The sequence below is a fragment of the Oncorhynchus nerka genome, linkage group LG11 (genome assembly GCF_034236695.1).
Source record: "Oncorhynchus nerka isolate Pitt River linkage group LG11, Oner_Uvic_2.0, whole genome shotgun sequence".
In the NCBI taxonomy this organism is placed as follows: Eukaryota; Metazoa; Chordata; class Actinopteri; order Salmoniformes; family Salmonidae; genus Oncorhynchus; species Oncorhynchus nerka.
Window position 1 is genome coordinate 66,830,613 of NC_088406.1, and position 57,428 is coordinate 66,888,040.

The following is a 57,428-nucleotide window of genomic DNA, read 5'->3' on the forward strand; positions in this document are numbered from 1 at the left end:
TTTCTGAAAAGAAACCCTTGCCCTAATTTTGGCAACCTTATTATCTAGAAACTGGACATTAGCGAGTAACATACTCGGGAGCGGTGGGTGGTGTGCGCATCCGAAGTCTGACAAGAAGACCGCTCCATCTACCTCTTCTCCGGCAGCTATGTTTTGTGTCAGCCTCTGGAATCACTTAAAATGCCCTGGGTGGTACAGACAAAGGTTCTGCTTCGGGAAAGTCGTATTCCTGGTCCTAGTTGACGTTGCTCTGATATCCAATAGTTCTTCCCGGCTGTATGTAATAACACTTAAGATTTTCTGGGCTAACAATGTAAGAAATAATACATTAAAAAAACAATACCGCAAAGTTTCCTAAGGACTAGAAGCGAGGCAGCCGTCTCCGTTGGCGCCATTTGAGTTGGAGGCCATGCACGCCTCCAACTCAATCATCAAGTTTGCAGATGACACAACAGTAGTAGGCTTGATTACCAACAACGAGGAGACACTCAGAGTGTGGTGTCAGGAAAATAAACTCTCACTCAACGTCAACAAAACAAAGGAGATGAAGGTGGACTTCAGGAAATAGCAGAGGGAGCACCCCCCTATCCATATCAATGGGACAGCAGTAGAGAAGGTGGACAGTTTTTAAGTTCCTCTGCGAACACATTACGGACAAACTGAAATGGTCCACCCACACAGACAGTGTGGTGAAGAAGGCGCAATAGCGCCTCTTCAACCTCAGGAGGCTGAAGAAATGTGTCTTGTCACCTAAAACCCTCACAAACTTTTACAGATGCACAATTGAGAGCATCCTGTCGGGCTGGTACGGCATTTGCACTGCCCACAACCGCAAGGCTCTCCAGAGGGTGGTGCAGTCTGCACAACACAACACCGGGAGCAAACTACCTGCCCTCCAGTACACCTACAGCACCCGATGTCACAGGAAGGCCAAAAAGATCATCAAGGACAACAACCACCCGAGCCACTGCCTGTTCACCCTGCTACTATGCAGAAAGTGAGGTCAGTACAGGTGCGGAAAAAGCTGGGACCGAGAGACTGAAAAACAGCTTCTATCAAGGCCATCAGACTGTTAAACAGCCATCACTAGCACATTAGCGGCTGCTGCCTATAGGCATAAACTAGGAATCACTGGCCACTAGTCACTTTAATAATGGCACTTTAATAATGTTCACATATATTGCATTACTCATCTCATATGTATATACTGTATTTTATATCATCTATTGCATTTTGCCTATGCCGCTCTGTCATTGCTCATCCATATATTTACATATTCTTCTTCCATTCCTTTACTTAGATATGTGTATTATGTAGTTGTGGAATTGTTAGATTACATGTTAGATATTACACAGATATGTCTGTGTCTCAGTCACTCTGTAGACTTGTCTTTTGTATGTGATTTGTTGTAGCACTTTTGTTTGTTTAAGATGGAATTTATGAAGGAATAATTTTATTTGGACTAGAAGCACAAACATTTCGCTACACTCGCAATAACATCTGCTAAACATGTATGTGTATGTGACCAATTTTGATTTGAACCGATTTTTTTCGTGAGCTGGTGGTTGGGGGCCAGAACATAATTACAAATCATTTGTATGACGCAAATTGACCACACGAAGCCCAAGCAGATATAATTTTCGACTAAAACAATTATTTAAAACCTTTCTCATAGGATCACGTTTCTATCCATCATGTGTGGAAATACTTGGGAACAGATTTCTTAATGGTACCTTATTAAAAAAAAAAAAAAAACAGCGCTCATACTTTTTTCATTTAGAAACACCCTTTGAGCTATGACGTTACCCAATAACATCCTTTCTCTTCAGTTTAAACGGAAGTGAACAGTGATCAAGAACAATTTCCACGTTAGCGTTAATTAACAACATGGGACGAACAAATATGACAAATTTAGCTGCACAGCATCACATGTAGTCTTTAATTCGCGTTGGAGACAGGACTTGGTTGATAGATGTTATTTAGGTGACGCTGAACTAACAATGGCTAACTGTATGGTTTTTCACACTCAAATAGCCTCCATCATGGAAGTGCTAGCAAATTCAGCCGTGGCAGAGATCTGTAAACTCGTAGACGACGACTATGCAGTGTTTCGTTTGGAAATTTCTCAAAGCCAGAAAGAAAACAGGGGATTGCGTAGGAAACTACAGCTACTTGAACTGAAGGTAGCAAGGGAGCGCGCAGACAGGACAATGCGAGATCGCATCCACGCTAGTCGTCCCAGTAATGTCAAGATCCTAGACCGATACAGAGGAATGGAAAAAGGTATATTTCGCAGAAGGCCAAGGCTGCGCGGCATGTCGCCTTTCATATATAGTTTCGTTCCTGTCGCTCCCGTTCAGATATGTTACATAAAATTGGGTCTTGGTCAGTTTTTGGATAGTATGAAATAATGATTCTGATTACTTAGCTATCTTGCGCAAAAACACTAAAATATTCTAATCAAATTCTTGATTAACTTAATTTCCTATTTTCTCAATTAAAACAATGTGATGAATGGAACATAATATTGTGAACAAAAATATAAACGCAACCATTTCAAATATTTTACTGAGTTACAGTTCATATAAGGAAATCAGTCAATTTGAATAAATAAATTAGGCCCACATCTATAGATTTCACATGGCTGGACAGAGGTGCAGCCATGGCCCACCCACATGGCAGCCAGGCCCAGCCAATCAGAATAAAAAATTTAAAAATCCCCTCAAAAGGGCTTTATTACAGGCAGAAATACTCCTCAATTTCACCAGCTATCCGGGTGGCTGATGTCAGGCAATCCCACAGGTGAAGAAGCTGGATGTGGAGGTCCTAGGCTGGTGTGGTTACACGTGGTCTGCGGTTGTGAGGCCAAATTCTCTAAAACGACTTTGTCCCCAGCATAAGGTGCACCTGTGTAATGATCATGCTTTTTAATCAGCTTCTTGAGATGCCACATCTGTCAGGTGGATGGATTATCTTGGCAAATGAGATATGCTCACTAACGGATGTAAACAAATTTGAGAGAAATATGTTTTTTGTGCATATGAAACATTTCTGGGATATTTTATTTCAGCTCATGAAACATGGGACCAACACTTTACATGTTGCGTTTATATTTTTGTTCAGTGTACATCGATCACTAAATAGCATAGAAAGTTATGAGAAGTGTTACTTTACATCCTTGCTAATTCTAGACAGTGTCAAAAATGTAAATAGTGTACCGTTAAGCATTGACAGTAACTAAACTAACTACCTCTTTTCCCCAATAACTCTCAGGTGAAGGAGATCTCACTGGAGGCCACAGGAGCTTTGTGAAGGCAGCAGGACAAAATACATGGAGAGATGACCAACCAATCACTGTTGATGAGGGGAGCGGAACCTCGACCCAGCACGTTATTGTGATAGAGGTTAGCAGGGGTGTAGTGGAGGCTATACGCCATATGCCCACTTATTTTTCAGTGAGAATTGTGTATACTCATTTGTTAATCCCCACTGATATGTATCAAAGTAGTGTAGTGGAGGTATACGCCGTATCAATTAATAAGGTTGATGAAACAGATCAGAATGTTTAGCTTAAAAAGTTGATAAACTATTATTTCTTCACATTTTGGGTGCAGCAATATTGGCTGATGTTCCAAAATGCAATTTGCGGAAAACTCCTTTCTAAAATGAAAGAGGGGAGGGGAGATCTAAAGATGCAACAACTATCATCGGTTTCTAACATGACAAGGATAATGCCTTGGCTGCTAGACAATGAAAGAAAGAAAGAAAGAACCAATAGAACAGGAGAAAGCATATGTGGAAGCCTTTATAAAATAATTGACTCCACGTTTCTATGGTGGGATTTTTGGCTATGGGCTACTTTGATTCAAGGTTAAACATGTCTCATAATATGAAGTAAAAAGTCCAGGTTTCAAACAATTAAGGAACAGGAAAAATATAGCGACGCTAATGCTGACCTAACCGTACTCTGGTAGATGGAAAGGCTTTCCCAATAACCGTCTCAATTAAATGTTAACTAGCCTACCTTTCAGAATGATATCATGATTATTTCCATCAATCCAGTGGCCATTTTGATTTTAAAACTCCATCTCGTGCAACAGAACAGTGCTGTAGCCAGATATTGGTGGGTGGGCCTGCAGAAATTAGTGTGGGCCCCCCCAAAATAATTATGATTGTGGGGGGTGGCGGCGCATGTACTTTCCTGCATATTTTGCCATGGGGCAAAGAGAAAAATGTGCAGTTTTAAAGCACATTTCCTGCAGTTGAACACATTTTGCTATAGGGCAGAGGGGAAAATGTGCAGTTTTATAGCTCACCCGATTCTATTCTACACATTTTGCCACGAGACTGAGAAAAGTTAGCATTTTAAAGCTAAATAAAACTAAAATATAGGTTTGTTGGTTGATAACAGCATTAGATTATGAGCTGTATTGTTTGATAAATAAAAAAATGAAATAGGCATATATATATAGGCGCATATAGCCATAATAGCACAGTGTGTTGTGCCTCAAAGCAGTCATATTCATCACTTATTGGGGGTGTGGCTTTCAGTTGGTTATTTTTGGCAACCCAGCCTGTGAGAGTGAATGTCATTCCAGTTCATCTGTTCTGTTATATTTGATCAAATCTGACTAACCCAGTGCATTGCGTGCGATGAATTCTATCTGATGGTGTTTGCGTGTTTAAGTAAAAAGATAACTAACCATAAGACCATAAAAATATCAAATAAAAGCCCCACCCATGCGTTCTCCCCTGCTAAAGAAACACTGTTAACCAAACAACAGTGCTTAGGTGCCTGTGCACTTGAATTAAAGGGTAACTACACTAAAACATATTTCTTTTTTCTTCCCAGACCTAAAAAATGTTCTCCTGATGTGGCTTAATCATTGTTATGGATTTACATCCAATTTGTTTTTTTTGTTTTTTTTCATTAAAAACTTGTGACCTTGATAGCAAAAGCCTTAAAAAACATAATAATAAAAGTCTGAAACCTGTGAATGTATGACTCAGTTTAGCCTACTTGCACAGTACAGCTTGTCTGTGAAAGACTAATATGTTATACAGTGCCTTTTTTTTTTTTTTTTTTTTTTTTTTTAAACCTTTATTTAACCAGGCAAGTCAGTTAAGAACACATTCTTATTTTCAATGACGGCCTGGGAACAGTGGGTTAACTGCCTGTTCAGGGGCAGAACGACAGATTTATACCTTTTCAGCTCGGGGGTTTGAACTCACAACCTTCTGGTTACTAGTCCAACGCTCTAACCACTAGGCTACCCTGCCGCCTTGCAAAAGTATTCACCCCCCTTGGCTTTTTTCCTATTTTGTTGCATTATAATCAGCTATTTAAATGTATTTTTATTTGGATTTCATATAATGGACAAATTGGTGAAGTGAAATGAAAAAAATTACTTGTTTCAAAAAATTCAAAAAATAAAAGTAAAAAATACTGAAAAGTGGTGTGGGCATATGTATTCACCCCCTTTGCTATTAATCCCCTAAATAAGATATAATGCAACCAATTACCTTCAGAAGTCAGATAATTAGTTAGATTGCATATAGGTGGACCAAGCAAGTGGCACCACTAGGACCAAGGAGCTCTCCAAACAGGTCAGGGTCAAAGTTGTGGAGAAGTACAGATCAGGGTTGGGTTAAAAAAATATCTGATACTTTGAACATCCCGCGGAGCACCATTTAAATCCATTATTAAAAAATGGAACGAATATGGCACCACAAGAGAGGGCCGCCCACCAAAACTCACGGACCAGGCAAGGAGGGCATTAATCAGAGAGGCAACAAAGAGACCAAAGATAACCCTGAAGGAGCTGCAAAGCTTCACAGCGGAGATTGGAGTATCTGTCCATAGGACCACTTTAAGCCGTTCACTCCACAGAACTGGGCTTTAGGGAAGAGTGACCAGAAAAAGACATGGCAAGCAAACACGTTTGGTGTTTGCCAAAAGGCATGTGGGAGACTCCCCAAACATATGGAAGATGGTACTCTGGTTAGATGAGACTAAAATGTAGCTTTTTGGCCATCAAGGAAAACGCTATGTCTGGCGCAAACCCAACACTTCTCATCACCCCGAGAACATCGGCAGGGACTGGGAAACTGGTCAGAATTGAAGGAATGTTGGCGTGCACTAAATACAGGGAAATTCTTGAGGGAAACCTGTTAGTCTTCCAGAGATATGAGACTGGGACGAAGGTTCACCTTCCTGCAGGACAATGACCCTAAGCATACTGCTAAAGCAACACTCGTGTGATTTAAGGGGAAACATTTAAATGTCTTGGAATGGCCTAGTCAAGCCCAGACCTCAATCCAATTGAGAATCTGTGGTATGACTTAAAGATTGCTGTACACCAGCAGAACCCATCCAACTTGAAGGAGCTGGAGCAGTTTTGCCTTGAATAATGGACAGAAATCCCAGTGGCTAGATGTGCCAAGCTTATAGAGACATACCCCAAGAGACTTGCAGCTGTAATTGCTGCAAAGGGTGGCTCTACAAAGTATTGACTTTGGAAGGGGGGGTGAATAGTTATGCACACTCAAGGTTTCTGATTTTGTTTGTATTTTTTCTTGTTTGTTTTACAATAAAAAATATTTTGCATGTTGTGTAAATCAAATAATATGAACACCCAAAAAAATCTAATTTTATTCCAGGTTGTAAGGCAACAAAATAGGAAAAATGTCAAGGGGGGGTGAATACTTTCGCAAGCCACTGTATATCATTTTAGGTCATTCAGAGTGTACAGTACATTTGGAAAATATTCAGACCCCTTGCCTTTCCACATTTTGTTACATTACAGCCTTATTCTAAAATGGATTAAATAATACCACATACAATACCCCATAATGACAAAGCGAAAACAGGTTTTTAGACATTTTTGCAAATGTATTAAATATTTAAAAAACATACCTTATTTTCATAAGTATTCAGACCCTTTGCTATCAGACTCGAAATTGAGCTCAGGTGCATCCTGTTTCCATTGATCATCCTTGAAATGTATCTACAACTTGATTGGGGTCCACCTGTGGTAAATTCAATTGATTGGACATTATTTGGAAAGGCATACACCTGTCTATGTAAGGTCCCACAGTTGATAGAACATGTTAGAGCAAAAACCAAGCCATGAGGTCGAAGGAATTGTACGTAGAGCTCTGACAGGATTGTGTCGAGGCACCGATCTGGGGAACAGTACCAAAAAAATTCTGTTTCATTGAGGGTCCCCAAGAACACAGTGGCCTCTATAATTAAATGGAAGAAGTTTGGAACCACCAAGACTTCCTAGATCTGGCCATCCGGCCAAACTGAGAAATTGGGGGAGAAAGGCCTTGGTCAGGGACGTGACCAAGAACCCAATGTTCACTCTGTCAGAGCTCCTGAGTTCCTCTGTGGAGATGGGAGAACCTTCCAGAAAGACAACCATCTCTGCAGCACTCCACCAATCAGTCCTTTATGGTAGAGTGGCCAGACGGAAGCCACTCCTCAGTAAAAGGCACATGACAGCCCGCTTGGAGTTTGCCAAAAGGCAATTAAAGGACTCTCAAACCGTGAGAAAGAAGATTCTCTGGTCTGATGAAACCAAGATTGAACTCTTTGGCCTGAATGCCAAGTGTCACATCTACAGGGAAACCTGGCACCTTTGATACGGTGAAGCATGGTGGAGGCAGCATCATGCTGTGGGGATGTTTTTCAGAGGCAGGGACTGGGATACTAGTCATGATTGAGGGAAAGATGACAGAGCAAAGTACAGAGAGATCCTTGATGAAAACCTGCTCTGGACCTCAGACTAGGGCAAAGGTTCATCTTCTAACAATACAACAACGCTAAGCACACAGCCAAGACTGCAGGAGTGGCTTCGGGACAAGTCTCTGAATGTACTTGTGGCCCGGACCTGAACCCGATCTAAAATCTCTTGAGAGACCTGAAAATAGCTGTGCAGCGATGCTCATCATCCAACCTGACAGAGCTTGAGAAGATCTGCAGAAAAGAATGGGAGGAACTCTCCAATTACAGGTGTGCCAAGCTTGTAGTGTCATACCCAAGAAGACTATAGGCTCTAATCGCTGCTAAAGGTTCTTCAACAAAGTACTGAATAAAGGGTTTGAATACTTACAGTACCAGTCAAAAGTTTGGACACACCTACTCATTCAAGTGTTTTTCTTTATTTGTACTATTTTCTACATTGTAGAATATTAGTGAAGACTTCAAAACTATGAAATAACACACATAGAATCCTGTAGTTACCAAAAAAGTGTTAAACAAATTCTTCAAAGTAGCAACCATTTGCCTTGATGACAGCTTTGCCCAAACTTGGCATTCTTTCAACCAGCTTTACCAGGAATGCTTTTCCAACAGTCTTGAAGGAGTTACCACATATGCTGAGCACTTGTTGGCTGCTTTTCCTTCACTCTGCAGTCCAACTCATTCTAAACCATCTCAATTTGGTTGAGGTCAGGTGATTGTGTAGGCTAGGTAACTTATGCAGCACTCATCACTCTTCCTCTTAGTCAAATAGCCCTTACACAGCCTGGTAGTGTGTTGGGTCATTGTCCTGTTGAAAAACAAATTATCGTCCCACTAAGCGCAAACCAGATGGGATTGCATATCGCTGCAGAATTCTGTGGTAGCCATGCTGGTTAAGTCTGCCTTGAATTCTAAATAAATCACAGACAGTGTCACCAGCAAAGCAGCATCACACCTCTTCCTCCATGCTTCACCGTGGGAAGCAACACATGTGGAGATCATCTGTTCGCCTACTCTGCGTCTCACAAAGACACGGCGGTTGGAACCAAAAATCTCAAGTTTGGACTTGTTCGATCAATGGACAGATTTCCACCGGTCTAATGTCCATTTCTCGTGTTTCTTGGCCCAAGCAAGTCTATTCTTAGTTTCCTTTAGGAGTGGTTTCTTTGCAGCATTTATTTGGGTTGCAATCTGAGGTGCAGTTAACTCTAATGAACTTACCCTCTGCGGCAGAGGTAACTCTGGGTCTTCCTTTCCTGTCTCAGTCCTCATGAGATCTTTTTTTTTTTTTTTTGCGACTGCCCTTGAAGAAACTTTCAAATGTTCTGTATTGACTGAACTTCATATATTAACTGTCATTTCTCTTTACTTATTTGAGCTGTTCTTGCCATAATATGGATTTGGTCTTTTACCAAATAGGGCAATCTTCTGTATACCACCCCTACCTTGGCTCAAACTCATTAAAAAGGGAAGAAATTACACAAATTAACTTTTAACAAAGCACACCTGTTAATTTCAATGCATTCCAGGTGACTACCTCATGAAGCTGGTTGAGAGAATGCCAAGTGTGTGCAAAGCTGTCATCAAGGCAAAGGGTGGCTACTTTGAAGAATCTCAAATATAAAATATATTTTGATGTGTTTAACACTTTTTTGGTTACTACATGATACCATATGTGTTATTTCATAGTTTTGATGTCTTCACAATGTAGAAAATAGTAAAAATAAAGAAAAATCCTGGAATGAGTAGGTGTGTCCAAATGTTTGATTGGTACTGTTTGTTTATTTTTATAAATTTGCAAACAATATATTTTTTTGCGGTCATTATAGGGTATTGTGTAAGTTGATGAGGGGGGGAAAAAACATTTCAGAATAAGGCTGTAATGTAACAAAACGTGGAAAAAGTCAAGGTGTCTGAATACTTTCCGAATTCACTGAATGTCACTGTTTTTTATATAATGTTTCACACAGGGCGCCTATCCCCCTGGTGGGCCGTTTTGGGATTTTTCTTTTCAAAATTAGAATGTACCCACTTCTCCAGACACCATTACAGTTAATGAAATGTGGCCCGTCTATTTCAGAAAGGCTCCCCTCGGCTATTCGCTTGCTTACATTTACGTCTTTATTTATCTGCCATGGGGAGCTTGAGAGACCTCCCTACAAGATTGTTATCCAATACGCCATGAAAGTGGTACTTCCAGGTTCCTCGTTTTGTAGGCTAAGACTTTGCTCCAAATTTGCATCTAATTCATTAAAATTTTTCTCCAAATTTGCATCAAATTCATGAAAATGTGCTCATATAAGATATATACTGAACAAAAATATAAACGCATCTTGCAATAGTCTCAAAGATTTTACTGAGTTATTGTTGATATAAGGAAATCAGTCAAATTGCCATTGATAAAATGCAATTGTGTTCATTGTCGTCAGCAAACCACTAGCCCAGACGACGCCATACACGCCGTCTGCCCGGTACAGTTGAAACTGGGATTCATCCGTGAAGAGCACTCTTTTCCAGCGTGGCAGTGGCCATCAAAGTTACGCATTTGCCCACTGAAGTCGGTTACAACGCCGAACTGCAGTCAGGCCAAGACCCTACTGATGATGAAGAGCACACAGATGAGCTTCCCTGAGACCGTTTCTGACAGTTTGTACAGAAATTGGTTGTGCAAACCCACAGTTTCATCAGCTGTCTGGGTTGCTGGTCTCAGACGATCCCGCAGGTGAAGAAGCCGGATGTGTAGGTCCTGGGCTGGTGTTGTGTGAGAGCAAAATTACAATATTATGTTATAATACTGTTACTGCATCAAATGGTTGTTTTATGGAATAGAATAGGGGTTCTTAGAACACTCATCTGTGTGTGTTCTACAGAGTTGGGCCTTTGGCGCTTAATGCTGACACTGGATTTACGATGCCTTTGGTGATAAGACCTTATGACCCCATTCCATAGCATGAGTTGGCGTTTGTGTACTGGGAGGTACCAGGGTGGAGATGACGAGTATGGATAATGACTCTGTTCTCATTGTGTGGAAAACAATCTTTACAGCAGATACTGTCTGCTGTGAATGATTAATTTCCTTTGTACGAATCCTAACCTTGTGACCCATTCCACACTTCTGTTGTTTGTCATGTAGACTAAGAGGGTGTATCTTTGCTATAAAAGGTATTTGTATTCTTTGTGTTGGGGCTCTCAACGCAACAGTCGAGTGTTGTGTCGACCAGCCATAGTTATTGCAGAGCACTCACATCATTCACTAGTGTGTGGTGTGACATGCTTTCCTTATTAATATGTGAATAAAGATTTAGTTTAAGTATAACTTTGACTTGTGTGATAATTTGATGATTTGATGATTTGTCTCTCCTCATTTGATAATAAAGAAATAACCACCACAGTGGTTGCACGTGGTCTGCAGTTGTGAGGCCGGTTTCAAAATTCTCTAAAATGACGTTGGAGGCGGCTTATGGTGGAGAAATTAACATTACATTCTCTGGCAACAGCTCTGCTGGATATTGTTGCAGTCAGCATGCCAATTGAACCCTTCCTCAACTTGAGACATCTTTGATATTATGTTGTGTGACAAAACTGCACATTTTTAGAGCACCCTTTATTGTCTCCAGCACAAGATGCACCTGTATAATGATCATGCAATTTAATCAGCTTCTTGATATGCCGCACCTGTTAGGTGGCTGGATTATCTTGGCAAAGGAGAAATGCTCACTAGCAGGGATGTAATAAAACATTTGAGAGAAATAAACTTTTTGTGCATATGAAAGATTTCTGGGATCTTTTTTTTCAGGTCATGAACCATGGGACCAACACTTTACATGTTGTGTTTACATTTTTGTTCAGTATATATTAAAATGTTTTCAGGTAGTGCAATGTCCCTCAAAATGGTTTTATTAAATTAATAATGATCCAGGTTCTTCCACCATGTTCAGAATACATTTTGAGAATATATGGAAAACTAGTTTTTTAAATTACTATTATAGGCATTATTTTATAGGCGACCTTAAGTAAGAATATTGATTAATGGACCCCCATGGGTCATGAAATGTGGTTTAACCAATTCATGTTGCCTACTATAGTGCGTTGTCAACAATTCAATCATATTTTTCAGCAACATTTTTAATAAAAATATAATGTATACCAATCTCAGGCCACCGTACTTTTTACTGACATATCAACCACAAAACAAAATGTTTTGCTTGTTAGCTTTTTTACATTTTAACTATTTATTTTCATATTCCTACTCTTCAAGGTATCTACTAACATGAATGGAACAATATTAATCCCTCACAAATGTAATTCCTGCCTTAATCCCATATCTTTGGTGACTCATATTTTGTTTTCTTACAGCCCTCTGAGTGGGCAAAGTTAATGCCACAACACGGAACTGTAGCAACCCAAAATTATACAAATGATGTAAATTGATGCTGGGGGAGTTGACCAATAAAGTTCTAGTGAAGATTTAATTCAAATCCAGCTAAATCCATTGTCAAAACATGCTCTACCAGCCGGTTGAGAATAGGGTTAAGGGGTTAAAAAGTACTGGTTGTAACTAACAGGTTTTTATCGTCCTCAAACTCGAGCAACCATGCTAACAAGGGTGCTGAGTTGTCGTTAAATTAGACTTTTCTAACTTTCGCCGATGTGTCTTACTTCTTGACCGTCAAATATTTGTATAAAAAACATTGGGTATGAGCAAATGAAATATACAAATCTAATTGTATATATTATGACCGCATTTTCATGAATTTGATAGTATAAGCTTGATTGCCTTTCAAGAACCGTACGGGACTCGACCAGGAAGTAGGCGGGACATTCATAGGGTATTCAACTCATGTACCGATAATAACCTCCTCTCTTCTTGTGTCAGTCTGCAGATGCAGAGGCTGCAGGTCCTGGGGTCAAGCAGGAGAGGTCTGAAGGAGAGGAGGACCCACGTCACAGCAGAAACATCCAGGTGGAAGCAGCAACTGAAGTGGCGCCCCCTGTAGCCACGGAGGACCCCACCACCGCTCCAGCGCAGCCCAGGATCAGACACAGCATCACGGAGGTCAGTGGAACGCAGAACGCCGCCCTCAAGTCAGAGACAGACACCGAGACTTTAGCGGGGCTGGAATCACTGAGCTGTGCTCCTGCTCCCCGCTCAGAGTATATACTTTATGGTAACCCAAGCCCGAGGACGGTTCTGTCCCATCAGGACTCAGGTGACGTGTCACAGACTGGCAATGATCCGTCCTGTTCATACGCTACAGAGATGTTACCTGGTGACATGCCTTTGGGCTTAGATACACCGACTAATCCAATGAAAGGTGACTGGCACAGGTACAGTAGTAGTGTAAACTCTGAAGGGTGCCTAGATAAGAAAGGGGAGGGTCTGGTCGTAGATGAAGTGACTGTGAAAGTGGAGAGCGACGTTTCTCTGTCATGGAATGCAGATGAAACTCACTTAGGAGAAGGACACTCGCAGGGTAACACCAGTGACTTCTTTGACTACAGGGAAAGCTTAGAGACAAATCTAAATGTCGCAACCCACTCCCCTTTACACGCGTTCAGAGAACGCGACCCAGTGTCCACGTCGATAGAGCCTTCCGATTCACACGTTCGTGTCCTTTTTGATCAGCTATTGAACTCAAATGACAGGGCTAAAGCCCAGGCTCGCGGAGGGGGAGCAACATCAGGCAATAGTAAAGAGAAACGGTTCCTCTGCATGTTCTGTCACAAAGGCTTCAGCTGCCTCCAGAATGTGGAGATCCATCAGAGGGTTCACACAGGGGAGAAACCCTTCAGCTGTACCCAGTGTGAGAAGAGGTTCTCCCACCAGCACCACCTGAAAAGGCATCAGAGAGTCCACACAGGGGAGAAACCCTACAGCTGCCCACAGTGTGAGAAGAGGTTCTCTCGCCAGGACCAGCTGAAGATGCACCTGAAGGTCCACACTGGAGAGAAGCCATTCGGCTGTATGCATTGCGGGAAGAGTTTTTCAGAGAGGAGATGCCTCAGGATACACCAGCAGAAAAACCATCCCACTCTGTAATATAGAAAGTAACCATTCCACTCAATAGCTTCTGATGTTTAGATCAAAACCTGCATTAAAGACAAAGATTAATTTTGTTTGTTGTCAGCTGAAAAGACCCATAGATGCATGGAATAACAAGAGTTTCGGTGTTGAAACAGATTTCAGTGTGGAAATTTCCTGGGTAGAACACATTGTGTGATATATAAGGCATATATACGCCTAATGAGTGTCTTACATATTGTGTTTGTACTGTGTAGGCTATATGATGTTCACAAATGCCTATTTCATAACTTCCATTGAACTACTTTATTTTTTAAATTAATACTGTTTATCAAGTTCACAATGATTTTTTTGTTGTTGAGACGTGTAATGTGAGGTTTTCATATGGTGTGATTAACACTTATGTTTAATAAACACAACATAGAATGAAAAGTCCCAAGACTTTCATTGAGACTCTCTATAGTATACATCTGATCTCACCCTACTCTGCATACACACAACAGTGCATTATAACCAATATACATTTTAAATATAAATAAATACGTTACCAACACACAAACACCCACTATACAGTCGTGGCCAAAAGTTTTGAGAATGACACAAATATGAATTTTCACAAAGTCAACTGCCTAAGATTGTATGATGGCAATTTGCATATACTCCAGAATGTTATGAAGAGTGATCAGATGTATTAGAATTAATTGAAAAGTCCCTCTTTGCCATGCAAATGAACTGAATCCCCACTGCATTTCAGCCCTGCCACAAAAGGACCAGCTGACATCATATCAGTGATTCTCTCGTCCTCGTGAGTGTGGACGAGGACAAGGCTGGAGATTACATTTACATTTAATCACTCTGTCATGCTGATTGAGTTCGAATAACAGACTGGAAGCTTCAAAAGGAGGGTGGTGCTTGGAATCATTGTTCTTCCTCTGTCAACCATGGTTACCTGCAAGGAAACACGTGCCGTCATCATTGCTTTGCACAATAAGGGCTTCAGAGGCAAGGATATTGCTGCCAGTAAGATTGCACCTAAATCAACCATTTATCTGATAATCAAGAACTTCAAGGAGAGCGGTTCAATTGTTGTGAAGAAGGCTTCAGGGTGCCGAAGAAAGTCCAGCAAGCTCCAGGACCGTCTCCTAAAGTTGATTCAGCTGTGGGATCGGGGCACCACCAGTACAGAGCTTGCTCAGGAATGGCGGCAGGCAGGTGTGAGTGCATCTGCACACACAGTGAGGCGAAGACTTTTGGAGGATGGCCTGGTGTCAAGAAGGGCAGCAAAGAAGCAACTTCTCTCCAGGAAAAACATCAGGGACAGACTGATATTCTGCAAAAGGTACAGGGATTGGACTGCTGAGGACTGGGGTAAAGTCATTTTCTCTGATGAATCCCCTTTCCAATTGTTTGGGACATCCGGAAAAAAGCTTGTCCTGAGAAGACAAGGTGAGCACTACCATCAGTCCTGTGTCATGCCAACAGTAAAGCATCCTGAGACCATTCATGTGTGGGGTTGCTTCTCATCCAAGGGAGTGGGCTTACTCACAATTTTGCCTTACACCACACCATTAATAAAGAATGGTACCAACACATCCTCTGAGAGCAACTTCTCCCAACCATCCAGGAACAGTTTGATGACGAACAATGCCTTTTCCAGCATGATGGAGCACCTTGCCATAAGGCAAAAGGGATAACTAAGTGGCTCGGGGAACAAAACGTTGATATTTTGGGTCCATGGCCAGGAAACTCCCCAGACCTTAATCCCATTGAGAACTTTTGGTCAATCCTCAAGAGGCGGTGGACAAACAAAAACACACAAATTCTGACAAACTCCAAGCATTGATTATGCAAGAATGGATTGCCATCAGTTAGGATGTGGCCCAGAAGTTAATTGACAGCATGCCAGGGCGGATAGCAGAGGTCTTGCAAATATTGACTCTTTGCATCAACTTCATGTAATTGTCAATAAAAGCCTTTGACACGTATGAAATACTTGTAATTATACTTCAATATTCCATAGTAACATCTGACAAAAATATCTAAAGACACTGAAGCAGGAAACTTTGTGGAAATCAATATTTGTGTCATTCTCAAAACTTTTGGCCACAACTGTACACATCAAAATAGTTTAGTCAGGTTTGTCTGATGACTTATCATAGCACAATCATATTTAACCACAATATCATATTTACAGTGCCCTTAGAAAGTATTCATACCCCGTGATATATTCCACATTTTGTGTTACAGCCTGAATTCGAAAAAGGGTTTAAATTATTTTTTTTCCTCACCCGTCTACACACAATATCCTAATAATGACAAAGTGAAATGTTTTTTTATAAATGTTTGCTAATTTATTGAAAATTAAACACAAATATCTCATTTACATAAGTATTCACACCCCTTATCAATACTTTGTAGAAGCGGTTACAGCTGTGAGTCTTTCTGGGTAAGTCTCTTAGAGCTTTTCACACTTGGATTTTGCAACATTTTCCAATTATTATTTTCAAAATTCTTCAAACTGTGTCAAATTGGTTGTTGATCTCTGTTAGACAACCATTTTCAGGTCTTGCCATAGATGTTTAAGTAGATTTATGTCAAAGCTGTAACTCAGCCACTCAGGAACATTCACTGTCTTGGTGAGCAACTCCAGTGTAGATTTGGCCTTGTGTTTTAGGTTATTGTCCTGCTGAAAGGTCAATTCATCTCCCAGTGTCTGGTGGAAAGCAGACTGAACAAGGTTTTCCACTAGGGTTGTGCTTAACTCCATTCAATACATTTTTTTATCCTAAAAAAACTACCCAGTCCTTAACAATTATAAGCATACCCATAGCACGATGCAGCCAACACTATGCTTGAAAATATGGAGAGTGATACTCTGTTATTTTGGATTTGACCAAAACATAACACTTTGTACTCAGGACAGAAAGTTAATTGCTATTTGTATTCCGTACAGTCTTCCTTCTTTTCACTCTGTTAATTAGCGTAGTATTGTGGAGTATCTACAATATTGTTGATCCATCCTCAGTTTGCTCCTATCACAGCCATTAAACTTCAACTCTTTTAAAGTCACTATGGTGAAATCCTGAGCTGTTTCCTTCCTCTCCGGCAACTGAGTTAGGAAGAACTCCTGTATCTTTGTAGTAACTGCATGTATTGATACACCATCCAAAGTGTAATTAACAACTTCACCATGCTCAAAAAGATATTAAATCTCTACCAATAGGTGCTCTTTTTTGCGAGGCATTGGAAAACCTCCTTGGTCTTTGTGGTTGAATCTGTGTTTGAAATTCACTGCTCGACTGAGGGACCTTACAGATAATTGAATGTGTGAGGTACAGAGATGAGGTATCAAATTTCATGTTAAACTCTATTATTGCAGACGGAGTGGGTCCATGCAACACATTATGTGACTTGTTAAGCAAATTGTTACTCCTGAACTTATTTAGGCTTGCCATAACAAATAGATTGAATAGTTATTGATTCAAGACATTTCAGCCTTTAATTTTTAATTAATCTGTAAACATTCCCAAAAACATTATTCCACTTTAACATTATGGGGTATTGTGTGTAGGCCAGTGACAACCAATCTAAATTTAATCAATTTCAAATGCAGGCTGTAAAACAACAACGTTTGAAAAAGTAATGGAGTGTGAATACTTTCTGAACAATAAAGTAATTCTGTAACTACAATATAGGACTCAAACGTAGGTACGTATGTACTTACCTGAGGGAGTGTATGCCTGTGTAATAATCTGTATCACCTGTCTCTTTCAGGAGGAGGAGGGTCCAGAGGTGCTCCTGGTGAAGGAGGAGGGGTGTGAGGAGGGTCTGGGGAACCCTGAGTGGACCATGGTCATGGAGGACAACCAGACTACACCTGAACCAACTGAGGAACCAGCTGAGCAGCACAGGACCACACACAGTCTCACTGAGGTGAGCCCACTGTGAACTGTCTTTATGGTATTAGGTCCATATCAGTGGTGGTCAGTGGTTTTGATGATGAGGGAGGACGATATTTTTTCATGAGCACCCAGTTCAATGTAACATCGATAGGTTTAGGCTACTACGTGATGCAAAAATTCCCCCTATACCCATCATGAGGTTGTTTCAACCTAGCCTATGAATTGAAGTTTACAACGTAGCCGCACACAGGTCGAGAGAAAATATTGAAGTGACAGACAGTGACACATCTAGCTGATCTTGGGTGTAATCATAAGTCCAACAATTGCAAATGAGAGTTTCTATTGGACAAATTCAGGTATGTTTATTCCTGTTTTTTTTCACTTTCATAGCAGCCACGTTGTATTCCTTCTCGCATCTACAGTGGGGCAAAAAAGTATTTAGTCAGCCACTAATTGTGAAAGTTCTCCCACTTAAAAATATGAGAGAGGCCTGTAATTTTCATCATAGGTACACTTCAACTATGACAGACAAAATGAGAAGAAAAAAAATCCAGAAAATCACATTGTAGGATTTTTAATGAATTTATTTGCAAATTATGGTGGAAAATAAGTATTTGGTCAATAACAAAAGTTTATCTCAATACTTTGTTATATGCCCTTTGTTGGCAGAGGTCAAACGTTTTCTGTAAGTCTTCACAGGGTTTTCACACACTGTTGCTGGTATTTTGGCCCATTCCTCCATGCAGATCTCCTCTAGAGCAGTGATGTTTTGGGGCTGTTGCTGGGCAACACAGACTTTCAACTCCCTCCAAAGATTTTCTATGGTGTTGAGATCTGGAGACTGGCTAGGCCACTCCAGGACCTTGAAATGCTTCTTACGAAGCCACTCCTTCGTTGCCCGGGCGGTGTGTTTGGGATCATTGTCATGCTGAAAGACCCAGCCACGTTTCATCTTCAATGCCCTTGCTGATGGAAGGAGGTTTTCACTCAAAATCTCACAATACATGGCCCCATTCATTATTTCCTTTAAAAGGATCAGTCGTCCTGGTCCCTTTGCAGAAAAACAGCCCCAAAGCATGATGTTTCCACCCCCATGCTTCACAGTAGGTATGGTGTTCTTTGGATGCAATTCAGCATTCTTTGTCCTCCAAACACGACACGACGAGTTGAGTTTTTACCAAAAAGTTATATGGGGCGGCAGGGTAGCCTAGTGTTTAGAGCGGTGGACTAGTAACCGGAATGTTGCAAGTTCAAACCCCCGAGCTGACAAGGTACAAATCTGTCGTTCTGCCCCTGAACAGGCAGTTAACCCACTGTTCCTAGGCCATCATTGAAAATAAGAATTTGTTCTTAACTGACTTGCCTAGTTAAATATTTTTATTTTACCTTTATTTTGGTTTCATCTGACCATATGACATTCTCCCAATCTTCTTATGGATCATCCAAATGCTCTCTAGCATACTTCAGACGGGCCTGGACATATACTGGCTTAAGCAGGGGGGACACGTCTGGCACTGCAGGATTTGAGTCCCTGGCGGCGTAGTGTGTTACTGATGGTAGGCGTTGTTACTTTGGTCCCAGCTCTCTGTAGGTCATTCACTAGGTCCCCCCGTGTGGTTCTGGGATTTTTTTCTCACCGTTTCTTGTGATCATTTTGACCCCACGGGGTGAGATCTTGCGTGGAGACCCAGATCGAGGGAGATTATCAGTGGTCTTGTATGTCTTTCATTTCCTAATAATTGCTCCCACAGTTGATTTCTTCAAACTAAGCTGCGTACCTATTGCAGATTCAGTCTTCCCAGCCTGGTGCAGGTCTACAATTTTGTTTCTGGTGTCCTTTGACAGCTCTATCGTCTTGGCCATAGTGGAGTTTGGAGTGTGACTGTTTGAGGTTGTGGACAGGTGTCTTTTATACTGATAACAAGTTCAAACAGGTGCCATTAATACAGGTAACGAGAGGACAGAGGAGCCTCTTAAAGAAGAAGTTACAGGTCTGTGAGAGCCAGAACTCTTGCTTGTTTGAAGGTGACCAAATACTTATTTTCCACCATATTTTGCAAATAAATTCATAAAAAATCCTACAATGTGATTTTCTGGATGTTTTTTCTCATTTTGTCTGTCATAGTTGAAGTGTACCTATGGTGAAAATTACAGGCCTCTCTCATCTTTTTAAGTGGGAGAACTTGCATAATTGGTGGCTGACTAAATACTTTTTTACCCCACTGTATGCGTTCTCCTCTCACCCTTTCCCTTTGTTTGTGTATAGTCAGTAAGCAGTTTAGCAGTTACACCAGAGACCCGGGTGGCAATGGATTAATAAAAACAAAAACTTACCTCACCAAGGCATTCTCCAAGGCATTCTATGTGGATCACCAAACATTTATGTAAAAAATACAACGATAAAGCCTTGCGTGCATATTTTTTCAAATTTGTTTCGCTGTTGGTAGTAGGTGCACTTTATTCAGCAGCCCTTGTGCCAGAAAGGCAAAGTGTTTCCATTTTGAACCATTACATGTGTCTGAAGGTAGATTAAAACAAGTGCACCTATAGGCTTACCGCGGGCCAATCAGATAGCTCAGATCAGCGTGTTTGCACAGTTTCTTCGAGCCATAGACTGTAAAAAGAAACGTTGAACGCACAGCAAAGTTGATACTGTGAGGTTTTCAAAACATTTACATTACATTTACATTACATTTAAGTCATTTAGCAGACGCTCTTATCCAGAGCGACTTACAAATTGGTGCATTCACCTTATGACATCCAGTGGAACAGTAGTGCATCTAAATCTTTTAAGGGGGGGGGGGGGGTGAGAGGGATTACTTTATCCTATCCTAGGTATTCCTTAAAGAGGTGGGGTTTCAGGTGTCCCCGGAAGGTGGTGATTGACTCCGCTGTCCTGGTGTCGTGAGGGAGTTTGTTCCACCATTGGGGGGCCAGAGCAGCGAACAGTTTTGACTGGGCTGAGTGGGAACTGTACTTCCTCAGTGGTAGGGAGGCGAGCAGGCCAGAGGTGGATGAACGCAGTGCCCTTGTTTGGGTGTAGGGCCTGATCAGAGCCTGGAGGTACTGAGGTGCCGTTCCCCTCACAGCTCCGTAGGCAAGCACCATGGTCTTGTAGCGGATGCGAGCTTCAACTGGAAGCCAGCGGAGGAGCGGGGTGACGTGAGAGAACTTGGGAAGGTTGAACACCAGACGGGCTGCGGCGTTCTGGATGAGTTGTAGGGGTTTAATGGCACAGGCAGGGAGCCCAGCCAACAGCGAGTTGCAGTAATCCAGACGGGAGATGACAAGTGCCTGGATTAGGACCTGCGCCGCTTCCTGTGTGAGGCAGGGTCGTACTCTGCGGATGTTGTAGAGCATGAACCTACAGGAACGGGCCACCGCCTTGATGTTAGTTGAGAACGACAGGGTGTTGTCCAGGATCACGCCAAGGTTCTTAGCGCTCTGGGAGGAGGACACAATGGAGTTGTCAACCGTGATGGCGAGATCATGGAACGGGCAGTCCTTCCCGGGAGGAAGAGCAGCTCCGTCTTGCCGAGGTTCAGCTTGAGGTGGTGATCCGTCATCCACACTGATATGTCTGCCAGACATGCAGAGATGCGATTCGCCACCTGGTCATCAGAAGGGGGAAAGGAGAAGATTAATTGTGTGTCGTCTGCATAGCAATGATAGGAGAGACCATGTGAGGTTATGACAGAGCCAAGTGACTTGGTGTATAGCGAGAATAGGAGAGGGCCTAGAACAGAGCCCTGGGGGACACCAGTGGTGAGAGCACGTGGTGTGGAGACGGATTCTCGCCACGCCACCTGGTAGGAGCGACCTGTCAGGTAGGACGCAATCCAAGCGTGGGCCGCGCCGGAGATGCCCAACTCGGAGAGGGTGGAGAGGAGGATCTGATGGTTCACAGTATCGAAGGCAGCCGATAGGTCTAGAAGGATGAGAGCAGAGGAGAGAGAGTTAGCTTTAGCAGTGCGGAGCGCCTCCGTGATACAGAGAAGAGCAGTCTCAGTTGAATGACTAGTCTTGAAACCTGACTGATATGGATCAAAAAGGTCATTCTGAGAGAGATAGCGGGAGAGCTGGCCAAGGACGGCACGTTCAAGAGTTTTGGAGAGAAAAGAAAGAAGGGATACTGGTCTGTAGTTGTTGACATCGGAGGGATCGAGTGTAGGTTTTTTCAGAAGGGGTGCAACTCTCGCTCTCTTGAAGACGGAAGGGACGTAGCCAGCGGTCAGGGATGAGTTGATGAGCGAGGTGAGGTAAGGGAGAAGGTCTCCGGAAATGGTCTGGAGAAGAGAGGAGGGGATAGGGTCAAGCGGGCAGGTTGTTGGGCGGCCGGCCGTCACAAGACGCGAGATTTCATCTGGAGAGAGAGGGGAGAAAGAGGTCAGAGCACAGGGTAGGGCAGTGTGAGCAGAACCAGCGGTGTCGTTTGACTTAGCAAACGAGGATCGGATGTCGTCGACCTTCTTTTCAAAATGGTTGACGAAGTCATCTGCAGAGAGGGAGGAGGGGGAGGATTCAGGAGGGAGGAGAAGGTGGCAAAGAGCTTCCTAGGGTTAGAGGCAGATGCTTGGAATTTAGAGTGGTAGAAAGTGGCTTTAGCAGCAGAGAGAGAAGAGGAAAATGTAGAGAGGAGGGAGTGAAAGGATGCCAGGTCCGCAGGGAGGCGAGTTTTCCTCCATTTCCCTGTTCTGTGAGCTCGCAATGAGTCGTCGAGCCACGGAGCGGGAGGGGAGGACCGAGCCGGCCTGGAGGATAGGGGACATAGAGAGTCAAAGGATGCAGAAAGGGAGGAGAGGAGGGTTGAGGAGGCAGAATCAGGAGATAGGTTGGAGAAGGTTTGAGCAGAGGGAAGAGGAGAGAGTAGCGGGGGAGAGAGAGCGAAGGTTGGGACGGCGCGATACCATCCGAGTAGGGGCAGTGTGGGAAGTGTTGGATGAGAGCGAGAGGGAAAAGGATACAAGGTAGTGGTCGGAGACTTGGAGGGGAGTTGCAATGAGGTTAGTGGAAGAACAGCATCTAGTAAAGATGAGGTCGAGCGTATTTCCTGCCTTGTGAGTAGGGGGGGAAGGTGAGAGGGTGAGGTCAAAAGAGGAGAGGAGTGGAAAGAAGGAGGCAGAGAGGAATGAGTCAAAGGTAGACGTGGGGAGGTTAAAGTCGCCCAGAACTGTGAGAGGTGAGCCGTCCTCAGGAAAGGAGCTTATCAAGGCATCAAGCTCATTGATGAACTCTCCGAGGGAACCTGGAGGGCGATAAATGATAAGGATGTTAAGCTTGAAAGGGCTGGTAACTGTGACAGCATGGAATTCAAAGGAGGCGATAGACAGATGGGTAAGGGGAGAAAGAGAGAATGACCACTTGGGAGAGATGAGGATCCCGGTGCCACCACCCCGCTGACCAGAAGCTCTCGGGTGTGCGAGAACACGTGGGCAGACGAAGAGAGAGCAGTAGGAGTAGCAGTGTTGTCTGTGGTGATCCATGTTTCCGTCAGTGCCAAGAAGTCGAGGGACTGAGGGAGGCATAGGCTGAGATGAACTCTGCCTTGTTGGCCGCAGATCGGCAGTTCCAGAGGTTACCGGAGACCTGGAACTCCACGTGGGTCGTGTGCGCTGGGACCACCAGATTAGGTGGCCGCGGCCACGCGGTGTGGAGCGTTTGTATGGTCTGTGCAGAGAGGAGAGAACAGGGATAGACAGACACATAGTTGACAGGCTACACAAGAGGCTACGCTAATGCAAAGGAGATTGGAATGACAAGTGGACTACACGTCTCGAGTGTTCAGAAAGTTAAGCTTACGTAGCAAGAATCTTATTGACTAAAATGATTAAAATGATACAGTACTGCTGAAGTAGGCTAGCTGGCAGAGGCTGCGTTGTTGACTATGTAGGCTAGCTGGCAGTGGCTGCGTTGTTGACACTACACTAATCAAGTCGTTCCGTTGAGTGTAATAGTTTCTACTGTGCTGCTATTCGGGGCTAGCTGGCTAGCTAGCAGTGTTGATTACGTTACGTTGCGTTAAAAGAACGACAATAGCTGGCTAGCTAACCTAGGAAATCGCTCTAGACTACACAATTATCTTTGATACAAAGACGGCTATGTAGCTAGCTATGTAGCTAGCTACGATCAAACAAATCAAGCCGTTGTACTGTAATGAAATGAAATGAAAAATGTGATACTACCTGTGGAGCGAAGCGAAATGCGACCGGGTTGTTGAGTGCGGAAGTTCTGTTCGGTAGACGTTGGCTAGCTGTTGGCTAGCTAGCAGTGTCTCCTACGTTAAGGACGACAAATAGCTGGCTAGCTAACCTCGGTAAATTAAGATAATCACTCTAAAACTACACACTCTAAACTACACAATTATCTTGGATACGAAGACAGCAAAGACAACTATGTAGCTAGCTAACACTACACTAATCAAGTCGTTCAGTTGAGTGTAATAGTTGTGCTGCTAATCGGTAGACGGTGGACTCGCCTCCCTGCGGACCTGACATCCTTTCACTCCCTCCTCTCTACATTTTCCTCTTCTCTCTCTGCTGCTAAAGCCACTTTCTACCACTCTAAATTCCAAGCATCTGCCTCTAACCCTAGGAAGCTCTTTGCAACCTTCTCCTCCCTCCTGAATCCTCCTCCCCCCCCCCCCTCCTCCCTCTCTGCAGATGACTTCGTCAACCATTTTGAAAAGAAGGTCGACGACATCCGATCCTCGTTTGCTAAGTCAAACGACACCGCTGGTTCTGCTCACACTGCCCTACCCTGTGCTCTGACCTCTTTCTCCCTCTCTCTCCAGATGAAATCTCGCGTCTTGTGACGGCCGGCCGCCCTACAACCTGCCCGCTTGACCCTATCCCCTCCTCTCTTCTCCAGACCATTTCCGGAGACCTCCTCCCTTACCTCACCTCGCTCATCAACTCATCCCTGACCGCTGGCTACGTCCCTTCCGTCTTCAAGAGAGCGAGAGTTGCACCCCTTCTGAAAAAACCTACACTCGATCCCTCCGATGTCAACAACTACAGACCAGTATCCCTTCTTTCTTTTCTCTCCAAAACTCTTGAACGTGCCGTCCTTGGCCAGCTCTCCCGCTATCTCTCTCAGAATGACCTTCTTGATCCAAATCAGTCAGGTTTCAAGACTAGTCATTCAACTGAGACTGCTCTTCTCTGTATCACGGAGGCGCTCCGCACTGCTAAAGCTAACTCTCTCTCCTCTGCTCTCATCCTTCTAGACCTATCGGCTGCCTTCGATACTGTGAACCATCAGATCCTCCTCTCCACCCTCTCCGAGTTGGGCATCTCCGGCGCGGCCCACGCTTGATTGCGTCCTACCTGACAGGTCGCTCCTACCAGGTGGCGTGGCGAGAATCCGTCTCCACACCACGTGCTCTCACCACTGGTGTCCCCCAGGGCTCTGTTCTAGGCCCTCTCCTATTCTCGCTATACACCAAGTCACTTGGCTCTGTCATAACCTCACATGGTCTCTCCTATCATTGCTATGCAGACGACACACAATTAATCTTCTCCTTTCCCCTTCTGATGACCAGGTGGCGAATCGCATCTCTGCATGTCTGGCAGACATATCCGTGTGGATGACGGATCACCACCTCAAGCTGAACCTCGGCAAGACGGAGCTGCTCTTCCTCCCGGGAAGGACTGCCCGTTCCATGATCTCGCCATCACGGTTGACAACTCCATTGTGTCCTCCTCCCAGAGCGCTAAGAACCTTGGCGTGATCCTGGACAACACCCTGTCGTTCTCAACTAACATCAAGGCGGTGGCCCGTTCCTGTAGGTTCATGCTCTACAACATCCGCAGAGTACGACCCTGCCTCACACAGGAAGCGGCGCAGGTCCTAATCCAGGCACTTGTCATCTCCCGTCTGGATTACTGCAACTCGCTGTTGGCTGGGCTCCCTGCCTGTGCCATTAAACCCCTACAACTCATCCAGAACGCCGCAGCCCGTCTGGTGTTCAACCTTCCCAAGTTCTCTCACGTCACCCCGCTCCTCCGCTCCCTCCACTGGCTTCCAGTTGAAGCTCGCATCCGCTACAAGACCATGGTGCTTGCCTACGGAGCTGTGAGGGGAACGGCACCTCAGTACCTCCAGGCTCTGATCAGGCCCTACACCCAAACAAGGGCACTGCGTTCATCCACCTCTGGCCTGCTCGCCTCCCTACCACTGAGGAAGTACAGTTCCCGCTCAGCCCAGTCAAAACTGTTCGCTGCTCTGGCCCCCAATGGTGGAACAAACTCCCTCACGACGCCAGGACAGCGGAGTCAATCACCACCTTCCGGAGACACCTGAAACCCCACCTCTTTAAGGAATACCTAGGATAGGATAAAGTAATCCCTCTCACCCCCCCTCCCCCTGAAAAGATTTAGATGCACTACTGTTCCACTGGAGGTCATAAGGTGAATGCACCAATTTGTAAGTCGCTCTGGATAAGAGCGTCTGCTAAATGACTTAAATGTAAATGTAAATGGCTAGCTGCAGGGCAGATAGCAGTGTAGACTGCGTTAGGACGACGAAATACGATAATTACGCAATTATCTATGATACAAAGACGGCTATGTAGCTAGCTAAGAAGAAATTGCTAAGATTAGACAAATCAAACCGTTGTACTATAATGAAATGTAATGAAATGTAATACTACCTGCGGACCGAGTGCGGATGCGACCGCTCGCTCCAACCCGGAAGTTACCCCAAAACGTTTAAAACCACGACTACAGACCCAATGGATACAGAAAATAGCTACTGTTTTTATGAGTAAGTTCATGTTTAAGTTATTCAGCGCTGTTATTAACACTTGCTATAACTAGCACTGCAGCTGCATTGAATGAGTACAGCAAAGTGTTCCGATGAGCTAGTGTTGTTATTATTAGTGGATGATCTTTTTTTATATGAAGGAGCATTTCCTTTTCTCTGGTCATACGAGTAACAACATCAATTGGTGCATGTGGCAGAAATGGGTTTTGCCATCAACTGAAAGACTGTGTCCCCTTTTCTCAGTGTAGGGAGGCAGAGTGGGGGGGGGGGTGAATTAGGTGACAGGTAACCTCACCGCTGCTCCCTCCCCTCAGACTGACCGTCACATGCAGGCCATCAGTCCAGTAAAAACAATTATGCTCACTCAGTTGTGCCTCACAAGTAATACAACAAATGATCTATTACAGTGTGATCATAAACCTAAAATGGTCTGAGAAGAACAACATTGGCAGGGCAATTTAATAAGCATAGTCAATATGCATTGATAATGTGTTGGGCCTATAGCCTATTGCACAAACCTCATTGCTACAGTACTGTTTTTAATTGGTTAATGTTGTGGTAGATCTTGGCTTGCATTTAGACTCCGAATGTGATCTTACTTCAAAAAAGGTTGGTGACCACTTATGTAAAGTGGTGTAAATTCAGCTAACTAGATAGCAGCTCAGTTGAGTTAGCCTACAAAGTCACCTACTAGTAGTACTGTAATAATATATATATATATAATTTTTTTTAAACATTTTCATAACGTATTTACTTACTTGAATAGGTTCTCCCACTGCCTCTGTTTTTTTGGGTCCTTACAAAAACAAAATAATGGGCAATCAAATCAAATCAAATTTTATTTGTCACATACACATGGTTAGCAGATGTTAATGCGAGTGTAGCGAAATCTTCAAGATATTTCCGGTGGTAGCAAAGCGCAGCCAGTAGCCATGTGGACGACTGGGCAAAAAGTGTGTATGTCACCAGAGCAGTTTAGAATGTGTTGTGATGTTTGACTTTACCAGCGTAATCCACTTTCAGTTTCAATAAATATCAATCGCAAGTCTGTCGGCCACACTTGATAACTTGAAAACCAGCGCTTGAAACCAGCATACGCAACAACTCTCTACAAAATGTGTCCTACTTGTCAGGAGAATTTTCAATCACAATGATAATAACAAACCAATCAATAGCTTTGATCAATCCCAGAGGTTTGTAAGACCATGGGCTTAATAATAATTAGTCAAAGACTCAGTTTATGCAAAAGGTTAGTATAGTTTATTCACGAGAACGTTCTAAAGTCAAGAATACAAAAACATATATTTTATAGCTGCGCACATACTTCCACACAAACAGTAGGTATTCTACGCACATACTGTATCACTACCCAGCCTACAAAGATTAGGGAGACTGTGAGAAGCACTCCCTGTCCTCCCCCAAGATTAGGGAGACTGTGAGAAGCACTCCCTGTCCTCCCCCGAGATTAGGGAGACTGTGAGAAGCACTCCCTGTCCTCCCCCAAGATTAGGGAGACTGTGAGAAGCACTCCCTGTCCTCCCCCAAGATTAGGGAGACTGTGAGAAGCACTCCCTGTCCTCCCCCAAGATTAGGGAGACTGTGAGAAGCACTCCCTGTCCTCCCCCAAGATTAGGGAGACTGTGAGAAGCACTCCCTGTCCTCTCCCAAGATTAGGGAGACTGTGAGAAGCACTCCCTGTCCTCCCCCAAGATTAGGGAGACCGTGAGAAGCACTCCCTGTCCTCCCCCAAGATTAGAGAGACCGTGAGAAGCACTCCCTGTCCTCCCCCAAGATTAGGGAGACTGTGAGAAGCACTCCCTGTCCTCCCCCAAGATTAGGGAGACCGTGAGAAGCACTCCCTGTCCTCCCCCAAGATTAGAGAGACCGTGAGAAGCACTCCCTGTCCTCCCCCAAGATTAGGGAGACTGTGAGAAGCACTCCCTGCCCTCTCCCAATCTCCCAGCCTAGCCAGGTTGGCACTGAATTTTGCTCAGACAGTCTGTGTTTAAGATACTATAAACAATATATTGTACAGATATATTGTTTTACCCTAATTCTGACTAAAACTACACACATCATTAATTATAATTTTACTGACTATAATCAATTTCATACAATTATATGGTTTCAGGGTGGAATATTCTAATCATTCATGTAAACATATCAATTCCATTATCACTACCCCAACACACAGCACCCATTCAACAGGGCTTTGGGCGAGGGTTCTTGAACTGTAACATCCAATCAGAATCTTGCCCCTGGGAGCAAGTGGCCCATTCAAACCATTTTTGTAATACAAAAATTATCCAGACCTTCAAGGGAGGCGTGACAACGATGTGATTTTGAACTTATGGCAATGCGAGACTATACTCATAGCAATCCCTCATTGACCATCAGAAGATGCTCCATAGCAGGGTGCTCATATCAGATTTCTTGATCCAACATCCTCTCACTCTGTATCTCTTACAGTCAGTAGACATGGAGGATGGGAAGCCTGATCTGTTGATAGTCAAAGAGGAGACAATAGAAGATGGACCAGAGAACATTGACCTGCTGAGTGGACTAAAGATGGGGGAGCAAGGTAAGAGAGAAATACATATAGCCTACATACAGTAATAGATATTCAATGGGAATAGTGATGCGCCTGGCTATTTTTTTTTCTTTTTTTTTTCTCATTCATAAAATGAAATCAATACAACTTATGTTTACATACAAAAACACACATTAAAATGTATGAACTTGACATGGTAATTAACAAAAAAAAACTTCACATGTAGAGTTTTCTCTGCCATGTTTGTAAAGTCTTATTTTGTAACCTCTTCCTGTAGGTGATTGGCTGGAGGCAAACAGAGGAGACTGGGGAGCCGTCTTGGATTCCCAGACCCAGACCGGTGCAGCCAAGGGCCCAGGGGACGATATCACTGAGCAGGCCAGGACCAGAGGTGACATAGTGGAGGTCAGTGGATGGGACAGCGTCCTCATCTCTGGGCTGGGGAACAACACTGTTAACCACAACCAGAAACAGACTGACGAACACAAAACAACAACCGAACTTAGTCTCCATGACAACAGACTAGCTGAGACCAGGGTGAGGTGTAGATTTAGTCTGCTAGGACAGGGAGGTGTCCATATGCAATGAAAGAGAACAGACACAGACTGGGCTAGAAATGCGTTGTCCTGCTTCTATAGTTGTGATTCAGAGAGACTGAAGGCGCCTCAGGTTAACCCCCTAACAGGTGCTGCCTTCAGCCTGCCTTCTATAGGATCTATCAACTGGAACATGGACCCTGCGACAACACAGACACTCCCTGGCCTTCATCCTCCTCACACTCCCCTTATGTTAAACCAGACCTTAGACAATGCCAGTGCCTCAACACTAAATGGCTACACAAGCCCATTGACAAATGACAGTAGTAGTAATGCCATCAGTAGATCTAGTGGCAAAGAGAAGCGCTTCCTGTGTTCGTTCTGTGGGAAAGTTCCGTTTGCCCAACAGGTGGAGATCCACCAGAGGATGCACATGGGAGAAATAGTTTGACTGCCATCTTTACCGGGCCAGTTTCTCCCATTTGTCCAGCCTGAAGAGGCACCAGAGAGTCCACACGGGGGGAGAAATCCTACAGCTGCTCCCAGTGTGAGAAGAGGTTCTCCCACCAGCACCATCTGAAGATACACCTGAAAGTCCACACGGGAGAAAGGCTGTTCACACTACTGGGAAGAATTTCTCAGAGAGGAGCTACCTCACCATAGACCAGCAAAAAATGCACACGGCCCATGAATAGTAATAATAATAATATATTTATTTACAGTTGAAGTCGGAAGTTTACATACACCTTAGCCAAATACATTTAAACTCAGTTTTTCACAATTCCTGACATTTAATCCTAGTAAGAAATTCCTGTCTTAGGGCAGTTAGGATCACCACTTTATTTTAAGAATGTGAAATGTCAGAATAATAGTGGAGAGAATGATTCATTTCAGCTTTTAGTATTTGGTAGGATTGCCTTTAAATTGTTTAACTTGGATCAAACGTCTTGGGTAGCCTTCCACAAGCTTCCCACAATAAGTTGGGTGAATTTTGGCCCATTCCTCCTGACAGAGCTGGTGTAACTGAGTCAGGTTTGTAGGCCTCCTTGCTCGCACACGCTTTTTCAGTTATGCCCACGCATTTTCTATGGGATTTAGGTCAGGGCTTTGTGATGGCCACTCCAATACCTTGACTTTGTTGTCCTTAAGCCATTTTGCCACAACTTTGGAAGTATGCTTGGGGTCATTGTCCATTTGTAAGACCCATTTGTGACCAAGCTTTAACTTATGTCTTGAGATGTTGCTTCAATATATCCACATAATTTTCATTCACATAATTTTCATTTTGGGGCGCCAGGGTAGCCTAGTGGTTAGAGCGTTGGACTAGTAACCGAAAGGTTGCAAGTTCATATCCCCGAGCTGACAAGGTACAAATCTGTCATTCTGCCCCTAAACAAGCAGTTAACCCACTCTTCCTAGGCCGTCATTGAAAATAAGAATTTGTTCTTAACTGACTTGCCTAGTTAAATAGAGGTAAAATTTTAAAAAATCTTCATAATGCCATCTATTTTGTGAATTGCACCAGTCCCTCCTGCAGCAAAGCACCCCCACAACATGATGCTGCCATCTCCGTGCTTCGCGGTTGGGATGGTGTTCTTCGACTTGCAAGCCTGCCCCTTTTTCCTCCAAACATAACTATGGTCATTATGGCAAAACAGTTCTATTTTTGTTTCATCAGACCAGAGGACATTTCTCCAAAAAGTATGATCTTTGTCCCCATGTGCAGTTGCAAATCGTAGTCTGGCTTTTTTATGGCGGTTTTGGAGCAGTGGCTTCTTCCTTGCTGAGTGGCCTTTTAGGTTTTATCGATATAGGTCTCGTTTTAATGTGGATATACATCATTTTGTGCCTGTTTACTCCAGCATCTTCACAAGGTCCTTTGCTGTTGTTCTGGGATTGATTCGCACCTTTCTCACCATGTACGTTCATCTCTAGGAGACAGAATACATCTCCTTCCTGAGCAGTATGATCACTGTGTGGTCCCATGGTGTTTATACTTGCGTACTATTGTTTGTACAGATGAACGTGGTACCTTCAGCCATTTGGAAATTGCTCCCAAGGATGAACCAGACTGTTTAAAGGCACAGTCAACTTAGTGTATGTCAACTTCTGGAATTGTGATACAGTGAATGATAGGGGAAATAGTCTGTCTGTAAACAATTTTTGGAAAAATTACTTGTCATGCACAAAGTAGATCTCCTAACCGACTTGCCAAAACTATAGTTTGTTAACAAGAAATGTGTGGAGTGGTTGAAAACAAATGTTAATGACTCCAACCTAAGTGTATGTAAACTTCCGACTTCAACTGTATATAGAGCTTTTCATACATAATCTGTTACTTTTTAAAAACAAGGGAGCTGGCAGTTCATGGGAGAGGGTCTTCCACAGCTAGATGATGATGCAGTTCAGTAAAGGTGTAGCTTGATTGGAGGCAGCGTCAATGGTACAGCCAGGGAGGGAGACACATCAGTCAGACAGGCCCGGAGCTTTATCAGGCACATCTGTCTCTGCAGTTCACAGCTCCCCTTCCTCCTCTGTAGGTAGGCTGGAACATCCACCACCGAATGTGTAGCCCCCATCTGGGTGATGCATCGGCAGCAGTAAGTGCCTGGAGGCCACCACACCTGGGCAGTAATCAGCAACAGTCTCCTACTAGATGAGCCTCTGTCATCCTCTTACACCACAATCCACATCTTTCTATGTAGTACTTGTTTGTTTTGTAACTTTTTATGTTTTTTTTTGTTTTGTAACTAATTATGTTGATTTTGAATGTATTGTATGATTGGACAGAGTAGATGATATGGTGATGGTTGGTGTGTCTTTAAAAATGCTTAACTGATGAAAGGTGGCAACCCTGACCTGCTGTTTGATGGTAGTGTTTTAAAATAAGGAAATTATATTGCCTTAATTCATGTTTACTTGACATGGAGTAGTGAAGATGTGTGTAATGTTTAACCTTTTCCAAAGTATTCTAACATTCATTTTATCAGAGCGAGGGTACCAGATTTACAGAAAATGGAAAGTGTTACCATAGTGAGAAAAGTTATTCTAGTCACAGGTATTGTTTTGTGCAATAAAAGTAGGGGAGAGTGGGGTATTCTGGGTCATTTTTTACAATCAGCATTACTACGTCAAGGGAAATATAGTATTCTTTCTAACAAAAATATCTACATATATTTCAGGATGTTCTGTATCCCTGGAAATAATCAGAATTCATGTAAACATTACAGTTTTGAAAACATAGCTTGTCCAAAAATAAAAGTGGTCTCTTGGCACAACTTCCCTCAGGTATGTGGTAAGTTGAGCATTTGGGACAGGGTAAGTTGAACTGCCTTGGGGTAAGTCGGTGATAGTTTCCTGTGACAGTGGGTGATGGTGGTGGTCGTCAAAGTTCTAATTAACGGAATGTGGTTGGTATATTGTATATCTTAAATGTATACAGTAGATCTGTCTGTTCGATATCACTTACCCTTCCATTTCTTGACCAGTTGTCTTGGACAGGGATGTTGTTTCGGTGTGCCAGTTTGTAGGCATGTTCTCTGCATTTGAGCCTACTACGCCCATGAAACCGGTCCGCAAGTTTCTTGATATGTTTAGCAAGCTCAGACTCCGTGTCATCAGATAAGACATTGGTGCCTCTGCTACTCTATCATAGCCTCTCTTTCACACAGGTCCATGTTTGTTGTTATTTTTTTGTCAATGTACCTCTTCGGTGTCATTCAGTCTATTTGTTCATCTCTTGCTGCCGCTCCAATGGACTTATTCCCTTCTCTCACGTTCTTGGGGTTTAGACCCCTGCTTGTTTTCCGTTTGTACATACAGGGCATGATGATGTCTGCTCTGTAACAATAAAAACACATCTTGAGTTTATATGCATTGCACATTGCAAAAATACTGTGCATAAAACTGACTAAATGTAATCATCATTTGTATGGGGTATGGTGGCCATTGGCTCAACTTACCCCAAGGCATACATTTTTACTATATTAGCCCAAATAGCTCCAAGGATGCACTTTCATGCCATGTTTAGGGCCTCATGTTGAAGCTTATAGAGACCCCAAATAATGTATAAAACAATCTACTTTGGTTTAGATACAAGCGTCATGAAAACTACAACAACAATTAAAACAAACAAAAATTTGCTAGCTTTCTTACCACTTTTTCAATGTGGTGTCTTCCTTCACAGACTCCATGAAATAATGGTTAGTGCTATCTGGAATCCTTTGGACTTCCCTACCCTAAACCCTAACCTCACCCATTTTAAATTTCAACTTCAATTGGGTAACATCAGATTTGGGACTTCCAAGGGATATCAGAGAGCATGGACCATGAAATGATGACCTCTTCCTAAATATTTGGTCACATGATTCATTTTGTGTATGGTTTCTTAGAAACAAACACTCTCCCCTACTTCAGTTCTTTATGTAAGTGTATGACCATTTGAAACCATGTTGAAATTAAATACAAAATTGACTCTGTTCTGACTGACAAAACAAAATATAAATTCTGGGACTGTGTTTCCCTTATCTCAGTCAAACCAAAACATTATACTTCATTCTTGAATCAACACACATGGCCATATTTTATAATAAACTCCAATGGCTCCATATTGTTAGGTACTTGAATCACAGTGTTAGAGATGGGCTTGACTGTGGTAAACATTTTATAATGTCATGTTTCTGTGTGTACAGGAAATCATTTCTTATTTAAACCTTTTAAGCTTTTCTGTTGTATTTGTGTTTGCAGTCTGCAGTCCATGAGGACCTGCTGATATCCGGTGTTGCTTGCGGGAGAGACTGGACCTCTGATGTGGCTGATCACAAACCCTGGCCCCGGATCAGAACTCTGGATCAGGATCTGTCGCTCTTCCTTCCTGAGTCGGAAACGGGACCCAACCACGAGGGACAGAGACTCCACCACCACACAGAACACAACCAGTGGACAGGTGGACTGAACAACCTCAGTCCTGGTGGTCATCAGAGAGACAGAGGCTCCAGTCAGGGATCCAGTCTGCAGCCCAGACCCTTCTCTTCACAGTCTCAGTGCAGGGATGTAGCAGGGCCTGGGGCTGATAAAGATAGACCCTCCTGTTCTTATGATACAAACACCACAGTATCCATGATGAACAGAGCAGGTCTTCCTGGGCTTCAGCCTTCACAGAGAGTGGTGGGAGACCCCCCTGGTGGTAGTCTATCAGCAGGTCTGTCTTCTCCTTCAGGGTCTTGTCTAATGCCTGGTGAATGGGTTCATAGAAAGCTTGGACCTGGGTCTAGCTTTCCTCAGTTACCTCATGGTTACCCCACCAATACAGACAGGTTCAGGATGGGCATTTACCACAAGAAGGACCTAGCCTATAGCACAGCACATAATCCCAACAACACCCAAACAATGGCTCAAGGAGGGAGCTCAAAGACTAACCACCTGAGAGTGGTGGCTCCTGCTTCTACCTCCTCTGGTGTCATTGGGTCACAACGTGGGAGACCGAGCATTAGGACGGACGATGACAAGCCGTACACCTGCCCCACGTGTGGGAAGCGCTTTGCTAAAGCAAACTATGTGAAGGAGCACCAGACTGTTCACACCAAGGAGAGGCCCTTCAAGTGCAAATTATGTTACAAGAGCTTCTCCTTCCTGAGTAACCTCATCAGACATAGGAGTGTCCACAACGGGGAGAAATCATAGCAGTGTGGCTTGAGATGTACACAGGGGATATCTGGGAACCATTATTTAGCTGACATTTTTGAAAATACAGTATAAGTGGAAGGCCCCTCCAAACCCCCAGAATTTAAAAAAAATCAATGAATATTTTTCATGATTGGTATACACCCACACCATTTAAAAAATACATTTTTTTAATTGAACCTTTATTTAACTTGGCAAGTCAGTTAAGAACAAATTCTTATTTACAATGAAGACCTACACCAGCCAAACCCGGATGACGCTGGACCAATTGTCCCTATGGGACTCCCAATCACGGCCGTTTGTGATACAGCCTGGATTCGAATCCAGGCTGTGTCTGTTGTTAGGGTATGCCCACACCATTCCAACAAAGAAAATATACTTTTTAATTAATCACTCATATTGTAATTATATGTCAATAATCAGCTAGGGGAAATCTGATTTTCAATATTGTGATGCCATTTTTATAATTGAATAAAGAATATATACAACAAATTTTCCATGAACATGTTTCTGTGCCAATGCACCACACAACCAATAAACAAAGCATACCTATTTCAGGCACTAAAATATCATGGATTGCGTTTTCAACACCACAATAAATAGACTATGTCAATCTCGACAAACAGAAAATACATCCCTCCCTACCTTGTAGGCTTACCCAGTATCGAAGGCTTGGCTTGACGATCTCTGAATCTCATGAAACTTTTTGGTGTTTTGTAACCAATGTCTCTTTCCATGAATCAATTGGCCACTGCACAGTTTGGATTGATCGATTTTATTTGTCAGTTTATTTGTCACTGCAACTCGCTGTTGGCTGGGCTCCCTGCCTGTGCCATTAAACCCCTACAACTCATCCAGAACGCCGCAGCCCGTCTGGTGTTCAACCTTCCCAAGTTCTCTCACGTCACCCCGCTCCTCCGCTCTCTCCACTGGCTTCCAGTTGAAGCTCGCATCCGCTACAAGACCATGGTGCTTGCCTACGGAGCTGTGAGGGGAACGGCACCTCAGTACCTCCAGGCTCTGATCAGGCCCTACACCCAAACAAGGGCACTGCGTTCATCCACCTCTGGCCTGCTCGCCTCCCTACCACTGAGGAAGTACAGTTCCCGCTCAGCCCAGTCAAAACTGTTCGCTGCTCTGGCCCCCCAATGGTGGAACAAACTCCCTCACGACGCTTGGAAAATTCCAGAAAATGATGTCATAGCTTTAGAAGCTTCCGATAGGCTAATTGATGTTATTTGAGTCAACTGGAGGTGTACCTGTGGATATATTTCAAGGCCTACCTTCAAACTCAGTGCCTCTTTGCTTGACATCATGAGAAATTCAAAATAAATCAGCAGACCTCAACAAGTCTGGTTCATCCTTGGGAGCAATTTCCAAATGCCTGAAGGTACCACGTTCATCTGCACAAACAATAGTACGAAAGTATAAACACCATGGGACCACGCAGCCGCTTAGGAAGGAGACGCGTTCTGTCTCCTAGAGATGAACGTACTTTGGTGCGAAAAGTGCAAATCAATCCCAGAACAGCAGCAAAGGACCATGTGAAGATCCTGGAGGAAACGGGTAAAAAAAGTATCTATATCCACAGTAAAATGTGTCCTATATCGACATAACCTGAAAGGCCGCTCAGCAAGGAAGAAGCCACTGTTCCAAATCCGCCATAAAAAAGCCAGACTATGGTTTGCAACTGCACATGGGGACAAAGATGGTACTTTTTGGAGAAATGTCCTCTGGTCTGATGACACAAAAATAGAACTGTTTGGCAGTAATGACCATTATGTTTGGAGGAAAAGGGGGAGGCTTGCAAGCTGAAGAATACCATCCCAACCGTGAAGCACGGGGGTGGCAGCATCATGTTGTGGGGGTGCTTCACAAAATATATGGCATTATGAGGGAGGAAAATTATGTGGATATATTGAAGCAACATCTCAAGACATCAGTCAGGAAGTTAAAGCTTGGTCGCAAGTGGGTCTTCCAAATGGACAATGACCCCAAGCATACTTCCAAAGTTGTGGCAAAATGGCTTAAGGACAACAAAGTCAAGGTATTGGAGTGGCAATCACAAAGCCCTGACCTCAAGCCTATAGAACATTTGTGGGAAAAAGCTTGTGTGAGCAAGGAGGCCTACAAACCTGACTCAGTTACACCAGCTCTGTCAGGAGGAATGGGTCAAAATTCACCCAATTTATTGAGGGAAGCTTGTGGAAGGCTACTCAAAATGTTTGACCCAAGTTAAACAATTTAAAGGCAATGCTATCAAATACTAATTGAGTATATGTCAACTTCTGACCCACTGGGAATGTGATGAAAGAAATAAAAGCTGAAAGAAATCGTTCTCTACTATTATTCTGACATTTCACATACTTAAAATAAAGTGGTGATCCTAATTGACCTAAGACAGGGAATTTTTACTAGGATTAAATTTCAGGAATTGTGAAAAAATGAGTTTAAATGTATTTGGCTAAGGTGTATGTAAAATTCTGACTTCAACTGTATATATACATACATATATTCCTTTTATATATATATATATATATATATATATATATATATATATAAAGGAAGAGAAGCTTATGTCTAATCCAAGATATATAGAGATATGCCGGTGGCATACTGCTATACACATATAGACGTACAGAAGGAGGGTCATTTGTTCATTTTCGATCCAAATACTTTTTATGAAGATCAGCATTATATTGTTAAGTTATAGGAGTAACTCTGGAAGGCCTGAAATAGTCTACCTCACCTAAAGTTCAACTGTCGGAGTCAGTTGGAATGCCGGGGCGCATTGCCTTCATATCATAGGCCTGCCGTAGCTAAAGCTTAATAATAGCCACCATACCAGACCCTCACAAACGTTTATAAAATTATTAGCATTATATCAAAAGTAAGTCAAGCCATTTGTATAGGGAAAATGCGATCAGAAGAGTAAATGTAAACCAGGGGGGGAAACGCACTACCCTTCCCTGTGCCCAATAAAAAAAAACACAACCCTCCCCTATTTTTCCTCCCTCCAGTAAATGTCGATCTGGCCCTTACTTTAAAGGTAAACTTTGGGCAAAAAAACACAAAAATAACGGCTTTAAACTGTCTAAATAATCAATGCACCGTAACACCAGGTCATCTAATGCTTAAAAACAAAATGGATGAATAAGATGTTTGGAAATAAACCGATTCTGAATAACGGGAGGGACACGTCCCCCTCACCCCCCGTGGCAATTTCGCATATTCTGCGCAGAGTACTGGCTTGAGCAGTACTCTGTATTTTGAATAACTGAGGCTTACTGTTTTGTTTTGTATTTCTTTTTTCGTGGTTGAGATTGGTATACACCCACACGATTTTTAAAAGGTATTTAATATAACCTTTATTTAACTAGGCAAGTCAGTTTGAAAGATTTGTAGATTTTTTTTCAAAATTTTCCCCCAATCCAGTAGTAGGCGGCAATACACCTTTTTTGTCTGGATGTAGTCCACCCTAAAACCCCACCAAATAAGAATTAAACGGAAGTAAATAATGACCAAGACAAATATACACGTTAGCGTTTTTATTGTTGTTATTTAGACGTTTATTAACATTCTGGAATTCAAAACCTTCACAGCATCACATACTTACCCCAGGTAGTGTTTAATTCGCTTTGGAGACAGAACTTGGTTGATAGATGTTTGTTATCTAGTTAACGTTAACTCTTCGCTAGCTAGCTGCTAACAATGGCTAATTTTAACGGTGTGGTTTTTCACACTCAAATAGCCTCCATTATGGAGGTTCTAGCGAATGCAGCCGTGGCAGAGATCTGTAAACTCGTAGACGACGACTATGCAGTGTTTCGTTTGGACATTTCTCAAAGCCAAAAACAAAACAGGGCGTTGCGGAGGAAACTACAGCTACTGGAACGGGAGCGCGTCCTCGCCAGTCGTCCCAGTAGTGGCAAGATCATCGATCGATACAGAGGAATGGCAAGAGGTACAATTAGCAGAAGTCCGAGGCTGCAGGGTCTATCGACCCGTTCCCCTCTGTGCATGTGTGACTTGAGATGCATTATCCCAGCTTGGTTTCATAGACTAGACGTAACATTGTAAATGCAAATCCGACACACTCAAAATTAGTATGAAATGTTATGTTTGGTATAGTTACATAAGACCGATGGTCGGGACGTATAAAGCAAACGTCTAGCAAACCCAAAGGTTGCGAGTTTGAATTTCTTCAAGGACAATTTTAGCATTTGACCTAATTAGCTACTTTTCAACTACTTACTACTTTTTAGCAAATTTGCAACTACTTAGCATGTTAGCTAACCCTTCCCCTAAGTTACCCCTTTAACCTAACTCCTGAACTTAACCCCTAGCCTAGCTAACGTTAGGCACCTAGATAGAATTCATAACATTTCATACATTTTAGCAAATTCGTAACATACTGTAAGTTTAGCAAATTCGTAACGTGTAATTTGTAAAATGTCATATGAAATGGCTGATGGACAGCCACAAATGAATACATACCATACAAAACGTAACATGTCATAATAAATGAAGTGTCTCAGAATTACATACAGAATATTACAAAATGCTCTGATACCAGGTTGGTTAACCACATAATGGTTAACCAGAATTGGGTGTTGGTCAGTTTTTGGATAGTATGCAATAATTCCCCTGATTACTTAGCTTTCTTGCACAAAGACACAATGTCATATTCTAACCAGATTCATGATTTAGTGTATTTCTAATTATTTACTAAATTAAAACAATGTGATGCATGGAACATAATCAATCAATCTATAAATAGTATATCAAGAAGTTATGAGAAGTGTTACCTTACATCCTTGCCAATTCTAGACAGTCAAAACAGTCAATAGTGTAAAATGTACCATTGAGCATTGACAGTATCTAAACTAACCACCTCTTTTCCCCCCAATAATTTTCTCAGGTGAAGGACATCTCGCGGGAGGTCACAGGAAGCCAGTGGGACACAATACATGGAGAGATGACCAACCAATCCCTGTTAATGAGGGGAGTGGAACCTCAACCCAGCACATTATCAGGATAGAGGTTAGTGTAATAGTGTTACATCAAATGTGGCCAGTTTATTTCAGAAAGGCTCCCCTCAGATATTCATGTACATCCTTATTTATCTGCCATAGAGGAGATTGTGAGACTTCCCTATGACGTTGTTATCCAATTGAACTCATGTACCAGTTAAATAACCTCCCCTCTTCTTGTGTCAGCCAGCAGATGCAGAGAATGCAGGTCCTGGGGTCAAGCAGGAGAGGTCTGAAGGAGAGGAGGACCCACAGCACAGCAGAGACATCCAGACTGGAGCGGCTGGAGTGCCCCCTATAGCCACGGAGGACCACTCCACCTCCCCAGCGCAGCCCAGGATCCGACGCAGCATCACGGAGGTCAATGGAACGCTGAACACTGTCCTCAAGTCAGAGACCGACACCAAGATTTTACTTGTAACACACAGGCTCTTACACCCAGGATCTGACCGCAGATCAGACCCAGAGAGATTGGGGCCGGGGAGACTGGGCTGTCCTCCTGCTCCTGGGTCAGAGTATTTACCGGTATTTCACCAGAACCAGAGGATGGGTCATTCCCGTGGAGATGGTGACACGTTAGACACTGGTGGTGATGATCTGTCTTGTTCTTACACTACAGAGATGGACCCTGGCAACATATCCTTGGGTTTAGAGACACAGACTGATCTGTCTAGAGGGGACTGGATCCAGTACAGTAGTAGTATATACTCTGAAGGGTGCCTAGATAAGAAAGGGGAGAATCTGGTCGTAGATGAAGTAACTGTGAAAGTGGAGGGCGACATTCCTCCCACATGGAATGCAGATAGTCACCTAGGAGATGGACACTCACAGGGCAGAGATTTCTTAGATTACAGGGAAAGTATAGAGACGAATGTTAATGTCGCGACCCACTCCCCTTTACACGCGTTCAGGGATTGTGACCTACTGTCCACATCGATGGGACCTTCAGATTCACACACAAGCATCCTTTTCGATCAGGAATTGAACTCAAACGACAGGGCGAGAGCCCAGGCTCAGGGAGGGCGAGTCACATCAGGCAATAGTAAAGAGAAACGGTTCCTCTGCATGTTCTGTAACAAAGGCTTCAGCTGCCCCCAGAAGGTGGAGATCCACCAGAGGGTCCACACAGGGGAGAAGCCCTTCAGCTGTACCAAGTGTCACATGCGCTTCACCGAGGCTGGCAACTTGAAGAGGCACCAGAGGGTCCACACGGGGGAAAAACCCTTCAGCTGTACCCAGTGTCACATGCGCTTCGCCCAGGCTGGAGACCTGAAGAGGCACCAGAGGGTCCACACAGGGGAGAAACCCTACAGCTGCCCCCAGTGTGAGAAGAGGTTCTCCCAACAGCAGCAGCTGAAGATGCACCTGAAGGTCCACGTGTGAGAAAGGCCTTTCACCTGTACGCACTGCGGGAAGAGGTTCTCAGAGAGGAGCTACCTCAGGATACACCAGCAGAAAAAACATTCTACTCCATAACTTAGAAAGTAACCATTCCGCTCAATAGCTTATGATGTTTAGATCAAAACCTGCATTAGACTCAGTGAGAAAGTAGATGCACAAAGTAAACAGCAGGAGTGGGTCAATTTCTACAACTGTGTTGAAGTGCAAGTTCCATTGTGGAATACATAAGGCATATACTGTATGAGCCTAAAGTCTGTTACATATTGTGTTTGTACTGTGTACGCTATACGTTCACAAATGCCTGTTTCATACTACTTTAATGAGAAAGTGAATGCAGTTGATCAAGTTCAGGCAGATTTTTAGTTGAGACCTGTATGTGTGGTTTTCGTATGGTGTATTTAACACTTTTTTAAATGTTTAATAAACACAACTTTTTTTTTACAAGACTTTCATTGAGACTCTCTAGTATACATCACATCTGAACTCACTATTCTGCATACTCCCGATAGTTCTTTATAACCAATATACACTTACTAAATATACCTACACTTACCCACACATTAGAGTTGGGCATTATGGACAAAAATCCATATCCTGATAAATTGCCTGAATTGATGCGATTACTATAAATAGAACAATACGTTTATAACAATGTGCACAACAGTTAAAAAATATATAATTTAAACTACTACTATTGGTTCAATGGTTGTAGCCATCAATTGTCCCATTAACCAACAGCCTCTACCCCCAACCCAATTAATCTTCTCCTTTCCCCCTTCTGATGACCAGGTGGCGAATCGCATCTCTGCATGTCTGGCAGACATATCAGTGTGGATGACGGATCACCACCTCAAGCTGAACCTCGGCAAGACGGAGCTGCTCTTCCTCCCGGGGAAGGACTGCCCGTTCCATGATCTCGCCATCACGGTTGACAACTCCATTGTGTCCTCCTCCCAGAGCGCTAAGAACCTTGGCGTGATCCTGGACAACACCCTGTCGTTCTCAACTAACATCAAGGCGGTGGCCCGTTCTTGTAGGTTCATGCTCTACAACATCCGCAGAGTACGACCCTGCCTCACACAGGAAGCAGCGCAGGTCCTAATCCAGGCACTTGTCATCTCCCGTCTGGATTACTGCAACTCGCTGTTGGCTGGGCTCCCTGCCTGTGCCATTAAACCCCTACAACTCATCCAGAACGCCGCAGCCCGTCTGGTGTTCAACCTTCCCAAGTTTCTCTCACGTCACCCCGCTCCTCCGCTCTCTCCACTGGCTTCCAGTTGAAGCTCGCATCCGCTACAAGACCATGGTGCTTGCCTACGGAGCTGTGAGGGGAACGGCACCTCAGTACCTCCAGGCTCTGATCAGGCCCTACACCCAAACAAGGGCACTGCGTTCATCCACCTCTGGCCTGCTCGCCTCCCTACCACTGAGGAAGTACAGTTCCCGTGCAGCCCAGTCAAAACTGTTCGCTGCTCTGGCCCCCCAATGGTGGAACAAACTCCCTCACGACGCCAGGACAGCGGAGTCAATCACCACCTTCCGGAGACACCTGAAACCCCACCTCTTTCAGGAATACCTAGGATAGGATAAAGTAATCCTTCTCACCCCCCTTAAAAGATTTAGATGCACTATTGTAAAGTGGCTGTTCCACTGGATGTCTTAAGGTGAACGCACCAATTTGTAAGTCGCTCTGGATAAGAGCGTCTGCTAAATGACTTAAATGTAAATGTAAATGTAAGCCATGACTCCTGAACAGCTCATCAGAGGGCTACCCAGAACCCACTTTTACGCTGCTGCTACTCTCTGTTTATTATCTATGCATAGTCACATTCGAAAACTCATTTCATTTCAATCTTCACATTTCATAGGCATATCGTTCATTACAATAAGTAGCCTATCAGCCAAATGCCTGCGATAAGTGATTGGTATTGTCGGTTTGTCTACAATTTCGGTTTAGCATCCCTGCTCTATCACACACTACTGTACACGTCAAAATAGTTTAGCCAGGTTTGTCTGAAGATGACATAGCTGACTCATATTTACATTTAGATTTGAGCTCTTATCCAGAGTGACTTACAGGGCGGCAGGTAGCCTAGTGGTTAGAGCGTTGGACTAGTAACCGAACGGTTGCAAGATTGAATCCCCGAGCTGACAAGGTAAAAATTTGTCATTCTGCCCCTGAACAAGGCAGTTAACCCACTGTTCCAAGGCTGTCGTTGTAAATAAGAATTTGTTCTTAACTGACTTGCCTAATTAAATAAAGGTTAAATAAAAACAGTGGGTGTATGCATTTTCATCAGTTATCAGTTGCAGCCTTCATCTGCCTTTCCAGCTGTTTGGGAGATGGGACTCCTGTATCTCCCTGGCCTTGTGGCTTTGGAATTGAAATGGTTAATCTCCTAGTCTGGCTGCCCGCCAGGGTTTCAGAGCCCAGTCTACCCAACATTTTCAAGTAACTCTGATGTACCCACATCATATTTATGTCCACCATGATGGGAATAACAATGATGAAATCATTCTGTAACTACAGTATAGGTCTCAAACGTAGTGGGGATGTGTAAACACTCCATGTTGAATGTGTATTTATTATCTGTATGTGTGTGAGTATGTACCTGAGAGTGTATGTCTGTGTAATATGTATAACCTGTCTCTACCAGGAGGAGGAGGGTCTGGAGGTGCTGCTGGTGTAGGAGGAGGGGTGTGAGGAAGGTCTGGGGAACCCTGGGGGGACCATGGTCATGGAGGACAACCAGACTACACCTCCTCCTGAAAGTGTGGGACCATGCCTTTTGAATGATCAAACCATTAAAGAGTGTCAAGTAACAAATCAACTAACATGTTTGCAAAGTACTTATAGCAATCCCTCATTGCCCAATCAGAAGATGCTCCATAGCAGGGTGCTCATATCAGATGTCTTGATTCAACATCCTCTCACTCTATCTCTTACAGCCAGTTGACATGGAGGATGGGAAGCCTGATCTGCTGATAGTCAAAGAGGAGACAATAGAAGACAGACCAGAGAGCATTGATCTGTTGAGTGGACTAAAGATGGGGGAGCAATGTAAGGGATAAATACTTATTTTCTACAAGCAGTAATATATCTTCAATGGGAATAGTGATGCACCTGGCTATTATTTTATATTTTTCTTAATTCATAAAATGAAATCAATTACATATAAAAATACAATGTACGAACTTGACCAGTTAATTGACTAAAACTCCATATGTAGAGTTCTCGCTGCCATGTTTGTTGGCTGGAAGCTAACAGAGAAGACTGGGTGGTCATCTTGGATTCCCAGACCTGGACTGGTGCAGCCAATGTCCCAGGGAACAACATCACCAAGCAGGTCAGGACCACAGGTGACATAGTGGAGGTCAGTGGATGGGACGGTGTCCTCAACTCTGAGCTGGGGAACAACACTGTTAACCACAACCAGAAACAGACAGTCGAACCCAAAACAACAACTGAACTTACTCTCCAAGACAACAGACTGGCTGAAACCAGGGTGCGGTGTAGATTTGGTATGCGGCCAGAGAGAACTGACACAGACTCAGCTAGCGATGCTCCATCATGCACCTATAGTTGTGATTCAGTCAGTCTGCCTTCTATAGGATCTATCAACTGGAACATGGACCCTGTGACAACACAGACACTCCCTGGCCTTTGTGCTCTTCACACTCTCCTATTGTTAAACCAGGTCTCAGACAATGCCCATAGCCCATTAATAGTGTGTAGTGAGTGATACAGTTGAAGTCGGAAGTTTACATACACCTTAGCCCACTAGATTCAAACTCAGTTTTTCACAATTCCTGACATTTAATCGTAGTAAATGGTAAAGAAATTGTGTAACTGAGTCAGGTTTGTAGATCTCCTTGCTTGCACTTGCTTTTTCAGTTCTGCCCTCAAATGTTCTATAGGATTGTGGTCAGGGCTTTGTGATGGCCACTCCAATACCTTGACTTTGTTGTCCTCAATTTTGCCACAACTTTGGAAGTATGCTTGGGGTCATTGTCCATTTGGAAGACCCATTTGCAACCAAGCTTTAACTTCCTGACTGATGTCTTGAGATGTTGCTTCAATATATCCACGTAATTTTCCTCCCTCATAATGCCATCTTTTTTGTGAAGTGCACCAGTCCCTCCTGCAGCAAAGCACCCCCACAACATGATGCTGCCACCCGAGTGCATCACGTTTGGGATGGTGTGGTTCGGCTTGAAAGCCTCGCCCTTTTTCCTCCAAACATAACGATGGTCAGTATGGCCAAACAGTTCTATATTTTTGTTTCATCAGACCTGAGGACATTTCTTCAAAAAGTATAATCTTGGTCCCCATGTGCAGTTGCAAACCTTAGTCAGGCTTTTTTATGGCGGTTTTGGAGCAGTGGCTTCTTCCTTGTTGAGCGGCCTTTCAGGTTATGTCGATATAGGACTTGTTTTACTGTGGATACAGATACTTTTGTACCTGTTTCCTCCAGCATCTTCACATAGTCCTTTTCTGTTGTTCTGGGATGGATTTGCACTTCTCGCACCAAAGTACATTCATCTTTAGAAGACAGAACGCATCTCCTTCCTGAGCGGTGTGATAGCTGTACCCTGGACACCATATCTGAATTGATTTCCCCCCATCCATTTTCAGAGTTCGTTCTGTTAGGTGACCTAAACTGGGATATGCTTAACACCCCAGCAGTCCTAAAATCTAAGCTAGATGCCCTCAATCTCACACAAATTATCAAGGAAACCACCAGGTACAACCCTAAATCCGTAAACATGGGCACCGTCATAGATATTATCCTGACCAACTTCCCCTCCAAATACACCTCTGCTGTTTTCAATCAGGATCTCAACGATCACTGCCTCATTGCCTGCATCCGCTATGGGTCCGCGGTCAAACGACTACACCTCATCACTGTCAAACGCTCCCTAAAACACTTCTGCGAGCAGGCCTTTCTAATAGACCTGGCCCAGGTATCCTGGAAGGATATTGACCTCATCCCGTCAGTCAAGGATGCCTTGTCGTTCTTTAAAAGTAATTTCCTCACCATCTTAAATAAGCATGCCCCTTTCAAAAAATTTAGAACTAAGAACAGATATAGCCCTTGGTTCACTCCAGACCTGACTGCCCTTGACCAGCACAAAAACATACTGTGGCGGACTGCAATAGCATCGAATAGTCCCCGCGATATGCAACTGTTCAGGGATGTCAGGAACCAATACACACAGTCAGTCAGGAAAGCAAAGGTTAGCTTTTTCAAACAGACATTTGCATCCTGTAGCTCTAACTCCAAAAAGTTTTGGGACACTGTAAAGTCCATGGAGAACAAGAACACCTCCTCCCAGCTACCCACTGCACTGAGGCTAGACGACACGGTCACCACCGATGAATCCATGATCATCGAAAATTTCTCTACGGCTGGCCATGCTTTTTTCCAGGCTACCCCAACCCTGGCAAACAGCCCCTCGCATCTACTTGCCCGAGCCTCCTTCTCCTTCACCCAAATCCAGATCGCAGATGTTCTGAAAGAGCTGCAAAACCTGGACCGTACAAATCAGCTGGGCTAGACAATCTGGACTCTTTCTTTCTAAAATTATCTGCCACCATTATTGCAACCCCAATTACCAGTCTGTTCAACCTCTCATTTTGTCCGAGATCCTTAAAGATTGGAAAGCTGCCGCGGTCATCCCCCTCTTCATCCCCCCCAAACTGCTACAGACCTATATCCATCCTGCCCTGCCTTTCTAAAGTCTTTGAAAGCCAAGTTAATAAACAGATCACTGACCATTTCGAATCCCACCGTACCTTCTCCGCTGTGCAATCCGGTTTCCGAGCTGGTCACGGGTGCACCTCAGCCAAGCTCAAGGTACTAAACAATATCATAACTGAGGCGGCAGGGTAGCCTAGTGGTTAGAGCGTTGGACTAGTAACCGGAAGGTTGCAAGTTCAAACCCCCGAGCTGACAAGGTACAAATCTGTCGTTCTGCCCCTGAACAGGCAGTTAACCCACTGCTCCTAGGCCGTGATTGTAAATAAGAATTTGTTCTTAACTGACTTGCCTAGTAAAATAAATGTAGAAAAAAAATAACCGCCATTGATAAAAGACAGTACTGTGCAGCCGTCTTCATCGACCTGGCCAAGGCTTTCGACTCTGTCAATCACTGTATTCTTATTGGCAGACTCAATAGCCTTGGTTTCTCAAATGACTGCCTCGCCTGGTTCACCAACTACTTCGCAGTCTGTTGTCTGGACCTCTGGCAGTCTCTATGGGGGCACCACACTCTTTTCTCTGTATATATCAACGATGTCGCTCTTGCTGCAGGTGATTCCATGATCCACCTATATGCAGACTACACCATTCTGTATACATCTGGACACCTTCTTTGGACACTGTGTTAACTAACCTCCAAATGAGCTTCAGTGCCATACAACACTCCTTCCACGGCCTCCAACTGCTCTTAAACGCTAGCAAAACCAAATGCATGCTTTTCAACCGTTCACTGCCCGCACCCACCCGCCCGACTAGCATCACTACTCTGGACGGTTCTAACCTAGAATACGTGGACAACTACAAATACCTAGGTGTCTGGCTAGACTGTAAACTCTCCTCCAGACTCATATCAAACATATCCAATCCAAAATCTAATCTAGAATCGTCTTTCTATTTCTCAACAAAGCCTCCTTCACTCACGCCGCCAAACTTACCCTGTTAAAACTGACTATCCTACCGATCCTCAACTTCGGCGATGTCATCTACAAAATAGCTTCCAATACTCTACTCAGCAAATTGGATGCAGTCTATCACAGTGCCATCCGTGTTATTACCAAAGCGCCTTATACCACACACCACTGCGACCTGTATGCTCTAGTCGGCTGGCCCTCGCTACATATTCGTCGCCATACCCACTGGCTCCAGGTCATCTACAAGTCTATGTTAGGTAAAGCTCCGCCTTTGCTCACTGGTCACGATGACAACACACACTCATCCCCAAAGCCAACACCTAATTTGGCCGCCTTTCCTTCCAGTTCTCTGCTGCAATTTACTGGAATGAATTGCAAAAATCGCTGAAGCTGGAAACTTACATCAGCTATCTGAGCAGCTAACCGATCGCTGCAGCTGTACATAGTCCATCTGTAAATAGCCCACCCAATCTACCTACCTCATCCCCATATTGTTTTTATTTACTTTGCTGCTCTTTTGCACACCAGTATCACTACTTACACACCATCATCTGCTCATCTATCACTCCAGTGTTAATCTGCTAAATTGTAATTACTTTGCTACTATGGCCTATTTATTGCCATACCTCCTCATGCAATTTGCACACACTGTATATAGACTTTCTTTTTTTCTACTGTGTTGACTGTACGCTTGTTTATTCCATGTAACTCTGTGTTGTTGTTTCTGTCGCACTGCTTTGCTTTATCTTGGCCAGGTCGCAGTTGTAAATGAGAACTTGTTCTCAACTAGCTTACCTGGTTAAATAAAAATAAAAATGGGTCTTCCAAATGGACAATGACCCCGAGCATACGTCCAAAGTTGTGGCAAAATGGCTTTAAGGACAACAAAGTCAAGTTATTGGAGTGGCCATCACAAAGCCCTGACCTCAATCCTATAGAATATTGTGGGCAGAACTGAAAAAGCATGTGTGAGCAAGGAGGCCTACAAACCTGACTCAGTTACACCAGCTCTGTCAGGAGGAAATGGCCAAAATTCACCCAATTTATTGTGGGAAGTATGTAAACTTCTGACCTAATGGGAATGTGATGAAAGAAATAAAAGCTGAAATAAATCATTATTTCTACTATTATTCTGACATTTCAAATTCTTAAAATAAAGTGCTGATCCAAACTGACTTAAGACAGGGAATTTTTACTCGGATTAAATGTTAGGAATTGTGAAAAAACTGAGTTTAAATGTATTTGGCTAAGGTGTATGTAAACTTCCGACTTCAACTGTATATCATTAACATTGAATAAATCATGGAAAAAAATGGTAGAATTGCAGGAAATTGCTACATTTTCTCTCCGCCCCATGGCAAAAATGTTTAGAACTGCAGAAAATGTGCTTTAAAACAGCAACATTTTCTCTAAGACCCATGGCAAAACGAGTAGAATTGCAGGAATGTATATTAAAATGTACATTTTTCTCTGCCGTCGAGGGGGGGCGACTAAACAATTTTAGTGGCCGGCCCTGCATACAAGCCAAAAATATGTTTCAAACAAGTACAGTACTGTCTATATTTGTAACAGTATTTATTTGGGTTGAAAGTATTTGTGGCGGGATGAAATAGAACTTCCCAAATACAAGAGACAGAATATTCCCCTTTCTTGAACATTGGGGAAATGTATCTCGTATCTCAGCTCCCCTGCAGCAGTTGTTGCTGGTGGTCAGTTGGCATTCTCGTTCCAATGCATTGCAGCAAGCAACAGTCTACAAATGTAGAGAGATGTAAAAATATGCATGGTTACCTGCACAGCATGCCAGGGAAGGAATAAATCAAATTATTGGGTGCAAAAATCTAAATCAGCCTGTGGAAGTCCTCAATTGCAAAGGTCTGGTATAGAGGGCTAATCTTCTTCATCTTTCAGGAGGCGTGTGTTCAGTATGATGGCAGGCAGTGTTTCCCCAGCCTTGGTGCCTGTTGAGCAAAATTGAGATTTGTAAGGCTGAAATTACATTATAGAAAACAAACAGCTTAATAAACATACTTAAGATATACATACCTGGTTTTAGCCATTTGCGTTCCTCAAGGGCTCCGTGGAGACAGTTTGGGTAGAGGGCATTGTCATGGGTGTAGGTGTTTTGTATGTGATTTTCAGCTGATGTCCACTTTGGCACTGTTTCTTTGCCAGACTGAGGTTGATGAAGGCCAATAGAGGTGGTTGATGACACTTGTTCTTCTGTACTTCACTCCCTCGCAGTCTCAAAGTTTTGCGAGCGCATCAATAGTCTTTGTGAGACCTGTGGACAAACAAAATATATGGGCACAGACAGAACAGGCATTACAGTCTGTCACAGGGACACGAGAAACAACTTTATGATAAGGGACACATCTCAAAATGGCTGGCATTAGGATTACTTTGTCATAAATGATTTACAGATTAGCCCCTCACATAAGCATAGAAAAACAGCCCATCAACATGAAAGTAACAATGGCCTAATGTCACCTGTCAGCAGACTATTGTTACTTGATGATGAAGATGTTCACATTCAAATTCTGTTCATGTACACACCTTTTGCTATATGAGTGATTGTTGGGCAATCCACTCGCGAAATCATAGAAATACAGACAATAAAAATAGACATCACCATAAGTTGACATTTGACTGTGGGTGAACCGGTGGCCATCTTTGTGGTAGTAATTAGAAGTTAAAACCAGTGAAATGTCACTAAATAATCCACGTAATCCCACAAAGTAATAATTTATCATGAGGGCCATAAACAATAACTAGTAATGCTGCATACTCCAAGAAAGGTTCAAATCACACATTTCTGCAAAAAATTACTGTAAATTGCTGTGGTGTAGTGCCTTTTGGAAAACACAAACTCAAGTACACAATACAAATATGAAATATTTTTGATTATGCATTTCCTAGTCAACAAAACTGTATTAGTAAGGCTTGAAATGACCTGTATGCTTTCTAAATAGAGTATCATCAAATGACTACTATAAGAGTTCACCTTGCTTGTAACTGTAAAATATATATTTGTATGTTTAGTGTTAAAGGATAATGGATTTATACTATAGTCCAGTTGGGGGTGGTAATGCAACATACTGGATGCCAACCGCAGTTAAACTCCACCGAAGAAGTAGTTCAGGAAACCAAGCTAGAGCTCTGTGTGACGTTCACAGATGTGGGAGCAGATGTTTTGTTCAAATCTTCTCTAGGATCATTAAAAACCCACTACCCCATTCCACTACTTTGACCCTATCTGCTCCTGCACCATGCCAACGGCCTGTGAGGATGGGACACCATCACTCAACACACCCTTGGGTCATTATGCTAGTGTATTATGTATGTTTGTAATAGTGTGTTATATGTGAAAGTGTGTTTGTATTAGGACTCTTGGAAGATTAGTCCAAATGGGGACTAAAAGAGATCCTAATAAAATCCAAATCAAAACCCTGTAACTCTTCTAAAGTCAAATCTCATACCCAAGTGCCCCTCTGCAGCTGCCACCACCACATCTTTTTTAATGTGATTTACATTCCATTTCTGAGGTATGATAACCACTGCTATGCTAGTTGATAACCATTGCTATGAACGCTAAGAAGCCAGCCTTCCTGAAACATATATCACTCGTTGGCCTACCCCTCTGTGCTGGCACAGATCTACTACTCACAGGGATCCTCTCAGGATCCCTCACCCTTGACCCATCCTCCTCTACTTTCTTCACTACCTCAGCATATGACAACTTCTGCACTACTCTGACCTTCCTCAACGTGCCTCTCTTGCACTGGACACGTCAGATCCCCAGAATCATGTGCACCCTACAGTTGACGCACAGAACTTTATCCACCGGAACTACACAATTCTCTGTCCCATGCCCTCCTGGACACTTCCCACATCTAGGAATCTCCCTGCTACACACTGCTGTAACATGACCATAAACGTTGCACCTAAAACAACGTAGTGGATTTGGAGAAAAAAAACTCTAACAGGATAACTGATACATCCTAAGATGAATTTGTCGGGTAAAGACTCTGATTCAAAAGGACTGACAGTGACCCCTCTGTTGCACCACGCTCACCACCGAGTCTGCATCTTGCACCACGCTCACCACCGAGTCTGCATCGCACCAAACGGTGGGCGTCACACCAGGAATCTTCAACTTCAATTTCTCTACACTCAACGCTACCCCAGAAATCACTCCTTTCAATAGTGCCCTGTTCCTAAGAGCAAAGCACGAAAGATCTTGACCCAAGTTGCGTTACACGGAGCGCCCACTCCCCCTGGGCAGAAGAAACACAAACAAATATCACAAGTCCACTATAGGCTATTATCACTGATTCAACTGCACCCAACTCCTTTCCCACCCATCTTGAAACCACAAAAGGATCCGCGAAAAGGATCCACTTTCTCCAAAAATGTCACTCCTACTGGACCAGATTCTTCTTTATAATGTCCATCGATGCCAGATTCGTGCTCCGAGATCTTCACCACGCCTTCCACCTCACTTAACTCGGCTTCATTCACTTCCATTTCACCTCCAGAACTCGGTCTGTTGGACATCTCAAATCAAATCCAATTTTATTTGTCACATACACATGGTTAGCAGATGTTAATGCGAGTGTAGCGAAATGCTTGTGCTTCTAGTTCCGACAATGCAGTAATAACCAACAAGTAATCTAGCTAACAATTCCAAAACTACTACCTTATAGACAAGTGTAAGGGGATAAAGAATATGTACATGAAGATATATGCATGAGTGATGGTACAGAGCGGCATAGGCAAGATACAGTAGATGGTATTGAGTGCAGTATATACATATGAGATGAGTATGTAAACAAAGTGGCATAGTTAAAGGGGCTAGTGATACATGTATTACATAAAGATGCAGTAGATGATATAGAGTACAGTATATACATATGAGATGAATAATGTAGGGTATGTAAACATTATATTAGGTAGCATTGTTTAAAGTGGCTAGTGATATATTTTACATCATTTCCCATCAATTCCCATTATTAAAGTGGCTGGAGTTGAGTCAGTGTGTTGGCAGCAGCCACTCAATGTTAGTGGTGGCTGTTTAACAGTCTGATGGCCTTGAGATAGAAGCTGTTTTTCAGTCTCTCGGTCCCTGCTTTGATGCACCTGTACTGACCTCGCCTTCTGGATGATAGTGGGGTGAACAGGCAGTGGCTCGGGTGGTTGTTGTCCTTGATGATCTTTATGGTCTTCCTGTGACATCGGGTGGTGTAGGTGTCCTGGAGGGCAGGTCGTTTGCCCCCGGTGATGCGTTGTGCAGACCTCACTACCCTCTGGAGAGCCTTACGGTTGTGGGCGGAGCAGTTGCCGTACCAGGCGGTGATACAGCCCGACAGGATGCTCTCGATTGTGCATCTGTAGAAGTTTGTGAGTGCTTTTGGTGACAAGCCGAATTTCTTCAGCCTCCTGAGGTTGAAGAGGCGCTGCTGCGCCTTCTTCACGATGCTGTCTTTGTGGGTGGACCAATTCAGTTTGTCTGTGATGTGTACGCCGAGGAACTTAAAACTTACTACCCTCTCCACTACTGTTCCATCAATGTGGATAGGGGGGTGTTCCCTCTGCTGTTTCCTGAAGTCCACAATCATCTCCTTAGTTTTGTTGACGTTGAGTGTGAGGTTATTTTCCTGACACCACACTCCGAGGGCCCTCACCTCCTCCCTGTAGGCCGTCTCGTCGTTGTTGGTAATCAAGCCTACCACTGTTGTGTCGTCCCCAAACTTGATGATTGAGTTGGAGGCGTGCATGGCCACGCAGTCGTGGGTGAACAGGGAGTACAGGAGAGGGCTCAGAACGCACCCTTGTGGGGCCCCAGTGTTGAGGATCAGCGGGGTGGAAATGTTGTTGCCTACCCTCACCACCTGGGGGCGGCCCGTTAGGAAGTCCAGTACCCAGTTACACAGGGCGGGGTCGAGACCCAGGGTCTCGAGCTTGACGACAAGCTTGGAGGGCACTATGGTGTTAAATGCCGAGCTGTAGTCGATGAACAGCATTCTCACGTAGGTATTCCTCTTATTCCTCTTGTCCACATGGGTTAGGGCAGTGTGCAGTGTGGTTGAGATTGCATCGTCTGTGGACCTATTTGGGCGGTAAGCAAATTGGAGTGGGTCAAGGGTGTCAGGTAGGGTGGAGGTGATAGGTGGAGGTGGAGGTGATGACGGAAGTGAGTGCTACGGGGCGGTAGTCGTTTAGCTCAGTTACCTTAGCTTTCTTGGGAACAGGAACAATGGTGGCCCTCTTGAAGCATGTGGGAACAGCAGACTGGTATAGGGATTGATTGAATATGTCCGTAAACACACCGGCCAGCTGGTCTGCGCATGCTCTGAGGGCGCGGCTGGGGATGCCATCTGGGCCTGCAGCCTTGCGAGGGTTAACACGTTTAAATGTTTTCCTCACGTTGGCTGCAGTGAAGGAGAGTCTGCATGTTTTAGTTTGCGGGCCGTGTCAGTGGCACTGTATTGTCCTCAAAGCGAGCAAAAAAGTTATTTAGTCTGCCTGGGAGCAAGACATCCTGGTCCGTGACTGGGCTGGTTTTCTTTTTGTAATCCGTGATTGACTGTAGACCCTGCCACATACCTCTTGTGTCTGAGCTGTTGAATTGAGATTCTACTTTGTCTCTATACTGACGCTTAGCTTGTTTGATTGCCTTGCGGAGGGAATAGTTACACTGTTTGTATTCGGTCATGTTTCCGGTCACCTTGCCCTGATTAAAAGCAGTGGTTTGGGCTTTCAGTTTCACGCGAATGCTGCCATCAATGCACGGTTTCTGGTTTGGGAATGTTTTAATCGTTGCTATGGGAACGACATCTTCAACGCATGTTCTAATGAACTCGCTCACCGAATCAGCGTATTCATCAATGTTGTTGTCTGACGCAATACGAAACATATCCCAGTCCACGTGATGGAAGCAGTCTTGGAGTGTGGAATCAGATTGGTCGGACCAGCGTTGAACAGACCTCAGCGCGGGAGCTTCTTGTTTTAGTTTCTGTCTGTAGGCAGGGATCAACAAAATGGAGTCGTGGTCAGCTTTTCCGAAAGGAGGGCGGGGCAGGGCCTTATATGCGTCGCGGAAGTTAGAATAGCAGTGATCCAAGGTTTTTCCAGCCCTGGTTGCGCAATCGATATGCTGATAACATTTAGGGAGTCTTGTTTTCAGATTAGCCTTGTTAAAATCCCCAGCTACAATGAATGCAGTCTCTGGATAAATGCATTCCAGTTTGCAAAGAGTCAAATAAAGTTTGTTCAGAGCCATCGATGTGTCTGCTTGGGGGAATATATACGGCTGTGATTATAATCGAAGAGAATTCCCTTGGTAGATAATGCGGTCGACATTTGATTGTGAGGAATTCTAAATCAGGTGAACAGAAGGACTTGAGTACCTGTATGTTGTTATGATCACATCACGTCACGTTAACCATGAAGCATACGCCCCAGCCCCTCTTCTTACCAGAAAGATGTTTGTTTCTGTCTGCGCGATGTGTGGAGAAACCAGCTGGCTGCACCGATTCCGCCAGCTGGTTTTTCCACGCATCGCGCAGACAGAAACAAACATCTTTCTGGTAAGAAGAGGGGCAGGGGCGTATGCTTCATCTTACTCTGTTTGTATGTGACCCAAGTCTTCTTTGACACCATCTCCCTTTTTAAAATCTACATCTTCATCATATGCAACCGTTGCTTTCCTCATTCTCGTCGACCTCTTTTTCCTCCTCCATTCCATTTCCTCCTCCGAAATACACCTTTCCGTGTCCCTGTCCCAATATTCCTCTTCTCCCGGCTGTGCTAGCGGCCAGTGGCATCTCGACACAACTCCATCTCATAATTGTCCTGCTGACCTCAGAAACGTGTCTTCCCCGGGCTCCGACATTTTGAAAGCATGAGCAATGCACAAATTCAGAAATCTTGGTGTGTATTCTTTCGTCCAGAAGACGGGGTCAGTACAGGGGCATCAAAGCTGGGACTGAGAGACTGAAAAACAGCTTCTATCAAGGCCATCAGACTGTTAAACAGCCATCACTAGCACATTAGAGGCTGCTGCCAATAAGCATAGACTAGAAATCACTTGCCACTTTAAGGAATGGAACACTAGTGACTTTAATAATGTTAACATATCTGGTATTACTAATCTCATATGTATATACTGTATTCTATACTATTATACAGTATCTTAGTCACTTAATAATGTTTACATATCTTGTATTACTCATCTCATATGTATATACTGTATTCTGTACTATTCTACTGTATCTTAGTCCGTTCCGATCTGACATTGCTCGTCCTAATGTACATAGTCTTAATTCATTCCTACTTTGATTTGTGTGTATTGGGTATATGTTGCGTAATTTGTTATATAATACTTGTTAGATATAACTCCACTGTCGGAGCTAGAAGCACAAGCATTTCACTACACCCACAATAACATCTGCTAATCATGTGTAATGTGACCAATAAAATTGGATTTGATTTCTATTCAATTTAAATGTCAAATGGTGTATCAACTCAATTACTGTGGTCTGAAGGAATAGGTCCACTCTGTGAATGCCCCCCCCCCGTATTCATGAGCATGTTGTCTCAACCGTTGGTGGGCACAACACAAAAACCTCAGATGATGTAAAGTAGGTCTAAGATACAACGTACACTACCGGTCAAAAGTTTTAGAACACCTACTTATTCAAGTTCTTTTTTTACATTGTAGAATAATAGTGAAGACATCAATACTATGAAATAACACATAAGGAATCATGTAGTAATCAAACATTTTTTGAAACTAAATCAAAATATATTTGAGATTCTTCAAATAGCCACCCTTTGCCTTGATGACAGCTTTGCACACTCTTGGCATTCTCTCAACCAGCTTCACCTGGAATGCTCTTCCAACAGTCTTGAAGGAGTTCCCACATATGCTGAGCACTTGTTGGCTGCTGTCCTTCACTCACTGCGGTCCAACTCATCCCAAACCATATCAATTTGGATGAGGTCGGGTGATTGTGGAGGCCAGGTCATCTGATGCAGCACTCCATCACTCTCCTTCTTGGTCAAATAGCCCTTACACAGCCTGGAGGTGTGTTGGTTCATTGTCCTGTTGAAAAAC

The 57,428-nt window shown here is 43.5% G+C and overlaps 2 protein-coding genes across 3 annotated transcripts; both read left to right on the plus strand.

The window, feature by feature from the left end:
- Nucleotides 1-1,824: 1,824 nt before the first annotated feature.
- On the plus strand, nt 1,825-35,695 carry LOC115137555 (uncharacterized). Of its 2 annotated transcripts, XM_065024825.1 has the most exons (8): nt 1,825-2,283; nt 3,274-3,404; nt 12,624-12,803; nt 17,544-17,702; nt 28,904-29,015; nt 29,263-29,390; nt 32,062-32,121; nt 34,268-35,695. In XM_065024825.1, exons 1-8 carry the CDS (start codon nt 2,001-2,003, stop codon nt 35,201-35,203), a joined length of 1,989 nt encoding a protein of 662 aa, XP_064880897.1. In that variant the 5' UTR covers nt 1,825-2,000; the 3' UTR covers nt 35,204-35,695. The 2 variants fall into 2 exon arrangements, with proteins under 2 accessions (XP_064880897.1, XP_064880898.1); XM_065024826.1 differs by lacking the exon at nt 32,062-32,121.
- A 3,007-nt stretch (nt 35,696-38,702) lies between these two features.
- Nucleotides 38,703-42,083, plus strand: LOC135574045 (zinc finger protein 184-like). Its single transcript, XM_065024837.1, has 3 exons — nt 38,703-39,167; nt 40,125-40,246; nt 40,423-42,083. The coding sequence occupies exons 1-3, from the start codon at nt 38,915-38,917 to the stop codon at nt 41,617-41,619; spliced, it is 1,572 nt and encodes a 523-aa protein (XP_064880909.1). The 5' UTR covers nt 38,703-38,914; the 3' UTR covers nt 41,620-42,083.
- Nucleotides 42,084-57,428: the final 15,345 nt, after the last annotated feature.

Coding starts and splice junctions, on each gene's coding strand:
- LOC115137555 (XM_065024825.1), top strand. CDS start 2,001: ATGGCTAACTGTATGGTTTTTCACACTCAAATAGCCTCCATCATGGAA. Junction 29,016..29,262: donor ACTAAAGATGGGGGAGCAAG/GTAAGAGAGAAA, acceptor CTCTTCCTGTAG/GTGATTGGCTGGAGGCAAAC. Junction 29,391..32,061: donor CCAGAGGTGACATAGTGGAG/GTCAGTGGATGG, acceptor CCTCCTCTGTAG/GTAGGCTGGAACATCCACCA.
- LOC135574045 (XM_065024837.1), top strand. CDS start 38,915: ATGGCTAATTTTAACGGTGTGGTTTTTCACACTCAAATAGCCTCCATT. Junction 39,168..40,124: donor ATACAGAGGAATGGCAAGAG/GTACAATTAGCA, acceptor TAATTTTCTCAG/GTGAAGGACATCTCGCGGGA. Junction 40,247..40,422: donor AGCACATTATCAGGATAGAG/GTTAGTGTAATA, acceptor TTCTTGTGTCAG/CCAGCAGATGCAGAGAATGC.